The sequence below is a fragment of the Hibiscus syriacus genome, unplaced genomic scaffold, assembly GCF_006381635.1.
Source record: "Hibiscus syriacus cultivar Baekdansim isolate YM2019G1 unplaced genomic scaffold, ASM638163v2 tig00005459_pilon, whole genome shotgun sequence".
NCBI lineage: Eukaryota > Viridiplantae > Streptophyta > Magnoliopsida > Malvales > Malvaceae > Hibiscus > Hibiscus syriacus.
Genome location: NW_024062058.1, coordinates 2,033,695 through 2,105,551, shown reverse-complemented (window position 1 = coordinate 2,105,551; position 71,857 = coordinate 2,033,695). Strand labels below are relative to the sequence as shown.

The window sequence follows — 71,857 nt, the reverse complement described above, 5'->3', positions numbered from 1 at the left end:
AATATCTTGAAACTCTAACATATCTGAGAAAGAAATCATTCCTATATGTTCATGATCCGAGCTCTCAAAGTTATGCAAGATGATATTGAAATCACCTCCCAAGATCCACGAGAGGTTACAGTAGTTAGATTCAATACGTCTAAGATCATTCTTGTGATTCCGTTATTACTTCCATAAGTTGCAGTAATAATGAAAGGATCTTCATGAAACATTCCCTTTGTTGTGATGCTTTGAGCCGAAACATAACATAATGTGAGGTCAATACATTTTCTCCACAAAACCCAAATTCTTCCATTCTCCACGTGATCATAATTATTGAAATAATTCCAACTTTCAAAGGATGATGCTAAGATGTCAGCTGATTTTTCAGCTTTCACTCGAGTTTCCATCAAATAGAGAATATCTACTTTATATTTGGCAGCCCTTCTAATGACTTTGCCTTGTTTAAGAGGGTTTGTTTAACCCTCTTACATTCAAGAAGGAGATGATCATTTACCTTATGAAGAGAATGCCAAGTCCCCTCCTTTACTTCAAACTATATAACTCTTGGACTTGTCAATGTGAGTCTTCTTTTTTAGTTTAAGCTCTTTGATTAGTTCAGTTACACCTGAGGTTGTTGCTCTAGGTTTTTTATCTTGATTGTCTAATGAAGGATGAACCTCGTCAATTGAATTCAGAATATCGAAACGATTGGCAGAACTTGTTAAGCCTTTGTTTACTTTTGGTAGCCTTCGTCTTCCTTTCTTACCAGTTGTTGGGATTGAAATGCTATCAACATTTTTACCTAACAAATCAGGTATCTCAGCAGTTTCTTCAGCCACATTATCCTTAGAAGAGGGATTAACAGTCAAATCGGAAACTATAAAATTTAGGTTCCGTTCTTCCTCAATAAAATATGTCTTTAAAACCAGGATAGAAGAAGAGGGCGGGTCTATTGATAAAAGGTTTCCTGCTACAATATCCTTACAAGGATTATGCTCAGTCACTTCAATTGCTGCAGAATTAAGAGGCTGTTTATCATCAGTACTAACTGTCTCTGGAGCCAAAGAAGAAGAGATGGCAAGGTCCTTTTTCCTCCAAACAAGAGTAGAGGTTTGGGAAGAACTTGTGTTATGCTTATATACTTTAGTACTATGACCAAACACTTTACAGAAGTTACAATAGGGAGAGAGCCACGGAACTTCAACAACAATTGTGACTGTTAGACCATTGTTAAGGATAACGTCAATATACTTAGGAACTGTATCAGTCGCCCCAATCTCAATACAAACTTTCACAAATTCAGGCCTAGTTTTAGTTGCAGTGAATGAATCCATGGAAAGAGGGAAACCTATGGCACTTGCGATATAACTAAGGCCTACATTCGAGAACAATTCAAGGGGAACATTGAACAAATAAACCTAAATAAGGATTCTGGATAAGTCAAAATTCAGTTTTGACATGTTAGGTTCCCATTTCCTAAGCATCAAGGGTTTATTGTAATTATGCCATGGGCCATTCTCCATTACCCAATCTCTATCTTTCTCAGAATTGAAGGAGAAAAGATAAAGATTATTATATGCGTAGCTGATTTGAATAGTAGCACATTGCAAGGATTTTTTTCCATAGATTGTCGATTATCTGCTGAAGAGTTGAGAGTTTTGGTGCTGCTCCAAGAAAATGCCCAACAAAGAGAGAGTCTCCATTCAGCTGTACCTTCCTCGAACACTTCGGGTGGGGGGTGAACGGTCGGAGTCCCATCTCACGAATTTGGGGGAGAATATTGCAATTGATTACCAACAGAGCAAGAGAATAACTTTCGCCAATCCATCTGAAGATCAAATGAATCTTATACAACTGGAGTTGAATGAACAAGGAGAATAATCGAAGAAAGATCGATCAGTTCGTAGAGAACACGGCTGCAGAATCTCAGTTTCCATCAGACCTATGCTAACGTACATCGAGAGGAAACTGCAACAGTGCGCCATCATGCGAATAATGATATACTTTATGATAGTATTTTACATTATATATATTCTAACATAGTTAGTCACTTAATTATAAATCTGAGATTGATAAATGTTAAGCTTAAGAGAATTAAATGTTAAGCTTAAGAGAATGAGAAATTAAACCTCTTGTATCCAATTTAATCAAATTATACAAAGGTGAGACTAGACCGTTAAAAGCTAATAATCTAATATTAGATTTTTATTAAGAACCTATTAGGTTAGGTGAAGATTGGTTGGGATTTAGTTACTGTTAGTTTATTATAAACTCTTTAATATAGGTATTGTCTATCTATCATCGAGGGTTGCATCTAATTAATGGGGATTACTTTAATCCATATTAGGGGTGTTTATCGAGCAAGTCGATCGCGAGTTGGGCAATGTTTGACTCGTGCTTGTTAAAATTTTTTGATGTTCGGCTCGTTGCTCATTAAACTCAACTTATTGCTCGACTTGTCATTAATGACACATGTCATGGTAATATATTGACACATGTTAGATTATGATTGCATAATTAATTTATTAAATTTAATTTAATTTAGGACTAAATTAATAGAATATATAAATATTGAGGATTAAATATGTAATTATGCCAAATTTTTTAATTGCCACGTCAGTCAACTGTTAACTGTTAGTGATTTGATTGAAATAATTAAATAGTTAAGTGGTCTAATTAAAAAAATTAAAAGATTGATGACAAAAATAAAAAAAATTAAATAGTTAAATGATCAACTGATTAGTTTACACTTTAATTAACGGCTATTATATAAATAGTAAGAAGCAACTAGGAACAGCTATGATCGGATGAGAACATTTGGACAAGGAGCCCTTTCTTTTATTTCGACTTCCTGTGCTTGGAATAAATGCTCGGTCTTGTGCTCCACACTAGCCGAAATAGTTTACTGTTCCTTTTCCTCTACCCTGTCTTATAAATTAGCTGTTTATGCCACCAAAATGAAAAATATTATTTTCCGCAGTCATTGCTTGCCATTTGACAGACGGTCGATTAATGTTAAAAAACTAAACACATGACTGCATTCATTCTTTAAATTTAGCAATTTTATACTAAAAATAAAAATATTGTAAAATATGATGTAAACTTTAACTAATTTAAATTTAAAATTTTATATATAAAATAAGTCTTAAGTTTTATTTTTTTATATAAAAATTAAGATGTTATGGAAGGTGCAAACAATGGGGTTTTTTTTTTACAAAAGAAAACGGCTCAGTTGTGTTTCACTAGGGTTTTTTTTACCCCAATAGGACAAACCTAAAAATTATTTGGCCCCTTACGGTAATCTCGTTTTTTCAAAAAATAATTTGTTACATCGAGATGACGAGTTTCATTGTTGATCGTTGACAACTGACCGTTATTGTTCGTTGTCCAACAGTTATAAACGACTAGTTTATTTGAATTCAAAAGAACTCGTCACCTCACTTTTTTTTATTAATTTATACTTTTAATTAAAATTTTAAATTATTATTTTTAAATAATTTCTCTAGGGACTAGTCATCTCGACGTGCCGAGTCCCATTAAATAAATTAATATAATAGTTCACGATGTGCTCACTAAATTGGGACCAATAAAATAATATATCCAACGGAACTCATCACTTCGAGGTGACGAGTTCCCCTATACTATAGCATTTGTCATAGATTGTAAAATAAAAACGAGAGTGTCGTAATGACGAGTTTCATTGTTGATCGTTAACAACTAACCGTTATTGTCCGTTGTCCAACAGCTCTAAACGATTAATTTATTTGAATTCAAAGGAACTCGTCACCTCACATTTTTTTTATTAATTTATACTTTTAATTAAAATTTTAAATTATTATTTTTAAATAATTTCTATAGGGACTCGTCATCTCGACGTGCCGAGTCTCATTAAATAAATTAATATAATAGTTCACGTTGGGCTCACTAAATTGGGACCAATAAAATAATATATCCAACGGAACTCATCACTTCGAGGTGACGAGTTCCCCTATACTATAGCATTTGTCATAGATTGTAAAATAAAAACGAGAGTGTCGTAATGACGAGTTTCATTGTTGATCGTTGACAACTAACCATTATTGTCCGTTGTCCAACAGCTCTAAACGATTAGTTTATTTGAATTCAAAGGAACTCGTCACCTCACATTTTTTTATTAATTTATACTTTTAATTAAAATTTTAAATTATTATTTTTAAATAATTTCTCTAGGGACTCGTCATCTCGACGTGCCGAGTCCCATTAAATAAATTAATATAATAGTTCACGTTGGGCTCACTAAATTGGGACCAATAAAATAATATATCCAACGGAACTCATCACTTCGAGGTGACGAGTTCCCCTATACTATAGCATTTGTCATAGATTGTAAAATAAAAACGAGAGTGTCGTAATGGGCCAAACAATTTCCGGGTTTGCCAATTGTGCAAAAAAACCTTTCACTATTGTCATTTGGGTCAAGCTTCTAGGCCCATTTGAATTTTGTTAAAAATATAGTTTATGCGCTTTATCAAAAAAATATTTCGATAATCAACAAAATCATGTTTTATAAAAAATAATTTTAATTTTAATTATTTATATAATTATTTAATGTTATGCATTTACCATCAGATACGTTTTGTGAGTATGTGAGAATAAAATTTGCATGTAATTAATAAATTAGTTAGGGTAAATACAAATAAAATTCAAAATAATCATTAAATCACGGTATGAAAAATTCTTGATAACCAAAAGTATAAAAAAATAAAAAAATTACAAATTACAATTCTTAATGTATCAACAAACTTTCATCTACTCATAAAAATGCAATTAACTTATTTAAATAAATTAAAACAAATTGATAATTTAAATATCAAAAATGAAAAATATCAATATAAGAATTCTGTTAAATTAAATATTAAACATATACTTTTCGTTTTATTTGGTCGTATTCAGCCTATAATATGTCATGCAAATTTTCATTATATATATATATATATATTAACATAGGAAAATTACAAGTGGTAGAATAAATATAAAAGATTCTCAATTATTTGTTAATGAACACTCAAATATTGTGCAATTGTTGATGCTTGAATCTAAACCTCTAAAGATATTACAATCCCTTTAATTATTAAGATCATTTGGTTCGTATTATACTTTTAATATATTTTAAATTTATGAAATAAAATAAAATTATATTTTAAATTCTAACATTGTACATCATTTCAACATGAATCACACTTAGCCTTGAAGGTTATATAACAATAATCTCTCAACCACTGAGATCGTATGATTCATGCAACTCCATCAAACTTGAATACATGTTAATATTATTATTATTATAAAAACTTGAGTACACATAAACAACTCAAATAAATAATTTTAATAAGAAAAGAAGAAATACAAACTTTTAGCTAATCTATGAGAATAATATCAAAATAACTTCGAACCAATCACATTGATTTGTCTTACCTCCTCGTGAAGTTTCGTGAGTCAGCCAAGTGACCCTGGGGTTGAAGGACAAATAACAGTCACCAGGATGAGGATGTCAGATGATGTTTGGCCATGCCAAAACACCAATATCCAACAAAAATTGTCTCTCAAGTGGTTGAATTAGTTGGCCTTAATATGTTTTATTTACAGGGTTTTTTTTTTTCTGGGTGTTACAGGTGAAGCCATTGTTAGTTATTTTATGTACAAGTTGAAATATAATCACAGGCTAAAAGGACAACCCAGTTGGATTTTAAGAAGTGGAAAAAACAAAAGGAGAAAACAAAGCTTTAGGCAATCCAAATTGGACCCGAAACGTGGAAAACCAATCCAACCACATTATCATTGACAAATGAATAGATTTAAAACACCACTCAGCTTCCGCGAACTCGCCTGCTTTGTTTCTCCGCCCCCCCCCCCCCGGTGTCTCTGAGAGCCATTTTCAGCCACTTATTTTACGTTTCTCAGGCTGTGGTTATACCCAGACACGAAACTTGATAGTAAATGTCCACTCGCTATCTTCTCTGCTTCATAATCTTAACTTTTTTACCATTTTGCTTTCCTCAAAACGGCACCATACCATGCCCCTTGAACTTCACCATCCTCCGCCCCGCCCTTTCCAACAGGCCCCAATTCAACACCTCCGGCGTCTGCAACTTCCTCCTCCAGGGCCTCCGCCTTGTTCTCTCCGACTACCTTGAACGCACCGGTTCATTCGTTCCTCCCTCAAACTCCTCCGACTCCTGTTGGCAATCTTATCAATCTCTCCTCCCAAACTTCAACCTCCGTTCCTCATGCGGTTTCCAAACCGCTTGGATCTCCCAAGGCTGCTTGGACTTAACCACGAGGTCCGAATTCGAAGCTTCCGTCCCGACCACCACCTTAAACGACGTGGCTTTAAGCTGTAATCAGTCCTTGGGTGGTCCTGCTTGTGCTTCATGTACTAGAAGCTTGTCCAATTTGCAAGCTTTGTACTGGTCGAACAATTCGATTGCCAACGTGTCCGACTGCACGGCCTACCCGTTTATTTATGCAGCAGCTGTTGCTAATCATTTTGGACCAACAAATGAAGATACAGCCATTTGTTTATTCTCAATCAGGTTAAGTGATAGCAGGAATGGTGAGGGTAAGCAAAAAGGTGTAGTTTGGGGTGTAATAATCGGGGTTGGGGTTGGTTTAGCTGTTTTCATCCTTGGGTTTTGGTTTCTTTATAGAAAACATCAAGACTCAAAGAAGAAAACGAGGGATCGAATTCAGAATCTTGAAAGTACTAATCTGGTTAAGTTTACCTTGGATGAGATTAAGGAAGCTACAAGGAATTTCTCCATAGATAACATTATAGGCAGGGGAGGCTATGGGAACGTGTACAAAGGCCACTTACCCGATGGCTCTGGGGTTGCTTTCAAGAGGTTCAAGAACTGTTCCGCCGTCGGTGATGCCAATTTCGAGCACGAAGTAGAGGTTATCGCTAGTGTTAGGCATGTGAATCTCGTTGCTTTAAGAGGATATTGTACCGCTACGACACCATCAGACGGTCATCAGAGGATAATCGTGTGTGATTTAATGAAGAACGGGAGTTTGCATGATCACCTCTTCGGTCCGACGAAAGCGAGACTTAGTTGGCCAACTCGTCGGAAGATTGCGTTAGGGACAGCGAGAGGGTTGGCTTACTTGCATCACGGGGCACAACCGGCAATCATTCATAGGGATATCAAAGCAAGTAATATACTCTTGGATGACATGTTTGAGGCCAAGGTCGCGGATTTCGGACTTGCCAAGTTTACGCCGGAAGGGATATCACATTTGACTACCAGGGTAGCTGGAACAATGGGATATGTTGCACCTGAGTATGCACTGTATGGCCAATTGACTGATAGGAGCGATGTGTATAGTTTTGGTGTAATACTTCTTGAGCTGTTGAGTGGAAAAAAGGCGTTCACCATGAGTGATGAGAACCACCCCTCTGTTGTGGCTGATTGGGCCTGGTCGTTGGTGAGGAGCGACAAAGCATTGGACGTTATCGAAGCCGGCATGCCGGATTTGGGGCCGCCAGAAGTTCTAGAGAAACATGTGTTGGTAGCGGTTCTTTGTTCTCATCCGGAGTTACAATGCAGGCCATCCATGGATCAGGTTGTGAAAATGTTGGAAACAGACGTTTCTGTTCCCTCGATCCCTGAACGGCCGATTCCGCTGGTTGCTCGTATCAATGACATCGAGAGATCTATAGAATGTCACGGCTCGGATCAGGTCGGTAAGAAGGGAAGTACAAGTTCAGGGTCTTCAATAGAAGTTTTTCATAAGCACACAATAAGCTGATTGAGCTCTTCAACAAACGCAGAATTGCATATACTGATACAATGGATACATTACAATCAAGTTAGATTCGTTTAAACTCAATCGATATAGGGCATACAATTTGTAAATATTTAAAGGTGTACGGTATATCAACATCTTTTTCTTCTCTGCAACGTAAATTGATTTGGGGAAGGATGTTGATGATAGGATTGTGAGAAGCGTCTTAAAGTCAACTTTTGATCTCTTTATAAATTGGTCCTTGATACTTCAACTATCATTTTTTGATTTAAATTAATCTTAAATTAAACTATCATTAAACTTAATCAAATTAACCACGGCTCCTAATGGGTCAAAGGAATACCTTAATCCTTGAAAAGATTTTTCAGTCATCCAACTCAGAAAAATCAGTTTGAAAAATCAAGATGTTGCATTCCCCCTTCGACTAGCTACATTTAGCAGATAAGCCTTTGACGCATATGATAAAAGAAGTCGAGAGATCCTCAATTGCAACACCATTCCTTCCAAGAAAGACCATTCAACCCTATAATATGCTTTACTCAAATCAAACCTAAGAGCAAAATGACCTTATTTACCTGAACGTTTCTTCTTGAGAGAATGAAGCATTTCGTAAGAAATAATCATATTGTTCGAAATTTGTCTACTTGGAATGAAAGCCCCTTGGGCTTTGTCTGTACAAATGGCTAGAGCTTCATGAAATCCGGAAACGATCATTTGAATAGCATTAGAAAGATTTATTGGCCAGAATATTAGAATGTTTAATTAAAAAGATTTATTGGCCAGAAGTTTATAACCCTTTAGGGTTTTTCTTGGTTGTCCTCGCGGTTTCAAGGTTCCGTCTTGACTAATTCGGACCGACTCGCGTCGCTCACCTGACTTTGATGGGTGAGTTTCCCTGTAGGGATTTTCTGCATTCACAAAGACTTTAACTCGAGACTTTGCTTAAACGATATCAAGCTACTTACTACTTGAATCAATCCCTATCGGTCACTTTAGTGTTTAGAACAATACACGTTGCGTTAATAATAATCGCTTCAATATTAATCTCTCGGTTCAACACATCCAAACAAATAGCAGTGATGATCTTACTGAATATGCGCCAATTTTTTATTATAAGAAAACCATCAGTACCTGATGTTTTTAATGGTGCCATGCTCTGTTTGGAAGAAACAAAAAATAAGCCAAAAATGAAAAACATATATGGAGTTGCAGAGGATCAAATCTTGTACCTCTCGCATGCAAAACAAGCGCTTTACCATTTGAGCTACATCCCCAATCATCTATTCTTTGACAATAAAATGTTTTGTCTTAGAAACTTGGGCCTTTCTTGAAATACCAGAAATATCAAAGGTAATGGTAAGTATCGTTAGTAATTGAAAGAATGGAAAATGAAAAGAAAATAGAATTTGAATTCATCGTATATAAAAGTCTTTAATTTTTATCATTCTTTTGATTCATCTGTGAACAAGAACGTAGCATTTCAACAAGCATAAACTACTCTAAAATCAAACTTATGCAGGATCAATTCAATGTTCACAAAACAACTCTTCCTATTAACAAGGTCTCACACTACCCCCACAATAAAAAAGATAGTCTAAAATTCTTGTCAACCCGACCCGATATTACCCTTTCCCCTAAATCAATTTAATGTAGTGCTATTAATATGTTCGTTTGTTGCAAAAAAAAAATTTAATAGACGAGGTGATTACGAGATAGTATGTAACACTCATAGTTTGTATACGTCTCGAAATAAGAGTTAAAGATATCACATCAACTTTACATATTTTCACTGAACATAAATGCTTAAAATTTTGTTTCGTTTTAAAACATTCTTATTCCAACTTTAAAACTATTCCATTAATCTTTTAAAACATAAAGTAATATTTAATCATTAAAAATAGATTCGCTTTCTAACTTATAATAACTGCCTAATCACCATTTCGTTTAAAAACCATTTTAGAATATAATCATATATTTGTTTAAATTATTCATTCATAGATATGGATATGGATATGACTAGTCTAGTCAAAATAAAATGGTCATAATTACTATTACAGACCATTTAACCTAATTCTAAATAAACTACTGATAACATAGATATACATGTCATTACTAGTCAAAAGTAACATCTTAGACGTCTTACTAATATTGATAGTATAGACTATCTCCAAAAAGATGTTCGGGAGGCTCCTCATCGCACGTCATAATCTTTGTTCAAACTTACACATGAAAATCTTCGCGCACTGAATAAAACTTAGTGAGACAGTAATAACTCAAGGTGAGATTATATATATATATATATATATATATATATATATATATATATATATATATTAAAATATTCAAAATAATACATATAAAATCTTAAAACGTTCAAATCAATTAGCTCAAGCTATTTCTTCATCATAACCGTAAAAAAATCAACTTATAATTTCATCAAAAATCATAATAATCAATAATAGACAGAGTAATCATTTAACATTTTTTTCATTCAGACACATTTCAGAACGTTTATATTCCATTTTCATAGCCCAAAGTATATTTAAGAGAATGCAAGGTACTTGAGTCAAACGAGTGTGTGCAATAAGCACTTCAGTGCTATTATCAGAGTCGGTCTTTGCAATCCAAATGCAATCATATCATTCATACCAACAATATTATACATAATATATACAGATGTACCAAATCAAAATCATAGTCACTCTACCTCATGGTATGCCAATTGTACCAATGACTCTCAATGCAACATACATGGTTCGTATCATAACCATTTAATAACCAACATTTCAAAAATCAGAATCATTTTTACTTCACTGTCATAAAAATCATAACTTAGGCAGTTCATACCCTAAATCATTCATAAAATTTTATAAAAGATATTATGAAAATTATCCATAAATAAGAAATAAACCATACTTTTAAAATAATATGAGGTTGACTTATCATAAGTTGACCTTAATCAGAATAATTAATTAAATAAATTGCATTCACATTTGTTTCACTATCGAACTTTTTATACGATACTCCAAATCACGAGCTTGGTCCTTCCCTTTCGGATCATTCGAATCGGTAGATTTATCGTGATATGACAATATCACATAATAACACAAAGTATCATACTAACGTAAACTAACTTTAATATTATAAAATTCTATAAAAATAAATTCGATACTAAATCAATATCAAACTAAACTATATCTCCAATATAACTTCAAACTTCTCAAAGTACTCATTCAAATCTCTAAATATTTTTCCTTCTTAAACTTTCATCTTTTGCCAATTACACAATCAAGCCATTAATTGTGATTTTTTTTAGAATTCACCCCAATTTTTATATTAAATTCATAATGATCATTCATCATTATGATCGTTGCACAATAATTACTAAATTTTCAGTACTTTAACAAAACACTTAAATTAATACCTCAACATTCAAGACATTGCAATTTCAACATAAACTTTCTTAAATTTTTTATTTCAACCACCTAATCTTATAAACTTGTAATTTGCTCCCAACTCAATAATTGAACTCAAAAACCAGGATATCGATAATATTTCCAGCATTGAAATTTCCTATTCATAACGGTACCAAAACCTTTGCAAAATCATAAACAAGTCCCTAAATATTTGGGACCTTTCGAATTCTACCATTACAATTTAATAAAATTGTAATTTGGTTCCAACTTAAAATTCTAGCATATGCTTATTAAAAATCAACATTAAGTACCTCAAATCGCACATTTATACATTTAAGTCCCACAATACTCATAACTTGCAAACAAAACCTTTTAATATCTCAAGGCTCCAAATTGATCCAAATTGATCTCCAAGTCACATAGAATACTTCTAATATCAATTCTAGACCAGAGAAAAATTTTCAATATTTCCCCCCAAATTTTCCTTATGGTCAAACCTAAGTAATGCACTAAGACAAGGACTTCATTCATTTTCAAGCATGAATTCAACCTCCTATGATCAAATTCATGCAATTCCAACTATCATAATATCAAATTGAATCAAAATCAATCAATCTCCTAAAACCCTAAGCATGGTCGAATTCAATACAAAGCTTTACACTTAGTTTGAATCATCACAAAAGCCTTAGAATTAATCTTCAACATCAAAAGCATAATAATCTACCATTAAATCTTCAAAATCCATAAACCTTCAGAAACCCTAATTGTAACAACCCAAAAATTTCAAAATAATATTTAATTGGGAATTGAGGTTTTAATTGTGAAAATCGGTAAATTTTTGGGGACTAAATTGAAAGATTTTAAAACTTGTAGCTTGTTTTAGAGTTAAAGAAAATTCAGGGACCAAGCCCTGAATTTGCCCAAGAAAAGTAGGTAAGTTTGGTGTATATTACGGGAGTTGGTTTCTGAAAATCAGAAACCAATTCCTCTCGAATTCCCTCTCCCAACCTCAACTTCCGACGATGATCCCGACGTCGTCCGAATTCTGATCGCCGTTTTGAAAGTACCATCGTGTTCGTTATCGAGTCAGGAACAATCCCCTTAAATTAATTGAAGCGAAACGCTACCAAACGCCGTGAATTTCAAGTCAAAGCATCGACGTTTTTTTAGCTCAATCGCCTAGAAAATCATAAATTCATCGCCGATCGTTGCTCCGTTTACGACACCTCCCATACCATCGTGTTCCTTGTGTCGTTCCGAGTCCGCCGATGTCATCCTCTGTCTCCGTCAACGGCGGCGCGTGGGGAGGTGAAGCTGTTAAAGTTTCAGATTTGATGAAATCGAGCTCTCTGCCGTTCAAAAATTTGAATCGATCTTTGTAAGTATCTCGAAATCGCTCAAAATAATTTTTATAAATTTTTCCGTGATTTTTAGAGCCCCAGAGGAGGTCTCACGCGCCATACGCGCCGCCGCAGGGCGAGTGCATAACTGGAAAACCGATTTAACCGGTTTTGACTGGTCCGACCCGTCCCGACCGTTGACCCGACCCGACCGTTGATCGTTGACGTTGATCGGAGATATTCTGGGAATTAATTCGATTTTGGTGCTATTTTGGTAATTAACTTGAAAAGGGTGATATTTTGGTTATTATTTTAAAAAGGGGTGCTATTTATGTAAAATGTTTGACAGCTTGTTGACCTCCTTTTATAAGAACTTTGACCGGCTTTGACTGGCTATTAAACGATCTTTAGCCTTTTCTGAAAATACCTATCATGACAGTTTTCGACGTCTCGAATCCGTTTTTGGGGTCCGTTTCACCAAATTCGAACCCGAAAGTCTCCAAATCATCATTCAAACCCGTTGACTTTGATTTTGACCAAGAATTCGAAATTTCGGAAGGCCATACTTTATGTTTTTCGACGTCTTGAATTTGATTCTGAAGTCCGTTTTGCCAAATTCTGACCCGAAATTCCCAAATCGAGCATGTGAACCCAAAAAGGCTTAGTATCTTAATATTTTGATTATTTTTAAGAGTTTTGGTTAAGGAATTGATTCAATAAAATATTTTATGAAGGTATTCGTGTTTCACCTGAGCAAGGATCAGTTAGGTCCGGTGTTGTTCGTTCGTCAGATTAGTCCGAACCGCGTATTATAAGAATTACCCATAGGTTTCCGTATATTTTTATATAAAGATTATTTATAGTAGAATTCCAATATGGATTTTTCTAATTCGTAGGATCTAGCGCTGCAGCAGAGCGTGATCGACAGACCCAGTAATAGGCTTCCCTATCTGATTTCTCAGACTGTTACAGGTGTGTTTACTGACGGTGTTATCTTACTGTTTTAAACTATCATATAAATGGTTTCAAATTTATGATGATGTTGAATATTATTACAACATGATACCTGTTTTATGAATACTGGTTACCGACACCTGATTTACCGGATATTACTGATCTGATGTATGGTTTATGTAATTTCTGCATATGATTTATGAGCATGAACCATTTTCATGTTTTAATGAATTAATATTTATTTCACCTAAATACATACATGTTTATTTCTGTTATTGGGATATTATTAAGGAAAGTATTTCAGGCTCCTTTGCTGTGTGCTCAGGGTAAGTCCTAACTGGTGTGCAGGTGGGTGTATGGTTCTGGGGAACCTACACATTGTAGTGAGTGGAGTGACTGGATGAGGAAGTTATTATTGTAGACTCCTTTGATGTGTGCTTAGGGTAAGTCTTTACTGGTGTGCAGGTAGTGATGGAAGCGACTGGATGGAGACGTTATTACTGCAGGCTCCTCAGCTTCGTGCTTAGGTAAGTCCTTATTGGTGTGGAGGTGGGTGTATGTTTCGAGAAAATATATAAAAGATAGAAACCTGAGTGATTATATGGAAATAATGATCATATTTTAAAATATGTTTGATAACCGATTTTATTGGAATATTTTATTCGTATGTTTTTATGTACTGTTTGGAGCACACTGGGCTTTTTAGCTCATTCTATAGTTTTTAACTTTTTCAGATAACAGCAGACCATAAGCTAGCAGATTTGGCATCATGGGAGATCAACTACTTATTTTGTACGAACATATATTTTTATATGTTTTTCAGTTATGTTTGGTGACATGTATTTGCTATCGTTTTGGACATATCTGTATTATTAATATATTTTGTTCTGTATTATATTTAATATTCTATAAGTTGTAAAAAAAACCTCTGAATGGGATATGTGACCACTTAGGTTTGGGTCTAACTTACAGACCGGGTCTGGGGGTTACACTAATCATCAAATCTCAACATCCAAGCATTCTTTACATGAATTTCTTGTACCAATTGATAGAGAATTTACTGAAGATTAATTCTCTATCTATTAACTTAATCCAAAAATCAAGTATGTAGTTTAAAAATATCAAAAAATAAAACCTTACCTTAATGGCAATGGAGGTTTCGGCCTAGGTAGATGAAGAGCTGAAAAATTGATTTAATTTCTTGATTATTCTAGTATTTAACAACTAATACATTTGGCATTAAATCTAATTTAATTGAATTTAAAATTCAATTCTCGAGAAATCTCCAAAATACCATTAATGAAACTTGATATTTACAATTTCATTGCCATAACTTCCATTAAAATATTTCATAGTCAAAGGTGAATCAACTTAGCTTTGACTTTCTACTTTGGTCATGCAATTTTTTAAAATTGCATTTTAGTCACTAAATTTTTCACTATTCGGCCAAATCTAAAAAATTACACTGATCTATGCTAAATTTATCAAATCTAAAATATGGAAATAACATTTTCAACCATTATCCATCATTCTTTAATTTTTCGTAAAATTCCAGTTTGATCCAATTATCCGATTTCTATACCGAATTTTATCGCTTTATAGCTTTTAATACAAATCTCGTACAAAAAATCTAATTACCAAGAAAGTTATTGTTTTAGGCTAAATTATTCATTTATGAGCTAAAATGTATAACTTTTTAAAATTACATTTTTAGTCTCTATACTTTTACAAAGTTTATACTTTAGCCAATAAAATTTCAAAACTTATATTTTAGTCGCCAACCAAAATTTGGGTTATTACATAGTATTTGTTCAAAAAAATGAATCACTTGATAGTAGATGTTTAACTTTAGAATCTTTAAGAGAATAATTCATTAAAGTCAATTGTTGAGTTCTTATTTATTGTAAATTAAAAAAATTAATTTTTTTAATAAATATAAAAGAATATTATTAATTGAAAATAATTAAATAAATTTTACCATAATTCTAATTATGTGACAAAATATTTTTTGTATGAATCATATTTATAGGTGTCACACACCAATATGTTAAATTTAACAATTTATTAAGTCAATTTAACCTGTCAAAAAAGTAAACAGTTTAAGAAGAAATAATCTCATTAAATTGAGTAGGAATACAAAAATAACAAAGCTATGTCACAAAATATTAGAAAAAAGTATACAGCTTTTAATTGCAATAATTAATAGTATAACTGTTTAAATGTACTAATAACATTACCGATTGAAACAAGGTACTAGATCCTTTAAGAATATTATATGCTTGAATCTTGACATATATGAATATAATAAATTAAATTAAAAATGTCGTCATCACCTTTACAATATCCAATTCAAACTATTCAATTAATATATCATATACTTATTGTCATACCAAAAATAAATAAATAAATAAATAATGTAATATTAAAAGGCAAAAACTAATTCATATTTAAATCGTTAAATAGATAATCGACTCATGCTCATTATTTACATCAAGAAATTAATCAAGTTTTAAGTTTTAACAGTTAGACCTTGAATATTATGTTAGAGCCACGTGGCATCCGATGGAACTGATTCGCCGGCTTTGTTCTTCTTCAACACATCGATTTTGATCTTTTTTAGTATCTAAATTTTTAATTTTTTTAAAATCATACCTAACATTTAATTTTTATTTCATTTTAGTATCCCGTTAAGAACTTAAAGTAAACTTTTGAAAAAAAATAAAAGTTTAAGTACCGAAACAGACCAAAACTAATAGTTTAAGTATTAAATGTGTCAAGTTTTTAACGACAAAATTTTAATATGAAACAAAAACTAAACTTTAATTTAAGTACTAGACATGTAGTTTACCCAATTATCAAAGCCTTTCCATTCCTTTTTCCCAAGTAGAGTATAAACGAGAGAAAACTTAAGTCCTATAATAAGTAAAAATAATGTCTCGATTAACAAGAATTACTTATTCAGAGAAAAAAAATGCAGTTGAAAACTTTTGGAAAGTTGGTAAACTTTTAAATCTTTAATCATTAAATTATGAACAACACTTGTGAGATTTGAATGTAGAGCACAATGTTAAGATTTGGATAGGAATAACTGAAAATGGTAATGATCCTAATAAACAAAGACATAAAGTAATTTGCTATGGATGATCATAAGTAGACAGTATTTGCAATAAATAAAGAAGAAAGTGACATTAGGCTGTGTTGGCCATGGACTCAATTAGGAGCTGATAACCTTCCAAAACTGGTGTTTGTGTGCTAACACACTCTGCAAGTGCTGGGATATCGGAACCAAGCCCCTGAGACATGGCTAGAAACAGCAGCAAATGGAAATCCGAAATTCTCTTCAAGAACGGGACACTCCTCGTCCTATCTAGATGATTCTTAAGAACCCTCATCGTCACCAGGTTGTTCCGATTCTCGATGGGAAATGTCGATAAAAGAGGTCCCTGCATTCAAACCAACCATTCAATTGAGTAAGTTCTCAAGTGAATTTGAAGAAGATCAAAACCATAGCCTGCACTTAACAGGTCCAAGTTAATAAACGAAATACAAGCTATACTAATCGACTAATCATATGTCTCCAGGATCATTTCACAATCATCTCTCATACTGGTAGTAAATTGAGTTTGCTTTAAATTAGCTGTATATGATGCTTTCTTCTTCATATACAGAAATTAACTGTGTCAAAAATGCCAGATGGTAGTATTTTGTATGCCTTCTTCTACCCCTCCACACATTCCTTTATATCACAGGTTAAACTATCTATATACAGCATTATTAGCTTAGCTGAATCATTAGCATCATTGACATCATCAACTGAACAACCAATTCTACAGCTAAAGTTTTAGTGAAAATGGTCTTAACAATAGCCATTGCTTATCACAACAATTGATTAAATCAGATAATGGATGAAGAATTATGCACCTGATGGTCGAAAATCTTAACCACCACCAAGAAGAAATCATTATCGACCTCCTCAACATCCTTCCCGCCGACCACCACAGCTTTCTTCATCTTCGAAAGCTTGGGATCATCATTCTCTCCAAACTTGGTCACAAACCATCCTTCCTTGAATAACTTAACGCACATATCACTCATTTGAAAAGCCTCAAAATGTACATCGGCACCCCCATCTTCATTGGCTTCCAGTTTCACCACAACCGTCACCCACTCCTTCAGCCCACTCTCGGCGTGGAGCTCGGCCGCCTGTATAACCTCCTTGTTCGAAAAATTGTAGTCTTTCTTGCCTTGCATTACCGTCTGGGTAAAAATAAACCCCACTCTCTTCCTCCCTAACCCAGCCGCAATGGCATCAACCATATTCTCCTCCTCCTGATCCCTCAATAGAATCAGATCATCTTCCAATCCTTGTTGAGGCGGCTCGTAAATGAAATCAACTTCCACCCTACCTTCTTCCGAGACGGTGCCGTACATGAACCCGCCGCGTTTCACAGCGAACGCCAGCGTTTCATTGACGTACTGTTGGAAAGCGTTAGCGGAATCGCGGTCAAAGGAGACGGAGTCGCAATGAGGGGATTCCTGGCGGGTGATCCGCATCTGTTTAGCGATGAGGTCGTCCATTGTCATCTTACGCCCGAACGACCCGGCTGGGGTCACGGCGGGTCCGCCGCGGACGTTGCGTTCGCCCTGATAATAGAGAAAAACAACGGAGCCGTGGTAGAGGTTCAATGCGGAGAGCGGAGCCGAGGGGTCGGCCATGTCGGAGAAGCGGAGGAGGTCGGCGGGGGTTTTAACTAGAAGAAGATTCCGATCGGTGGAAAGGAATTGGTTATGGATAAGGGTTCTCAATTGGGAGATTGATATGTGAGGACCGCCGACTTGAACCCTTTCGAGGCCGTCACGGCTGCGGAATCTGAGCAACATCTCGGAATGGATACGGCAACGTTTTTCGAACAGTGGAATCGTTTCCAGTGTGAAAATTTTGAATCGGGTAAATTTGGTTTTTATAATGGAGAAAGAGAGAATTACTGCCGGAGTTGGAGAGAACAAGTTCTTGGAGTGCAAGAGTTGAGTTGGGATTTTTAAAGCTTTTCGTTTTTGGTGGATCGCTTGCCCTCGGAGAATACTAGTACGGTAGGACACGAAACGCCGTCTAAATATTTAAAAATCTTATAAACTATAAGACAATTCTATTTTTTAAAATTATCTTAAAATAAAACTTTAAAATATTATTAATTTAAAATCATTTATAATTATAATTTCGTATACAAATCACGTTCTAATAATATTAATTTTTTAAATATTATATATTTATTCTAAAATATATCTATTTTAAAATTCTAAATTTTTTAAAATATTACACAAAGCTATTGGAAAATATGTGTAATAGTTTCAGCTATAAACAACTCACCAGGTCCGTCCATAACCCATGTGTTACTTTAAAATATTATTAATTTAAAATAATTTATAGCTATAATTTCGTATACAAATCACGGAATATTATATATTTATTCTAAAATATATCTATTTTAAAACTATAAAAAATTTAAAATATTACACAAAGCTATTGAAAAGTTCTTTAAGCACAATACATCAATTTGATGTATAGTTTAAGCACCTAAAAGTGTGTATTAAGCCTAATAAGAATTAATTTGTCAAAATTGAAATTATGAGGGATCTACTAGGTCTTTTTACCAAAATTCATCACAGAAAAATATTAAATAAACTATTAAGATCTTCATTTGCAACTTTATGTGACACTTTCCCAAAAATCAAACGAGAAGTTTATTTTCTCTTTGAATGAAAATGTCATTAGGGTACAAAGGTTGAACATGTAGAGACAAATACATAATTTTATGCTAACGGAAAACCTCTAAAATTTTAGAATGAGAATAATTTATAAAATTCAAGAGGAATGAAAACATATTTTTTAATAAAAAAATATATAAAAATCTAAAATAGATAATAAAATTAAAATTCTAGAAGGGAGCATGCCCCACTCACTCCCTTCAATTGTATTGTCTCATCATGATTTTTAGGTATATTTTTTATTTTTCAATAATATTTACAGAATGTTTTAAATTCTACAATTTAAAAAATATTTTTACATTCTTAATATTTTTTAATTGTTAAATAATCCTATAATATTTTTATAACTTTTAAAATACTTTTTAAATATTTAATATTTTTATTATGAAAAAAATAATTTTATATATTTGAAAAAATAGACTATTTTAATATCCATAAATAAAAATTTTAAAATTAAAAATATAGATTCTGGAAATATCAGATAATAGTGATAACACTAAGTTATTAAAACTCAATATTAGAAACTAGTCAAAGATCATAATTGATTCGTTTAATTATTCAATTAAAATAAGGGGAACACATAAGGAATAATGGAATTTGCAGCCTCCATCAAAGAACAAGTCGTTATGATACTTTAACATGGACTTTTTTAAATTTCCATTTTAGTCATTGTTATTTTAATTATTATCAATTTAACCTGATTCCATTTTTAATAGAGAAAATAACCTCAGTGACCAAAAATCCTAGATAATATACGATTTTGACCAACTTTTTTTGGATTTGCGAAAAATGACCAACAAAATCGCAATGCGATCTCTAATTCGCATTGCGATCTCCACTATCGCAAATTCACGTTGCATTTTGCATTGCGATAGTTGAAAATCGCGTTGCGTTTTTCCATTTCGCGTTGCGATAGTTGAAAATCGCGTTGCGTTTTTCCATTTCGCGTTGCGATAGTTGAAAATCGCATTGCGATTTTTCATTTCGCGTTGCGATAGTTGAAATCGCAACGCGATCTCCACTATAGCAAATTCGCGTTGCATTTCGCGTTGCGATAGTTGAAAATCGCAAATCGCGTTGCGATTTTCCATTTCGCGTTGCGATAGTTGAAAATCGCGTTGCGATTTTCCATTTCGCGTTGCGATAGTCTACAGTTGTCGTTGTGAAAAAAAAAAGATTTTGTTTCTTAAGAATTTTCTCTAAAAAGATAGTATCCGCGCATACGTGTCGAAGACACGTATTACCACGACCACGACACCGACATGACACGACACGACACGGGACAGGACGGAAGGCGGCGGCGGTGCGCGAGAGTCCCCCTTGTTCTCTATCACTTAACAAGGAAGTGGGAAAGCCAAGCCTTAAATACCATTCCTAATAGTGTTTTCAATACAATGTGGGATTGAGCATTACCAACACTTGTTTCCAATACAATGTGATTATTCAGGAAACAATTAACAATCATGCACCTTAAAACAACTGAATCAACAACCAATTGCATTAGTATTATACGATTAAATATGTCATAATTAAAAGTCAATCTACAATCAATCGCGATTATTGTAATTTTAAGCAAAACATTCAAAAATAATATCACTATTTAAGGCTCAATCCCACATAGTATTGGGAACAAGTGTTGGTAATGCTCAAATCCCACATAGTATTGGAAACACTATTGGGAATGGTATTTAATGCTTGGCTTTCCCACTTCCTTGTTGAGTGATAGAGAACAAGGGGGACTCTCGCGCGCCGCCGCCGCCGTCCGTCTCGTCTCGGGTCGTGGTCGTGGTCGTGGTAATACGTGTATTTGACACGTCCGCGCGGATACTATATTTTTAGAGAAAATTCTTAAGAAACAAAATCTTTTTTTTAACTATCGCAACGCGATTTTCAACTATCGCAACGCGAAATGGAAAATCGCGTCGCGATTTTCAACTATCGCAACGCGAAATGGAAAATCGCAACGCGATTTTCAACTATCGCAACACGAAATGCAACGCGAATTTGCGATAGTGGAGATCGCAATGCGAATTAGAGATCGCATTACGATTTTGTTGGTCATTTTCGCAAATCCAAAAAAATATGGTCAAAATCGTATATTATCTGAGATTTTTGGTCAGGTTATTTTCTCTTTTTAATATTGACAGTTAATATTTATTACTTATTCTTTTATAAGATTTTTTATTATTATTAAGTTGTCAATATTTTTATAAATTTATGAATCAACCTTCTAATTTAAAATGAAATATTTTTTATTTACATAAGATTCGTTAATTAATTAACCGTGAATATATTAACAATTAGACAAATACAATTTTATCATAATATTAATATGATATATCCAAGTAATATCACGAGATATCACATTAATAAAAGAAAATTGCTTTGTTTTCCTCATCCATCGCTACCTTAATCATGATTTTCATTTATAAAGCATATGAATAGACGTAGGGGCAGTGCCATTGATTACCCTTAAAAAAGGATTACTTATTGCTAATTGCTTCTTTAAAGAGGGAAATCATGATAGTCGTTGGATGAGGGACCTGAAAAGGACATTGTTTAAAAAGTTAAGATACGTTTATTAGGTTAAGAACAAAAACAATTAAGGGGTATGGATACAAATTTTTTACTTGGTCTTATACGAGTCTTCTAAATTTAGCATTAAATTGTTTAATCCGTGTAATTTGATCTTTATGAATTATAAAAAAACAAATCTATCACATAATTTTAATAATAAATAAATCACCTTGTTGAAAGCGATGATACTAATGCGTTGAATTCATTCAATAGATTGTGCACTCATTATTAATATATTGGTCATAATTATCGATAATCAGTTGGTATAATGAGATAAGATATTAAATCTCTTAAGTAAAATTAGGGGTTTTAATCCTGACGTTTGCAAATAAAGCAAACTGGGTCGGAAGGGTCACCCTCGTTTCTACAATACCCGATCTAGATTAGTCGATCAATAAATCATATACTAATAATTAATTCAAAAAAAATATTGGTCATGATTACGATTGATTTTTTTTTTTTGTTGACAAAACTTCTTTAAAAGTTATGCTACATGATATTTAGAAGAGTTAATTGTATAAAAGTTTTTAAAACTATATTAGTCTCTAAATATTAAAGTATTATATATCGATATTCTAATTATGATTCATATTTTAAATTAATCCTTTAACTTTAAGATATTTTATATTTATTCATGTTGTTACTTCGATTGGTTTAGGAAAGCCTTGGGAGTTAAACATGTGACATTCTAAAAAATAAAAGTTATTTTTTAAGGCAATAAGAATTGGATATGTGACCTAAATAGTAATTTATTTTTAGGGGTCATGAGATTTTTTTAAAAGGTCACGAACTCGATCTTCAAAAAAAATCCAAAACAAATTTAAAATTTTCAATTTGTAAAATTAGTAACACATTAGTATAAAGATCAAAATGGAATGATACTGATAATTTGAAGAGTGATATAAATTATTTCAAAGTTCATGGACTAATTTAGAATAAGAGTTATATTTTAAGAATTAATATATAATATATTTAAAAAGAAATCATAATTTAGAAACATCTTATACAATTATCTTATATGAAACAAGTGATCTCAGTGATAAAGAGATCATTATTTTCGTGAGAGGTTCCGAGTTCGAACTCGATGGCTATAGAGAAGTGTTTAAGTTCATTGCTAAACGATATAGAATTTTTAAAACATATACTACTTTATGATTTCTCATACTAATAAAAATATTTTAAAATAATATGACAATAAAATTTTATGTTTATAAAGATCGAATTGAATATCTTAAATATTTAATTTAATTTAATTTAATTAAAATTAAAGTATAATTCAAATCAATCTATTTTATTGTTTTTTTAATATAAGTTAAATAAGCAATTCCTTGCATCACGCGAGGGAATGGAGAAGAGTAGACAGAAAAAGGAAGTAAACTTTATTGGAAACAACGGCTATCAAATCGAAGGTTGTCCCAAGCTCACTAATTTGTCCTCAACGGCTCTATTCACTTTTATTTATTAATTTTAAAATACGACATAGTTACATTACAAAAATCTAATATTCTTATGATATAATATAAAGTTTGCTTAAAATGTTATAAATCTATAATATTTCAATTATAATTATGACAGGTAAAATATAATTAACTTAGTAATTGAAAAACCAAATCGTCCTTTTTCTAACTTAGCGCTGTTTGTTTTTTTTTTCTATTTTTCTCTTGTCGACAATATTATTAATTTTATATTGATCATCAATTGTTATTTTTTCTTCTTATTCTGTTTCTCCTTCTCTTTTCTACAGTAGCTTCTGTTATGCATTTTTATGTTAGTGTTGACAGTGATGTTTTTGTATTTGTCATTTTTTTCGAATTGTTTGGTTGAGTATTTTTTCCTCGTATGATCTTATTTTTTTCGAATCTATAAAGTGATGATCATCAAATACCAACTATGCTGACACGTAAATTTGATATCTTAAAACTGTCATATAATCAGTTAATATATGGTTTAACGACTTAATAATCTAATTGAATGTAAACTAAAATTGTATACTATAATGAATGCATTTTAAAGTTCAATGCTAAAATCAATATAAACTTAAAATTTAATACTCGAGAATATAATTTACCTAAATAAATAATACTACAAGGGAGCTCCGTACATGTTGGCATTTGGATACGTGGCACTCTCGAATATTACGTCAACCACAACCCCAAATGCCAAGATTCACCGTAGATAACGTTTTTTTTTATTTTAAAAAAAAGGTAAAATTTGAAAAACAAGTGGCAGTTGGTAATAAATAAATAAAAGGAAACAAACAGAGAACTTGAAAAACCCAACTCTCTCCTACTTTGAATGCAACACAACAAAGAACTCGTTACCAAATTTAAAACCTCGTGATTCTTTTACAGAGTCAAAATCCAAACTCAGTGGAGATAATGACTGCTCCAGTAATGGTGACCAAAGGAGGTGGCTGTGGCGGTGGTAGAAAGCGAGGAGCTAGAGGAGGAGTCAAGAGCTGCGAGGAAGAAGAGCAGCAGAGCCAGATTTCCGTGTCGGCGTTGCTTCTAGCAGCTTTGAGGAAATCCATGGTGTCGTGTCGTGTCGATAGCGAAGACGATGCGGTGTCCTCCTCCATTCATCAAATGGAAATTGGGTGGCCAACCGACGTACGACACGTAAGCCATGTGACCTTTGATCGGTTCAATGGGTTCCTGGGCCTTCCCGTTGAATTCCAAGTCGAGGTACCCGGTCGTGTTCCAAGTGCAAGGTAAATTCCCATTGTTTCCCCTTTTCCCCCTATTTCGTTTCTGTTTACAGAAGATTTCAGCTGGATTTTTAGTTTTCTTTGTTGTTTATAGTTCAAATGTTAGAGTTTTTGTGCAGTTTAGATCTGAAAAGGGTTGATTTTTAGTAACTACAACGAAAAGAAAGAATGACAGAGGAAAACATCTGCAATTTTAACTAGATTATAATTTATGTGAATTTTGATTTGATAAGGTAATTTTTTGGGGTTCATCTAGTAAGAATAAATACGATTTATTGAAATGTAAAATATTTTTGGATGTAGTGCGAATGTATTTGGGGTCTCCGCGGAATCAATGCAATGCTCATTGGATCCAAAAGGAAACAGCGTCCCCACTATACTGTTGTTGATGCAGGAGCGGCTTTATTCACAAGGAGGCCTTAAGGTTTTCAATTTCGATACATTTCTACTTGGTGCTCATATCTACATGTGATTTATGTGCTTATGATTTTAATGCTATTTAATTGTTCTTGTTTTGCAGGCAGAAGGGATTTTCAGGATAAATCCTGAGAATAGCCAAGAGGAGCTTGTAAGAGATCAGCTGAACCGGGGTATCGTGCCGGATAACATCGATGTCCATTGCCTTGCAGGCCTTATAAAAGCCTGGTTTAGGGAGCTTCCTTCGGGGGTGTTGGATGGACTTTCCCCAGAACAGGTTCTCGGTTGTGATGACGAAGACAAATATGTCGAACTCGTGAAGCAACTAGAGCCTATGGAAGCCGGACTGCTCAATTGGGCAGTTGATCTTATGGCGGATGTCGTTGAGGAAGAGGAATCAAACAAGATGAATGCAAGGAATATCGCTATGGTTTTTGCCCCGAATATGACTCAGGTAAATGTCTGGGAGATTGTTAGACCAAAGATGTACTTAAAATGTTTTTAAAACGAAGCAGTTTATGTTGATTGTCGTTCTCTGGTAACAGATGTCCGATCCGTTGACGGCTCTGATGCATGCTGTTCAAGTTATGAACTTACTCCAGACCTTGATCTTGAAAACATTACGGGAGCGTGAAGAGACTGCAAGTCCATCGTATCCATGTGATGGCCCTACAGATGAGGAGTATGCTTGTCATAGTCTGCAAGAGACGGATTTGAGCTGCGAAGGAACTATGTCAGATTACAATTATTCCGTTTACTCTAGCAGAGACGACAATGAATACGAAGACGTAGATGAAGTCGAGCCATTAGGTGAAATAGCAGAGTGCTTCTTGAGGCAACTGGATGATGAGAAGAACAAGGATGTTACATATAGTATTTTGGAAGAACAAGTTGATGAATTACATGCAAGTACTCCTCCGGGAAGTTGGTCGGGCTGCAATGTCAAGTCCAGCATATCGTTTACGGATAGCAAGAACGATAATTCGGGCTCGAGTATAAGCGATGGAGAGGACATTGATGATATGGAGATAACAAACAAGGTAGTGGAGTCACACGACACTCCAATGAGTATCAGAAGCTGACACGGCATTGCTTAGAACAATGCTGGCGTCTCTTCCATTGCGGTTGCTTCGATAAAGTTGGGCTTTGGTTGAAACTCAGATAGAGCAGTATCGGATTGTTTGTTTGAATCACTGGTTCAGCAAGGGCTGCACTTGTGTGTCTGTTACTTTTGGCACGTGTTCCCGAAATTCTAACATCGATTTGATTAAAGATCGGAGAAAAATCGGGCCGATGTTGGCGTCAAGTGTGTTAGATACATGTAGGCAGATGTGCAAAATTAGGGGGTTAGATTCAGCTTTATAGTGAAGCTGTAGCTGTAACTTTTAGGTGTGGTTGATTTGCAGTGGTAAGTCATCTAGACTTAGTTAGCTGACTATGTGATCGTCTTGTAATTTCCTATTGTCAATGTTTTGTAGTTTATGTTATAAAGCTCATTATTTAGAACTTTCATTGAATTGGGTAAATCACAAGAAGCACCAAAAATACCAAAACACCTCACAGAATAGACCCCAACAAATCAAGCTGACATAAACATCAACAGAAGCTTCAAACAAGTCATATAATATTGAAGAAAAAGAAGAAGCTTAAATCACATCTTAGCCCCTGATTTTACTATTTTCCCCACTTCACAGCTCAAATTATTTCCGTGCTTAAAGTATTTATTGTTACCTGCTCCACACCATCTTTAAGAAAGACATTAAAAGATTCCGCCATTTTCATTTCTTTTCTAAAAAATTAGGGTCTAACTAAAAATTTTAAAATTTTTAGTAGTTTAATGAGAAATCTTAAAAATTATGAGAGGGTTTAATTAAAAAACATTCAAAAAAATAAATTTAATTTAATTTTTTAAAAATTTTATGAGGGCCACGTTAAGACTTTTTTGAAAATTTTAAAGATTTAAATTATAATTTCTCAATTTTTTGAAGAGTCAAATTAAATGTTATGAAGAATTTGAAGATATAAATCATAATTTAAAAAAAAAATTGGAGGGGGTTGCATGCCCCCCACGTGCCTTTATTGCGTCAGCCATGGATCAGCCTGACATGTGACCTCCTAAAAAACCACATAGATCTTTTGCAACCTATCAAGTGGTGCAGTTAGGGATGATTACGTGTAGGAAGAATTTTTAATCCATCTAAATTCGACTAAAAAATTTAACTCCTTATTTATTTCTTATTCAGATTTAAGAGGATTTTATTCGATTTAAAATTTAATTTAATTTTTTAAATACACATTTATACCTGACATTAAAAAATAAGTATCTAATTAAAAAATAATAATATAAAGATGGACTATTATTAATTATCATGATATACACGTATTCTATACATATTCAAACATTAGTGCAAGTTCTTGCCAAGGTCCTAGGTAGCTCCCACTTCCTCTAAGTAAGCCTTATCCTACCATCTATTTTATTTCTGTTCGTAATGCACCCATCCCATATGGACTCTTTAGCAACCTTTTTATAATTCTATAAATATTTTATATATGTTTTATTACAATTTTTTATATATAATTTCATCAGATTTTATAAATATATTTGATTTAAGACTTGTTTAACATTGCTTTTGAAAAACATCGTAAAAGTGAAGCTTTTGAAAAGCGTTTGTGGATTATTTGATGGTGTTTAACATTGAGTTTAAAAAATGTTTCTTAAGAGATAAATGGTCATTTTAGGCATAGTAAAAATCTTATAGCTTAATCCATCCGGTAATAATATAAGAATCAATAAAAAAAAAGTTATGTTGTTTTCAAAATTTTATTTGAAATTAACAAAATTCCACCTCTTAGAATTATATAAAAAACACAAACCATTGTACAAAAACATAATAAATAAATAAATTCAGGTAGTAAAAAACCAAAAGCTTGTAATGAGATTAGATGCCCTACCCCTAAAATTTGTAATAAACTCGACTTTCAAGTTGTATTTGTATTATAAAATTTAAATCAATTTTTTTTCTAATTTAAATTCAACTCAATTTTAAAATGATTTGAGAAAAAAAATTGAACGATCGAAATCAAAACTGGTATAATCCGATATATGTTTTTTTTGTAAAAAAGATTTTTTTTTAAAATTAAAATTAATTTTATTTCAATTAATTGTTGCGGAAGATGGCTATCGGATAGAACAAAATCGCAACTGATAATTTGAGAAAATAAAAATGAAGATAAAAAGATACACAAAATTTACGTGGAAAACCCCTAAATAAAATAGGGTAAAAACCACGGGCAACGGTAGAAGAATTTCACTATGAGAAAATAGGAATTACAACCTCTCTCGATCTACCAAGGAGAAAACAATGATAATTCTCTCTCGATAAAAAGGAGAAAACAACTCTCAAGAAACTCTCTAAATTAGCTTTGGGATGGTTTTGAAGCTAAATGAGCTAGGGTATTTATAGTTGAAGCTTAAGGACTAATCTTATAAATACTCTAAATTTTAGTGACTAAATTGTAATGTTCCCATTTATCAATTTTCCACAATTGCTGCTCCACCGAATTAAGCATGTGCACCGAAATTTTTGCTTGATTTTTTCAATATGTTGGGCCACTTTACTTGATTTTCAACATAACAATCTCCCACTTGAAGATTTGATTAGAACAATCATATCTTCACACCATTCTTTCTACCTTGTACCTTCATGTTGCTTACGTTTCTGACAAGCCACAAGAGGATCGACACCAGGTAAATTTATCAGCATTGATCGCCTTCGTCATGAAATCTGCTATGTTGTCTTTGGTATGGATCTTCTGCATATCTACCGTTCATTCTTCCACCTTTTCACGAATGAAATGGTATTGAACTCGTATGTGCTTAGTCCTTGAATGAAATGTTGGATTCCTTGCTAGATGCAAGGCGCTTTGACTGTCACAAAACAGAGAGACATACTCTTGATTGTGCCCAAGCTCCTCCAATAACATCTTCAACCAAATTGCTTCTTTACTGGCTTGTGTAGCTGCTACATATTCTGCTTCTGTTGTGGATGTAGCCACAATTGACTGCAATTTTGAAACCTAGCTTACAGCTCCACCAGCAACTTTAAACACATATCCTGTAGTAGATTTGCTTTTATCCAAATCCCCTGCATAGTCAGAATCAACATACCCATTGATAAGTAAATTTGATCCTCCGTAACATAATGCAATATTTGAGGTCCCTTTGATGTATCTCAAGATTCTCTTTACTGTATTCCAATGCTCTTTGCATGGATTCGCCATGTACCGACTAACCACTCCCACTGCTTGTGCAATGTCTGGTCTTGTGCATATCATAGCGAACATTAAACTTCCCACTGCTGATGCATACGGTACTCGAGACATATTCATCATCTCTTTTTCACTGCTAGGACTCATACTGGAGGATAATTTGAAGTTAATAGGAAGAGGGGTAGAAATTGGCTTACAATCTTGCATGCTGAATCGTGACAAGATCTTCTTCAAGTAATTCTTTTGTGAAAGCCAAATCTTCCTATTACTTCTGTCTCGGGGAATTTGCATCCCTAGAATCTTGTTTGCTGATCCCAAGTCCTTCATTTCAAATTCCCTAGCCAGTTGTGCCTTCAATTCTTCAATATGATCTTTGTTGGGTCCTGCAACCAATATGTCATCCACATACAACAACAATATAACAAAATCGTTATCATTAGACCTCTTGAAATAAGCACAAGGGTCTGCATTAAGTCTGTTGTATCCAAGGCACATAATGAATGAATCAAATCTCTTATACCAACACCTCGGCGCCTGCTTTAGACCGTACAGAGATTTGTTCAACATGCAAACCAAGTTCTTCTTTTCTTCTTCTTCAAAACCTTCAGGCTGGAGCATATAAATCTCTTCTTCAAGATTTCCATGAAGAAAAGTTGTTTTAACATCTAGCTGCTCTAGATGTAAGTTCAATGTAGCACACATTGCCAAAACTACTCGAACTGTTGTTAGTCGAACCACAGGAGAAAATATTTCATTGAAATCAATACCTTCTTTTTGAGCATATCCTTTGACCACCAGTCTTGCACGATACCTCTCCACTTGATCGTCACCATTTCGCTTGATTTTGAAAACCCATTTGTTACCAATTGGCTTCATTCCTTGTGGTAGTGGCACAAGGTCCCATGTATTATTTTTATGAAGGGCTTCGATTTCTTCTTACATCGCCATCATCCACAGTGAAGCATCTGAGCTGTTTATTGCCTCCTGGTATGTTGATGGCTCACCGTCCTCTGTTAAAAGGCAGTATGCAATATTACCTTCTATAACATAATCTGAGTGCCAATTGGGACGTCTTCTCACACGATCTGATTGACGAGTTGTTGGAGCTTCAGAACTCTCTGGTTATTGTTCATCATGTGCTGGTTCTACTTCAGAAGAATCTCCTTCTTCAAACTCTTTTTCCACATGTATCTGAGTAGTCTCTGACTTTTCAGCGCTATCATCGTCTTCTTTTCTTTGTAGTTTATCTTCTACAAATATAACATCCCTGCTGATGATCACTTTACGGGCAGTGGGATCCCACAAGCGATACCCCTTTACTCCATCAGCATACCCCAAGAATTTGCATTTCCTGGATTTTGGATCCAGCTTTGAAATTTCTTGGGCGTTGTACATCATGTACACAATACTTCCAAATACCTGGAGGTTTGAATAATCAACTGGTTTACCAGTCCACATCTCCATTGGTGTCTTCAGCTCTATTGCAGTTGATGGAGCTCGATTCACCAAATAACAGGCGGTATTGACTGCTTCTGCCCAGAATGATTTTTCTAGGCTTGCGTCCCTCAACATTGCTCTTGTTCTTTCTAACAAGGTTCTGTTCATCCGCTCTGCCACTCCATTTTGTTGAGGAGTGTTCATCACTGTGAACTGTCTTTTGATGACTTATTTTTTGCAAAAGTCATCAAATTCTTCGCTTGTGTATTCTCCTCCATTATCTGTTCTGAAACACTTGATCTTATTTCCAGAATCAAGTTCCACCTGCGCTTTGAAGTTTTTGAAAGTTAAAAATACTTCTGACTTCTTCTTAATAGGGTGCACCCAACATCTCCTGGAGTAGTCATCAATAAATGAGACAAAGTATTTTGCTCCACCTAGGGATGTTACTGGTGCTTGCCATACGTCAGAGTGAACCAATTATAGAACACTTTTGCCTCTAGAATTTGATGTGTTGAATTTCAACCGGTGCTGCTTACTTGTTATGCAATGCTCACACAAAGGAAGTGATACCTTTGTTAAGCCTGAAAGTAGCTTTTGCTCTACAATGACTTTCATTCTTTGTTCTGACATGTGTCCAAGTTTCTGATGCCATAGCATTGCCGAATCTGAACTACATGAGGCAACAGAGGCTTCTGCTTCTACCAAAGTCTCTCCTTCAGAATGTACAAGTTTGCAGCTATTTTTTCGCATTTCAGTACCACAAGCGCTCCACGGAACACTTTCATGATTCCTTTCCGTGTTTCAATCTTGCTTGCATTATTATCCAACAATCCATAGGATAATAAATTTTTCTTCAGGCCTTTCACGTGCCGCACTTCTCGAACAACTTTAATTGTTCCGTCATATATCTTCAATTTGATGGTTCCCACGCCAACGATCTCTAAGGCATGATCATTGCAACTATAAACAGATCCTCCTGAGACATGTTCATAATGATGGAACCATGCTCTTCTTGAGGTCATGATATGTTGCTCCCGAATCAATGAGCCATATATCTGCAAATCGTTTTCTTCCTTCCACGGTGGTTGAAGCTTCACAGCATAGAGCATCCCCATCATCTGAAGTGTTTGCGGTATTGCCTTGTGGATTGGAGTTTTTATTTAGACTCCAACAATCCTTCTTCAAGTGACCCTTCTTTCCACAGTGATAGCACTTTAAATTCTTCTTGCTCATCGACTTCGATCTACCATGTTTATGACTGCTGCTTTGGCCACGTTCTGTTGATCTCCCTCTCATCGTTGTCAACGCTTCTGCTTGTTGCAGATTTACTTGTCTGTCTTCCTTGTTCTTGCGCCAATTTTCTTCTTGTAGAACAGCAACTGCAACGTCATCGAAGACTAGACTGGTGACATTACTGTTTGTCAAGTTGATGATGAGTTGATCGTACGAATCCGGTAGACTTTGAAGTAGAAGTTCAGCACGTTATTGTTCTCATATTTTACAGCTTAAGGATGTAAGCTGAGAAAATAAGGTGTTTAGTGTATTTAAGTGCTCCGTCACTGAAGTAGATTCTGGCATACGGAGAGTGTACAATTTCCTCTTAAGGAAAATTTTATTGTGCAGCGATGTAGCCTCGTACAATTTGATGAGATGATCCCATATCTCCTTAGCTGTCTTCTTCTCCTCGATGCTTGACAATACTTCATCTGCTAATGCTAGATGAAAGTTTGCATAGCATTCCCGTCCATCTCGTTCCATTTGATGTCATCTGCGAAATCCACCGGTCTTTCATTGATAGCCGCTAGACACCCGTCTTTCCTTAGGATGACCTTCATCTTCAATTTCCACAATGAGAAATTTCTCCCATTGAATTTTTCAATATCAAATTTCGTTGCCATAGCTTCTTCTACGGATAGCTCCCACTATTTCACTATCGTGAATAGTTCTCTGGAACCTTCAAAGAATGGGTAATAACTTCTTATTTTCTTATGTTGGAGGATCCACCTTTTGGTGGCAACCACAAAGACAATAAGCAGATATTACACACTCTAATCTAGCTCGGATACCAATTGTTGCGGAAGACGGCTATCAAATAGAGTAAAATCGCAACTGATAATTTGAGAAAATAAAAATGAAGATAAAAAGAGACACAAAATTTACGTGGAAAACCCCTAAATATAATAGGGTAAAAACCATGGGCAACGATAGAAGAATTTCACTATGAGAAAATAGGAATTACAACCTCTCTCGATCTACCAAGGAGAAAACAATGATATTCTCTCTCGATAAAAAGGAGAAAACAACTCTCAAGAAACTATCTAAATTCTCTCTAGTATTGGAAGAAAGCTAGAATGCTTTGGGATGGTTTTGAAGCTAAATGAGCTATGGTATTTATAGTTGAAGCTTAAGGACTAATCTTATAAATACTCTAAATTTTAGTGACTAAATTGTAATATTCCCATTTATCAATTTTTCACAATTGCTGCTCCACCGAATTAAGCATGTGCACCGAAATTTTTGCTTGATTTTTTCAATATGTTTGGCCACTTTATTTGACTTTTCAACATAGCATTAATCACGTATCATTTTGCGAAAATAATAGGCTTAATATAAAAATAAATGCTTAAACTATATTTAAATTTGACTTTTGGTGCCTAATTTTTTTTTTGTTAAAAATATGTGTTTAAAGTTTGATCTGTTATATTTTCAGGTACTTATCGTAAAAAAAATCGTTAATTGACACGTATCACCTCTAGAACTTTTAAAAAAATAATACATGACACATACCGATTAACAGTTTTTTTCAATGATAGACACCTAAAAATATAACAGAGAAAACTTTAAACATTAATTTTTAACGAAAAATTCTTTAAACATTAAAATATTTTTTGAGATAATTTTTAAACATTTTTTTTATTAAACCAAAATAATACGTAAAAGTTGGAGCTACCTGAGCTAAAATCACTGTATTTTTTATACAATGATTATTGATTTGAAAGCATTCATGAGTGGTGTCCCTGTTTGTTTTCTTTTTTCCTTTCTCTTGTGTCGGAAAATGCCTAGAGCAATTCATGGTCTGCCTTCTGCTAATTAACGGGCTCTTGCTGGAGAAAAAAAAATCCCTAGAGACTATTAACTGCGAAAACAAGCAACTCAAACAAAGATCCATGGATTCCTTTGTATACTTTCTTCTCATGGAATCATGTTTATCTATACACAATTAGCACCGATTGCAATAAAAATTAACTTAAAAAACACGGAGAAACCGAGGAACATGGAAAATAACGAATTATAAAGAGAGTGGCGAAGGTGAAAGCCGTTTAGCTAGCAAGAAAAGAGAGGGGGGAAAACCCAGATTTTCTAAGAAGCCAAACAAGCTTCCCAAAACAACCTGTTCTTTTCCATCTCATTCATGGTTTCGTTTGAGTTATCAACCGAAAACAGCTGATGAGGGTTTGTTTCCTTGGCCACACAAACTTCATTAACACGTTGATCATTCTTGGACGGATAGAAAAATATTTTTAGGATAGTCACACATAGATTAAGAACACAAAATTTTTGAATGGATAAATACAAATAAAATTTCAGGACACAAAAAAATTTAAGGATAGACACTACTAATAAAATAAAGAATTAATCAAAAAAAATTTTGAATTTTAAGATGGATAGGTACTCACACCATAACTCTATGTGGCTCCGCCACTTCCTGCAGTATTTCTTATACAATTGAATTTGAACCTCCATTCGCTCCACCACGTCATCGTCGTCTTCGTTGTACTCACCGACGTCAACGTCACTGTCAACATTCGCAAATTTGGTTTCCAGGCTAACAATATCTCTAACACCGGGAAGAGAATCAGATACAATATCGCAGCTACATGATTCCACATCATCATCATCATAATCACGGTCGTCGTCGTCGTGTTCACCGTTGATATCAACCACGGTGGGATTGGAATTACAGCAGATTCTGAACCGCCGGTGGCCTCGAAGAGCAAGAAAGAATACACATCGACGACTTTGCTTCTCCTAATACCCATATCTTCAATCAAATAATAGCTCCAGAAGGGAAAAAATAAAGAAAAAATGGTCAATTTTATTAATTATTAAACATTGAGGTTAATTTTTTACAATCAAGATCAAATTAAAATGAAAAATAAACGTTGAGCATTAAAATTTTTATTGTATCAATTTTAGTAATTATTCCGTCAAATTTTCATCGAAAAACTAACATCTGATAATCATTTTGTTAATTTCAATTAATCAAATGAGTGTTTTATAATTCTTAACAGCTCTACTTGTTTTCAGACTGGGCTACAACCCATTTTGTTTCTCTTTTGTGTTGGGCTCTTTGTCCTAAATTATCTCACAAACCACATGATGCGAATTGATAACACATGTAAAATTATTTTGTAGATACATATAATGATAACATATAATATCAAAATTTTTGAATTGTTCGTTCAGCTCAGTTGGTAGAGCGTAATACTCTTAATCTTGTAGTCGTGGGATCGAATGTCACGGTGGGCAATTCATAATTCTGACTGCCGGAGGTCTTTCACGGAAGTTACTCTCAACCAGTCGTTGGGGACAGCCTACTACCCTACCTCTTCTTTATCCCATTATAAATGAGAATAGAGTCAGCTAATTTTTTTTTATATAATATCATAATTTTTATAACTCTATACTTCATCCAGATATATAGAACTTTTAACCTTAACTTCGATTAATGAAGTTTTAATATTCAATTATTTGAAAATAAGTAATACAATAACTTTTTAATTTTTCTTAACAAATAACCTTCGGTGGATATTTTCTATATGATTGGAACTCAAAATCTTATTTAACCTATATTAAACTTCTTAGTATTTACCGCTTGACCCAACCACTTTGATAAAAAAAACATTATAATAATTAACTTGTCGTAAATTAATTGGTATTATACTATTATATCCATTTTCGTTCCTTTTTCATCGGCTTTGACCTAGGGTTTTTCATTGCCTCTATACATCATCCTGGCACTCTCTCCTTAGGGTTTCGCGATCTGCAACGCGCTTCGATTCTGAGTTTCTAACAGTCATGCCTCGGTAAGGATCTTACCAATTTATTCAATTCTAAAAGAAATTACCATCATCAGTAGGAGGTTTTTCATTAGCATTTATCGATATGTTTATCTGGATTTAAATTTGCAGGTACTATTGTGATTATTGCGACACTTATTTGACGCACGACTCCGTGAGTTCTGTGATTCAATTTTATCTTTTTTTTATTAAAAAAATCTGTTTCTGTTTACTGCAATCCTTTCATATTTTAGTCTATATAACAATATTAAAAAATTAAGGTTTATTAGTTTGATTTTTGGGTTTAGAACAATTGCTAACAAATTTGTTTGGGTTTAAATTTCAGCCATCAGTTAGAAAACAACATAATGCAGGATACAAACACAAGGTAATTGTAGAAAATTTTCTCTTTGTATTTCGTTTATTAATGATTGAGAGTTATAATTTCCCCCTTATTATTTGTGCAACTTTAGGCAAATGTTAGAATTTACTATCAGCAATTTGAGGAACAACAGACCCAGAGCCTAATTGACCAGAGGATCAAGGAACATCTTGGCCAAGTGGCAGCTTTCCAGCAGGTCGGTGGTTCTTTTAATCAACATCTAATGGCTCAGAGGCCCCGACTCCCCATTCTTCCAACACCTGGTATGCAACCGTTGATTCCAGGGATGAGGCCCCCTATTCTGCCAAGACCAGCTCCAGGTGCTCCTGGTAAGATTTTTCACATATCTGCATTATTATTGTTGTTGCTAGTTAAGGTTTGGATGTTTGGTTAATAATATAAATTCAATCATGAATTTATGTGGCAATAGTGAAGTCGGTGAATTTTCTTTTCCATACTTCTTTTGTTATCACAAAGCTGTAGTTCTGTATAGCATATACCTTAATACCTTATACTATCTTCTTTTTAATCAAGTCATTGGCTTTTCGATTATAGATCGCAATTTTGAACACAGGATGAAATTGAGATGTTTTTTCATTGGTGACATTACCAGGTTATGTTCCTGTTCCAGGCATGCCTCCAATGCTGGCACCGCCTGGTGCTCCTTTGCATGGTCAAGTAAATGGCCCTCCACGGCCTCCTACACTGGCTCCACCACCAGCAAATCTTGGAACTGCAATGACACCCACTTCTTCTGACGGAGCACCTTCCATGGTTGCGTCTGCACCGTATGCGACTGTTTCTGCAGCCCCAACAAGTGGAGGACTTGAGAATGCCAATCCCCACCCTTCTGAAGCTAATAATTAATCTAGATAAATTTACATGCTTTGATTACCTATCTAAAGTTAACCCATTGAATATGAAGCTTTTTGATGATTAAGGTCGTATGGTAATACCTTTTTTAGAAGGGTAGCTTGTCTGCTAGACTTGTAGCATATGGAAAATGTGATAATTTTATAAAAGAACAATATCATGACTCATTTTGTATCATTTTTTGTTGTTGTTTTTTTATTATTGTGTTATTCTCATAATGAGTGATCCTGCCTTATTGTTTTTAAACTAGACCTAATGAATGAAGACTCCATAGATCTTCGGTAATCTTTTACCATGACCATACATTTTTTACAGGCAACCTGAGCCAACAAAAAATTCTTCTGATTCTGGTGATGATGTTTGATTCTGCTTTTCCATTGGTGGCTACTTTGTTTCATCGAGTTTGGTGCTGAATGGAGGATAGTTTTGTACTGCCATCACTTCTTTATACTCGAGATTTTGGTTATATTTTGATTGCAATGCAGTTGAAAGTTTCTTTTCCACCCATAGGTCTAAAGCTTCTCATGTTCTCCTGTGTGTTATTTGCGAGGAAGTAAAATATATATTTTTTGTTCATAGAAAAGGTAGCAAGGAAATAAAATATTACTAGTTATCTCTAGATGATTTTATTTATACAACCATGTTTTATCATGTAATGGGAGCCGATGTTAGCTGGACTTGGGTGAGTTCTGGATACAAATATGTGGTACAGATATACTTTCTTAAAAAGAAGTTTTTCACAGGCTCTCATGGCTGCCTATTTTTTTTTTTCAGGCTGTAGGGCAAGCATCAAGTCTTACTAATGAATTATGGGTTTGTTTGTTTCGGTGTAATTGGTTTTCTGAAAAATAAATTATAATTTTTGGAAAATGAATTCTGAAAAATATTTTCTGGTTAGAGAGCAAATATCGCAAGGATATTAACTAAGTAGATCATATCAATAGATTTGATAGCTAATCTTTCAGTAATATGTAATTAGTATGTTTTAGCTATTAGTGTTTCGCTGAGCTAGTTACCTCAGCCTTCGGATTGTTTCCGTGGGTGGGTTAGTAGATCCAGCAGGTGAAGAGCAATAGATAGACTAAAACCCAATTCAGACCAATATAGATTCAGAGTGCGTCTCAATATTTTTAAAAAGGAATGTGTTTTGGTAAAATTTATTGTTCAGTTGAGTCGTAGTTCCAGTAGAGAGGTCTGTATTTTTTGTAAAGTTTGAATATTTTAATTTAAAGCTCCTCAGTGTAAAAATTTTATTTATTCTTCAGTTTATTTTACAGTTATTTTATATTTAAAGAAAGTAAGAAAAATTGCTCAATCACTTTGGTGATTCTGTATATCACCTTAAATCGGTCCACTATTTACTTTCTTTTTCTCTCTCTCACATACATAGCATGTTGCCCATTATTTTACTGCATTGAATCAATCTTTCAAACCGAATAAATAAATTAATTCCGTTTAACAGACTATTACTTTCTTCTTTACTCGCATACATATCATGTTGCCCATTATTTTACTGCATTGTAGTAATACATGATCTGGTCAATTATTTTAAAGGCTAAAATATAGAAAATAAAATAAACGTTACGTTAATATGATAATTACTTTAATGTAATCTTTTAAAACTTTGAATAGTTGTAAATAAAACTCTCATCTTTTATTTTCAAAATCTTAAAATTAATATTTTTGGGCCACTGGCTGCACCAGCTCTAATACTGGTTGTTAGAGTTGGTATTCATTATTTTTCGTTTATTTTCTTATATAATATTTTTGCTTCTCTTTAAATTTTTAGTTTTTAATAATTCTGTCTTTATGATACCTTGAACGGAGCTAAAAAAATTATTTTGGTCGTTAAATTCAGATAAATTTAGATAAAATTATTTATAAATTATATGAAGAATTTTATAAAAGAACAATATCATGTTTGTTTTTAATGTTATTTTATTATTGTGTTATTCTCATAATGAGTGATCCTGCCTTACTGTTTTTAAACTAGACCTAATGAATGAAGATTCCATAGATCTTCGGTAATCTTTTTACCATGACTATACATTTTTTACAGGCAACCCAAGCCAACAAAAATTCTTCAGATTCTGGTGATGATGTTTGATTCAGCTTTTCCATTGGTGGCTGCTTTGTTACATCGAGTTTGGTGCTGAATGGAGGATAGTTTTGTACTGCCATTACTTCTTTATATTCAACAGAATTTTGATCATATTTTGATTGCAATGCTGTTGAAAGTTGGAAGTAAAATATATATTTTTTGTTCATAGAAATGGTAGCAAGGAAATAAAATATTACTAGCTATCTCTTGATGATTTTATTTATACAACCGTGTTTTTTCATGTAATGGGAGCCAATGCTAGCTGGACTCAGGTGAGTTCTGGATACAAATATGTGATTCAGATATACTTAAAAAAGGCTGTTCACAGGTTCTCATGGCTGCCCATTTTTTGCAGGTTGTAGGGCAAGCGTCAAGTCTTGCAAATGAACTATATCTTGATTCGGTTGGAGACAATTGGGCAATTGTGCAGGGCATCAAGTTTCAAATTTGGAGATGGCTTTGAATTTGCTGGATTTCTTTAGAAATCTTTAAAATTTTGCAAATTCAGTTTCATATCTTGGCTAACACTGGTGAGGGGATAAAGGAAAATCCTGAATCGAAAATTACGATTTAGATAAGTGTTGATTGTCATGAACAGAACTCAATAGGAAATATAAGCTGGCTCAGGCCATTTTATTGTTGGATCCTTGTTTGTATCATGGATCATTCTTTTTGCGTCTGTTGACACGTCCATTCAGATATGGATGATTGCATGTGTACGTAGGCACCCTTTCACATATTTGTGTTCTACTTGGTATGTGTTATTCATTGCTGAAAGGAAACATTTTGTTACAGAAGTGAGTTGATATCATCAGCTATGTTCATTGCATCACCAGCTGCTCCATACAGCCCTTTTCTCGACAGTCCAACACAGTACAAACCGTTCCTTCCCTTCCAGTGGTTTGGGAAGCTCGCCTTTGAAATTCCATCATCATTCAGCAGGCAATCATCTCCCTGCATCAAAACATTAGAACTTGTCGCGGTCAATTAAATGCAATGTTCAATCATCTTGACTTTAACTTGTAATGAGAGTCGTGTTTCAATTAATTATATTGAACATTGTTAGTTTTATGTTCTTAGAGAAGGCAACACCCATGTCATGTTAGTTACCTTGAGCCAGACATTTGTGGACCGCTTGAAGCCGGTGCAGAAGACGATTGTGTCGAAGGGATGAGTTTCTCCGTTATCAAACACCACCTCATTGCCTCTTATGATTGATATACCTGGCAAAACCTGCAACCAGTTATACATTTTTAGATCATTCAAAACTTACCCTCCTTAACTTAGAAGAATTTTAAGTTTAAGTGTTAAAAATAATATTATTAAAAAGAGATATATTTTAATTCTCAAACATAAATTATTAAAAAAAATCTGATATGTATATAGGTTTAAAAACACATTTAATACCTCAACTATTTATTTTGTTACGTTTGGGTCACCTAATTATTTTTTTAAAACCATGTCTAATATTTATGTTTTGGTTCTATTTTGATCACCTACCATAAAAAAGTAGACTGTTGATGTGGGTTTTTTAAAAATAGTTGAGTGATCAAAATGGAACAAAAGTGATAGTTGGGGTATTAAGCATATAGTTTACCCATAGTGATACAAATGTTCTTTGAAGTAATCCCAGATTACCTGGATCTCCCCGGACTTGATCTTCTGACAGGTACCTAAATCAAGAACAGGGTACTTCCCATAAGCATCTTTCATGGATAATGGACCCTCCTCGGGCCTACGGATTCCATACTTGGTCAGGTCTCCGTAAACAAGCTTGCTAAGCATAACCAACAATGCGTCCACCATATTAACTGGTATATACTTCAACAGAATCAACCCCCAGTAAATCATATCCTTTGAAAGAATGTGAACCTGCGACACCATATATTTACATATGTACAAATATCAACTTTTGCAGTTTAAGAGAAGACTATGAACCACCAGAAGTAGAATTTAAGTTCATACAACTTTATTAATTATTATTACCGGGCTTCGGACAACTAAAGACGTTTCTGCACCGTGATTTGCCAATTCAATTGCGATCTCCATCCCGGAATTGCCCGATCCCACAACCAAAACCTTTCGGTTTTTAAAAGCCTTGCCATTTCTAAACTGCGTTGAATGAAGAACATCACCGGGGAAAGCATCCAATCCTTCAATCTCAGGCGTAAAAGGATTGGTCGTTTCGCCACTAGCCACCACCAAGAACTTCCCAATGAACTCCTCTACCTCGCCGGACCCAAAACTCCTGGCCTTAACGGTCCACTTCCCGGTCGCTTCATTGAACTCGGCCGACTCGACGGTTCTCCGGTACAGAGGGCTGATCTTGAAACGAGAAACGTAATCGTCCAAGTAGCTAATGAACTGGTGCTTGGAGATGAATCTGGGGTAAGTGTCGGGGAACGACATATGAGGAAGCTGGCAGAATTGTTTGTCTAAGTGAAGATGGAGACGATCGTAGGTGTATTTCTTCCATAGAGAAGCAGAGCAATCCTCTCTTTCGAGAATTATATAAGGGATTGAGTGGTGGTAAAGGCAAGCCGCCATGGCCAGCCCCGAAGAGCCGGCTCCGACAATAATGACCGGTTCCTGTTGCATTGCTGGACTCGTCGGTTCTGTTGATTCCGACTTTGCTTTGCTCTTGCTACAGTGCCACAGTAACAATCAAAATGGCTCACTCATGGTAACAGAGGTATGCGCCTATATTTATACTATTATATTAGGCTTTATTATATTAAAAACTCCAATAATTATTATTATTTTGTTGAAGAATAACCCTTAGTAGATTTTAAAAAAAAAAAACTCTCAAAGTGCACATGTAGGACTAACTCCCGTCCTACCCAGTGCGTGAACAAGTCTTGCTTTTTAAAGGACGCGAGATACTATGCGTTTTTCGGTTTACTCTATTTAATATAATTATTTAATACATCGCTTTTCCTAAAACGCGAGGTACTGAAGATATTGAGAAATTATCGTTCGCAGAAGTTTTGAAATTTAAAATTTGAAAAGATTTCCCGAACCTCGCGCTTCATAAAACGCGAGGTACCATTAACCTCGTCCCCTTAAACTTATTATATTTTTTCATTGTACTACTTTTGTTTCGAACAATTTTCAACACGATTATTACATCGCTTAAAATGTCTCTTATGTGCCTATACTAATCATATCTATCAAGCTATTTTAGCTTGTTCTCTATGCACAAAACCAATCATTGGATCCATTTTAGACACAATTTTGTATCTTCTTATTTTTGCATAAAACAAGCTTGGGTATCATTTTCTACGTGATTTTTAACTCGCCTATAATATTTTGTATGTTTTTATATTGGCCTCAACTGGAAGATAAATTCCAATACTACATGAAGAATCTTATAAATTACAAAAATTTCGATATTAAATACCCAAACATGCCTATAAGCACTTGTGGTTTGTTGGAAAAACTAAATACCTCGCTCTTTGGAAAATGTGAGGTATATTGAATACTTTTCGCGATAAATTTCTCGGGACGGTTCAATATCTTAGGGACCTTGCGTTCTGGGAATTCGAGGTATTAAATAATCATATTAAATTGTGTAATCTGAAAAATGCATAATACCTTGTATCCTGTAAAAAACAAGACATGTTCACTCACTGGGTAGGACGCGAGTTAGTCCTACGTGTACACTTTGGGTAGTATTTTTCTAACAAATCTGCTAAGAGATTATTCTTTAAAAAAATTAATTGGGGTTTTTAATATAATAACACCATTATAATATGACTTAGTTTGTGAGTTAAATTATATGGATTATTTGGTAATTGAATTATTTTAATTTTACAATTGAATTAATGCTTAATGCCCAAATAAGTGCTCAAACTATGTTTTTGTGCTAAATAAGTGCCTACATTTTTTGGCCAATCCGAGTGACTAACGTTACAAACGTTAGTACTTTAGTTGCCAAAGCCGTCAACAACGTTAGTTTTTCTTGTTAAATGACACGATTCACAACCTAGTAATTTTAGAAATTTTATATAAAATTAAAAAAATAAAATTATATATTTTTAAAAAACACATAATTTTCAAAATAACTCATAAACTTTGAAAACATTCATTCCAACCCCTAAACCTATGCCGAATGCCGCCCTTTCCCGTCGAATAAGCTCCACCCGACCTCCTCTCCCTCGGTGACAAAAACCCATAACGTTCCTACGCAATTTCGATGGTGAATCGGCAACAACTACATCGGCATATAACTAGGATGATGGCAAGGACTACGTCAATGGCAGTGGTCGTGTCCGGAGAGGGTGGCGACGGCAGATTAAGGTTAGGATTTAGGATTTTGGGACTGTTTTATAATATAAGGAAAGTTAGGGCTTTTTATAAATATATTAATATTTTTAAAAAAATAAATTTAAAAAATATCAGGTTGTGACACATGTCATTTAACGGGAAAAACTAACGTCTTTGACAGCTCGAACACTTAAAATACTAACGTTTGTAAAAATAGGCACTCGGATGGGAAAAAATGTAGGCACTTATTTCGCACAAAATGTATAATTTGAGCACTTATTTAAGCATTTAGCCTTGAATTAATCAATTCTAGATTATTTAATTCTTAAAAGACTTCAATTAAAAATTCTTACTAGACTTGCATCAAAGAAATGATTTTTAAATAATAATTATTATTTTAAAACAACGATAATTAAAATAATATCATATATTTGATAAGAATTCGAGTGACGTATATTTCACACTTTTTTATAAAAAGTTGACATATTTATTTAATTGATATTTGTAAATATATTATATGAAGTGGGTTATAAGACATGAAGGATTAAACGAGTCACATAATTCATATGAGTGATAGAATAAAGTGATTTTAATCTTCCAAATCACAAGACATAATTCATAATAAATATATTGAAAGAACATTTTCGCACCCATTCGCATAGGAGTGTTTAATGAGTTGAGCAGTTCGTGAGCAATTTAAACTCGACCAGGTCAAAACTTGGTAAAAGCTCGACTTGGGTTTTGGTCATCGGGGCGGTAGGCGTGGGTTTAGTGGTTGAAATGAAGGTTTTCAAAGTTTTGAGTTTATTTCAAAATTTGTGTTTTCTATTTTTAAAAAATATATTTATTTTAAATTTTAAATTTTTAATAAAAAAAAAATTAAAATTATCAGGTTGTGACACGTGTCATTTAATGGGAAAAATTAACACTGTTATCGGCTCAGACACCTAAATGGGTAACGTTTGAAACATTAGATACCTAGATGAGACGGAAATTAGTTCACCTATTTGGGAAAAGTCGTATAGTTTGGGCACTTATTTTGTTATTAAGCCTTTAATTAAATATCAATTGTGTTAATATTTGTAATAGGCTTAATACAAAAATAAGTGCCTAAAGAATGTATCGAAAAACGTTTTAGTGTCTAAAGATTTTTTTTTGCTAAAAAGATGTGTCTAAAGTTTTCTCCGTTATACTTTTAGGTACCTAATGTTAAAAAAATCGTTAAGTGACATGTGTCACGTTTATATTTTTTAAATATAAAACATTATTTAAAAATATTATTAAAAAATATATATATGACACGTGTCACTTAACAGTTTTTTTTAACCGTAAACACCTAAAAGTATAACGGAGAAAACTTTATGCACCTATTTTTAGCAAAAATTATTTATACACTAAAATATTTTTCGAGACATTCTTTAATTACTTATTTTTGTATTAAGCCTATTATAAATATTAACCCTAACTCGCAATGAAATACCATGCGACACCCACCTTTTTGCGACACCCACCTTTTTCATGCATTTGGATGACTGGTTTTTCATGCATTTTCATGCATGTGGACGGCTGATTTTTCATGCATATTCATGCATTTTTTCATGCATTTTTTTTTAAATAATGCTTTGGAATTAATCCATGGTGATGCAAACTTATGAGGGAGTGCAGTGCGACACTGAGGAATTAATCCATGGTGATGCATTTTCTTTTACAAGACTTGATCTTTCTTGCTAGCTATTTTCCAAACAATCAAAAGTCAAATCCTATCTATCTTAATATATAGATTCGGCAGGTTTGATTTTTTTTGTTTTTATATATTAATAACTGAATAAATTAATTTAATTACATAAATCAAATTGATTTTAAATTCCAAATTGGAACAGAAAAACTGAATTTATTCTTAATCGAACTGAACCAGCCAAACTATACAAAATTTTGTTTTTCAATATCTTTTAAATAAAATAAAAATAGTTGTAAATTAAATAAATTTGTAATTAATTAATTAGATTGATTGATTTCATATTAAAATTATATTAGTTAAGTATAGACATATAATATAATTAAGTGATTTATTCTATTTGGTTATTCAAAATTGATACTATAATTGAATAATTCTTTCAAACTGAATAAATAAATTAATTCTGTAGAGGCTAAAATGACCGTGTCGATTATTTTAAAGGCTAAAATAAAGAAAATAAAATAAACGTTACGTTAATATGATAATTACTTTAATGTAATTTTTTAAAACTTAGAATAGTTGTAAATAAAACTCGTCTTTTATTTTCAAAATTATTTTTTTTCTGGCTAACGGCTGCACCAGCTCTAGTACTGTTTGTCAGCATTCGTATTTATTATTTTCCGTTTATTTACTTATATAATATCTTTGCTTCTTTTTCTTATTTTTAATAATTATGTTTTTATAGTATCATGAGCAAAGTTAAAAAATTTATTTCGAGTGTTAAATTTAGTTAAAATGTATTTTGGAGTGTCAAATTTAGAAATTATATGAATATATTTTTTAAATGAATAAAAATGAATAATGAGTGTGAAATTATGTTTAAAGATGTTAATATTTTTTTTTCAAAATATGTTAATTTTGTTTTTCTAAAAAAATATTTTTAGATTAAACTTATAAAGGTTTCTTTCCAAAAAAATTTGGGGTGTCATGTCCTCATTGTATACCGGCTCCGTTAGTGTATTGCTCGCTTTTATATGCATTTATGACATATTTTTCTTTTTTATGGCATTTTTTTGTCGTTTGATTGCTCTTTTCGTTTTATTTTCAAAATTATTTTTTTTCTGGCTAACGGCTGCACCAGCTCTAGTACTGTTTGTCAGCATTCGTATTTATTATTTTCCGTTTATTTACTTATATAATATCTTTGCTTCTTTTTCTTATTTTTAATAATTATGTTTTTATAGTATCATGAGCAAAGTTAAAAAATTTATTTCGAGTGTTAAATTTAGTTAAAATGTATTTTGGAGTGTCAAATTTAGAAATTATATGAATATATTTTTTAAATGAATAAAAATGAATAATGAGTGTGAAATTATGTTTAAAGATGTTAATATTTTTTTTTCAAAATATGTTAATTTTGTTTTTCTAAAAAAATATTTTAGATTAAACTTATAAAGGTTTCTTTCCAAAAAAATTTGGGGTGTCATGTCCTCATTGTATACCGGCTCCGTTAGTGTATTGCTCGCTTTTATATGCATTTATGACATATTTTTCTTTTTTATGGCATTTTTTTGTCGTTTGATTGCTCTTTTCGTTTTATTTTCAAAATTATTTTTTTTCTGGCTAACGGCTGCACCAGCTCTAGTACTGTTTGTCAGCATTCGTATTTATTATTTTCCGTTTATTTACTTATATAATATCTTTGCTTCTTTTTCTTATTTTTAATAATTATGTTTTTATAGTATCATGAGCAAAGTTAAAAAATTTATTTCGAGTGTTAAATTTAGTTAAAATGTATTTTGGAGTGTCAAATTTAGAAATTATATGAATATATTTTTTAAATGAATAAAAATGAATAATGAGTGTGAAATTATGTTTAAAGATGTTAATATTTTTTTTTCAAAATATGTTAATTTTGTTTTTCTAAAAAAATATTTTTAGATTAAACTTATAAAGGTTTCTTTCCAAAAAAATTTGGGGTGTCATGTCCTCATTGTATACCGGCTCCGTTAGTGTATTGCTCGCTTTTATATGCATTTATGACATATTTTTCTTTTTTATGGCATTTTTTTGTCGTTTGATTGCTCTTTTCGTTTTATTTTTTTCTTAGGGTTGGATTTGACGACGCCTCGATTAACACTACAACAATTTTATCATTTTATGACAATTTCTATATGAAGTTGCGTATAATGTCATAAAATATACTCTAAATGTGACCTTTTTTTTGTTTTCATCACATTTAATGATTGAGGGTATGTATTTTATGACTATTTAAAAAATGGTCATTAGTTTTGTTTATTATATTTTTAGAGCTAAAATTTGCCTCCAAAAAAATTGGTGGGAAAGCTTTCAGTGACGTTTAGAAAAAAAATTTGTCTTTTATTGTGAAAAGTTTTGTTCTTTATTGTGATTTATGAAAAATTTTGTCTTTTATTGTGAAAAATTTTGTTCTTTATTGTGATTTATGAAAAATGCAGTCTTTTATTTTAATTTGTGAAAAGTTTTAACTTGTATTTGTAATTTGTGAAAAGTTTTATCCTCTATTATAATTTATGAAAAGTGAAGTCCTTTATAAAAAAATATTTATTTATTTTAATTTTAAAAAATAAAAATTTTCAACAAAGAAATTGTAACAATATTGTTATGGTCATTCATACAATAAAAACGTTATATTATTAGTGATAATTAGTTATATAATTGTCTATTATTTGGTGACATAACTATTGTCATTAAATATTAATTATAACATGACATTATTTATTAATGTCACTATATGTTTAACAATACATGATGAAAATATATAGATCATCACATTTGATATTTAGTAACACAAGACGTTCGTTGTGACATCAATTTTTGGTCACAAAATACTAATATTTTCTTATATGATCATTGTATGATTTCAAGTGACTAATTTCTTAAGTCAATTATTATAAAAAAGTATCTTAATTATGTATTTAATTTACTATTATAATTGTAAACATTTACTATACTTTTAAGTATTTTTCTTTTAATAAAACTAGATACTTCTATTAAGAATAAAATCTTTGAATGGTGGTTTATATGATGACATGAATAGACTGACAAAGTAAGAAGTTCACTCTTTCCTTAATAAGTATGATTAAATCTTAGGCTTACCAAACAAACATAATTTTCAACCATATTGTGTAGGTTTCATTGGCTCTCAATCAAAATGTATATATATAGAGACTGTTTCAAGTGTTTTTATATTATTATTTTTAAAAAAGTCAACTTTAAAAGCAAGGCTGCTTTGTTCTATATGTCCTAAAGATTCTGCGTGGTGTCTTTTATATTCGAAGTCAACCAAAAGATAATATATATATATATATATATATATATTTATATATATTTTATTGGTAAATTGAATTTTAAATTATATCTGATTTTTTTATTTTAACTCTTAAATTTTGATTCCACCATTACTTTTAGTCTTTTATTTAAAGTCGTTAAAAATATGAAATTTATAATCTAGCCGCCTCTTATTTCTTTCAATCTAGTTTAATTTTTTCCCTGTTTAAGCTCTCTCTCTCTCTCTCTCTCTCTTTACCTAATCAAATTATTCTCTCGACAACCTTCCATGTTTTGAGCAGGAAGATTTTTCCCCTTTGATTTGTTTTGAGCCGGAAGACAAATAAATTACGAGACACGACTGTCTTGACGTGGCGCCTACTTGGATAAGGTACGGATGGTTGATCCGTGTTTTGTCAGAAATGATACTAGATCGATAAAATTAAGAGAAATGATGTCTGACAGGTAATTATTACATGTCAGAGTGATATTTCGGTAAAATCGCCCATGTTTTGAGCTGGAAGATTTTTTCCCTTTTGATTTGTTTTGAACCGGAAGACAAATAAATTTATTGTTTGAAAATACATTTTTATAGATGATTATTATTTTTAATTAAAGAAACAGGTGGCTACATTTTAATTTCATTAATAGACTTTTTCAACTCATCCACGAATATATCAATTAACAAATAATAATTGATTACTTATTTAATTTCTAAATATTAAATATCACATCCAATGGAACATTTAAAAATTTTTAAACTGTATTATAAAAAAATTTATTGAACTGTATTGTTAAAAAAATAGTTATTGATCTGTGAATTGTTCAAACATTCACTTATAAAATTAAAATTTTACCCGTTCTCTTGCTTTTACTTTTGTATTAGGTCGTTTTTTTATATAGGCTTAGGAGTCACTGTTATACCTATAGTAAATTCAATTTATTATTTTCGTTTCTATCATTTTTTTCATCAATTTAGCTTTCGTAGTTGTCTATGGTGTTTATCCTAGCCCTCAAAATCTATTGACTATTTTTTACTAACAGAACTGTGAGTTTTCTGTATCTATGGATTAAGGGATTATGTTAAAATATTTATTAAACACAGTGGCTAGAACAAATCTTCAAAGTTTTATTATTTATTTAAGTGAGATAAAGGGATTAGGTCAAACTTTGGGGGATTTTTTTTAACCGTTGTATTTAGTAAATATTTTATTATTTATTTATTTAATAAATGTCATATCATCATCAAGCCACGTCAATAATATTTGGTTGATCTGAAAATTGTTGGTGTTGAAAAATACATAAGACTAATGGTTATGTTAGTCAAAAAATGACTTCGAGGTTTATGATAAACACCATAAATAACTTTGAGGGCTAAATTGATGGAAAAAATGATAAAAACAAAAATGACAAATTAAGTTTACTACATGAGCAACAGTGACCTTTTTACCTTTTATATATATATATATATTTCTAATTAATTCATATAATTTAATTAATTAATAATTGTTGTTGTTGTACATATGGTGATGATTAGTGTAGTATTGAGGAGGCAATTATCATGTGTAAATCCTTCCGTCCCATATTGTGAAAATATAAGTTTGAGTGATGTTATCTGTAACTTAAAAGTAGAGGAATCTTTCAGTTATTTTTGACCTTTCGATTATTTTGTGATTTAAAAAACATGATGTAATCAATTTTTTTAAAAGCTCACGTAGCAGATAAATTTTTTCAAGGTTTTCTCGTTTTCTCTCTTAAAAATAAAACAAGAACAATCTCTCTGTTTTGGGTTCTGATTCTTTCATCAATAATCAAATAAGTCTTGATATCATCACAAGGCGAATTGAGGATTATACAGTATTGGGACTGGATAACATTTACTATTTCTTTCTTTTGGGATATTCAACTATCATAATGGAATCATCAAGTAAGTTTTCATTTCTTTTACTGTAATTCTCGATAATTATGCCATGAGTTTGATTTCGTTGATTTAATTACCCTATCAAGATCCTTATGTGTTAATTGCTTCTACATGCAAGACTAATTGATTTTAACAGAAAATATCAAATCGCTTCTCTTGTCATGCGATGGCCAACCGATTAGTCTATCGTTCAAGTTAATCTGGAATATGGTATTTATTTTAGTTATGTTGGCCGATTTGGATCTATAGGGAGGTTTTTTTAACGAGGACTCATTTTATCTACAAATCATCATTGTTATATGTAATTTTATATTAGTGTTGATGATATTTATTCTTTATTATCAAAAATGATATTTGTTTGAATCTATCATTTGTTTGTGTTGTTGGATTTGGTTTTAATCTTTTTCGTGTGATTAGTTTTTACACTTGGATACGATCGTGTTTGAATCGTACTTAAAATTTTCTTTCTATTATAAAAGCCAAGAGGTTTATATTGAAAAAAAAGCTAAGAGGGTTATTATTTAAAATTTTCTTTCTATTATAAGTAATATTTAATACAAGGTTTAAAATTTTAAATAAATATATTAATTTTACATCTTTAAATTAAATTCAATGTTTTTTAAAATTAAATTTTTTATTTTTTATTTCTAAATTAAATTCAGTTATTTTTATATTTATATTTCTAAAAATAAGTATAAAATTATTTTAAATTTTAAATCTTATATTAAATGCGGTTTATATATAATACATATAATCTATTTAATTATAAAAATATTATATTTGTTTAACTTATTTTGGTGTTCTTATATTTTATAATTGGTTTAGGTTCGAATCCTCATTTGAATGTATTTATTTCTTTGTTTTTCTAGCATTAACAATATTATAAGATAAATAGAGCTTGTTGCAATACTTAACCAAATGAAGCATTTAGCCCAGTGGCTTAAGTGTTCTTCTTCCCGCGAGTGACCAAGGTCCAAACTCCTCAAACACAAGTTATCTTTGATTTATTCTCTATCTAATCTGGAGGTGACATGTTTTATAATTATATGTTGACATGTGTCACCTCCTGATTGAATGATTAATTTATCAAATAAAATTAAAATTAGGAATAAATTGATTGAGTGTACAAATATTGAGGATCAAATTAAATAATTAAGTGATCATATCGACTCAGTTGCCGAATCACCTCTCTCTTTCCTTCATCCTTCATCCTTCATCCTTCTTCAACGATTCAGCCTTCAGATTCTCGTTTTCTTCTTTCAATCTCTCTACTTCTTCCCTTAACTTCCTAGCCTCATCGACCCCGGCCTCCCTTGGAACATCTCCGGTTACTTCTTCGTCAAGCAAGGTCCTATCTTCATTTTCAACATCTTGTTTTCTTAACATGTCCCTATCGTGTTCGTGTTCCGGGTCGTCGACTTCGGAATCCAATGTATTGGAGCAGCTATCATAGGTTTTATCTGAGATATACTTGATGGAAGGAAATGGGGATCCCAATGTTGTTACGAGACGACATCTATGTCCGGACTTAACCCGATCATACAGCTCTGCAAGTGAACGGTGAGACCGGTAGAGGTATTCGACCACGTTAATCAACTCGGGCCGATTCTTGCAATACATTTCAGCACGTTGGGCAGACGAATCTCCATCTCCCTCCATCAGTTTTAGCATTGCCTTCGTCTTGTTATCTAACTCTGCCATTCTCACATCATTTAAGTAAATTGAGAAGAAAAAAAAAAGCAAAGTCCTTACAGAATCCGATAATTTACCAGACAGAGAACGATTCGAGCCGCCGTGACGAGTACGAAACCACCACCACTGTGAAGCTTCCATATTCTTGCACATCGCTGAAACTGAAGTGTCGGGTTTTACAGTAAATGGTTGTAAGGATATACGAAAGAGAACTATGCTGTACTCGTGATTATAAAGAGAAATTTTCAGATATTCAAACTATGTGGAGCGTATGCGCGCGGGCTTATGACAAAAGTTTTCGACAACGGTCGAAAATTTCGCTTATTGCTGAAGCTAAAAAGGGGCGGTTTGGTGACTTATGGCCCAATATGTTTATTAATGATTTAGGCTGTTAGTCTTTCCTGGGCTTTTTGATAAGATTTTGTTTGAGGGATGCTCAATGCTTTTTTTAATAGTTTGGATGATTTATGAGGTATTGGATTTACAAGAAAAATACAAGAAGTAACAGAAAGGAAGAATAACACTTCGCTTCTCATTAGAGAGAAGCAATACATTTATAGTAAGCAGCAGTGGTTAAACCAACTCACTACCACCTAGGCTAACAACTTAACCTCTGTTAACCGCACTAACAACTTTACCCAACAGATTATACGTGAACAACCATGCACTAGAATGCAACCTAGGATACACCAGAACCAGTCTATTCCATTATTCCCCCTACTCTCTTCACTTCTCCTTTATTTGCTCAGCACGGTAGAACACACACACTGTCCCGAAAAACTTCAAATGCTCCTTTCGATAGTGATTTTGTAAGACCGTCTGCAAGTTGGTGAGTAGCTGGAACATAATTCACTTGAAGTTGTCGATCTTCCACCTTCACTCGAACAAAGTGTATATCAAGATCAACATGCTTGGTATGAGCATGATATATAGGATTCGCACTTAATGACATTGCGCTCGTATTGTGCACCAAACGACCGGCTGTCTATGTCGAGGTACACCTAAATCTGCAAGCAACGCCTCCACCCAAACAACATCCGCTGCTGCATCTGCTATACTGCGATACTCGGCTTCCATGGTCGAGCATGATATTGCTTTTTGCTTCTTGGACGACCATGACACAAGATTGCTACCAACAAACACCCCGTGTCCTGACACGGATCCACGATCATCGATACTACCACCCCAATCCGCATTAGCGAACGCTAACGCGCTTAACTCAGAATCTGCTGGCGAGAAAACGAGTCTGTAGTTTAACGTACCAGCTAAATAACTTAATATCCGTTTTACAGCTACAAAGTGTGTATCGCATGGAGCATGCATAAACTGAGCAACCATCTTTTAAATTTGAAACAAAATACTTCAACATTGGTGAATAAAATGGAGTCCAAAAAATAAATAGAGGTCTTGCATAAATTTTCCAAAAATTAAAATGATGTTAAAAATTTAGCGGTCGAGTGATCTAAGAGAGAAAAATTCAAAAGTTTAATAATAAAATTATAGAACTTAAAAGTTAAATGATCAAAATAAAAATACACTAAAAGTTGAGTGACTTAAACACGTAGTTTACCCTACTCCATATATCCTAATAATAATCAGAGTTAGATCAGGATAGGGGTGAGCAAAACTCGACTAGAAAAATTAATTTTTTCGACTCGACTCGAAATGACTTCGAGTTGTAATTTCATAAACTCGACTAGACTAGAAAAATTTCAAGTTCAAGTCGAGTTGTAAAATACAACTCTAATAACTCGAAAATTTTAGTAATTAGTGGATGAATTTTCAAGTTTGAGTCGAGTCCTTCAATTCTATATGATATATGTATACAACATATGAAAGAAATATATATGTATTGTATCTTTTTATAAAAAATACACATGAATGGATTGTTATATATTTGTGTTGTACATGATCATGAAAAAACATTTAAATTGAAATTAAATAATATCTGAATATTATAAATATTGATAATTAAATTTAAAAACAAACTTGAAAATTCAACTCGACTCAAAAAAATTTTAAGTCAACTCCGAGTTATAAAATAAAACTTATCAACTCGAATAAATTAAAATTTTTAACTCAACTCGATTAAAAATTCGCCCTTATTAAGGGATGGTTAGATGGAAGGTTCAAAGAAATCGCAAATTCGAAGATATTGTTTGTGAGAGAAGAGTGGTTGTGGATTTTCCTTTTCTTTTTCCTTTTTCCTTTTTGCGAACAAACGATATAGTTTACTTCTTTTTCATTTTAGAGATTTCTCTTTTGAATTAATTTCATCAGAAGACTTATACAAATCTGGTTGTATAAGCAAGGACAGGTGTAAGATTTTAAGTTTAGGGCAAATTTGAATTTATAAAATTTTAGGAGCAAACATGAATTTATATAATTTTAGAAGAGCCGAAAATGAATTTTAAATCAGAAATATATAGAAATTTGGCAAAATCTGTGGAATAATGCATTAAAAAAATTGTTCAGATAATGCAGTCGAATGATTATTTGCCCATTTGGGGCGAATGCAACAGTTTCCCATAGGTCGTTATGTCTTCCAAATGACCTACGTTACGTTGGTCGTCATGTGCTCCGAACGACGATTACCTAAATTTTCCCAAATAACAATGATTACCTATATCGGTAATTAGGCTTTTAGCCGAAGATACACTTTGCGACCTATGGAGGTCGTTCGGAGCAGCCGGCGATCTCATGGATTACTGTAGCAATCACACCAAATAAAAAAATAATTTATGAACTGCATTATTATATGAATTTTTTCTGTTGTGTATAAGGATGGAAAAGATAACTAAAAGACCAAAGCAAACAATACTGATGGTCCCATAGAATTGACCATTTTATATTTATTATATAATTTACGATCCAAATCTACTTTTATATTACACGTTACTTAGCAAAAATAATATAAATAAGACACTTTTTTCTAAAACAAATTTGAAATTAAATGTAAGAGAATGGCACATCTTATATTCTAAAAAGGAAAAAAAAACATTATCATATATAAAAAAGTAGTTTTTATTGTATTTATCTTTTAAATAATAATAATCTATAACAAACCCGTTTAGGGGAGGGTAGATTATTTACTCTATGCATGTAAATGGTTGTTCCGTATAAGGATAGATCAAGAGAGTTGCTTGGGGTACGTTCAATTATTATATTCTGATATTTAATATTTTTTATTGATAATTTATTTTCGTCACCATTTAATATAAAATTATAAAATTATGTATAGAAGTTGTTGGTGATAGGTAGGCAAGCTACCAACTGGGATGAAATCTTGGATGGGTTAGTTCCTTTAGTTATTTTTGGTCACTGCAATTAGCATAAAATAAAATCATAAATCATCCTGTAAAACCTAATTTCCCTTTTCATAACAAATTAATAAATAATTACATGAAGAAAAGCATATGTTTCCAAGCCGGATGAAATATGGATAAGACAGGGGTTCGATATATTGCCAACTTTTCCCACCAAATATTGACTACCTGCCACTGCCAGCTTATTATTATTGAATGGAAAATGAAAATGTTTATATCACTATTAAAATTTGAAAATGTACAAGTCAAATTTCTAATTATAAATCACGGGTATAGAAAACCAATAAAAAAACTAATCTAAGTTTGTTTATTGATCATATATTTAATGGTGTTCATAAAATTTGTTTTACGAGCTTCAAATCATAGAGCAATTTAAAGCTTTAAAAGTTTAAAAATGGTATTAAAAATAATTTTACTTTAAATATTCTATGCCAATAATTAATATTATATCGGTGTTAGTTATATCGACGATATCAAATTATTTAAGTTTTACTATCAAATGATCTCAGCGGTAAAAAGATTATATTAATAAAATGCATGCGTGTTGTCCATGGCAAGAACATAATTTACAAGTCGATGCCCAACTGCACATGCATATCCACGAATCAACACTTTAATATTAAATTAAAACATATACAGACAAAATCAGACCCACTAACTGTATAGTTTTTTTTTCTCACTAATACATCTTTGCAAAAAGTCTTTCTTTTTCTTTTGTAAACTAAAAAATCCGAGGAAATATTGCAATCAAGTAGGTAGCACCGAAATTGGATGCACATTTACAAATCTGGATTTGGGAATTTAGGTCAAAGCTAAATCAGTGGTGAAATCTTGAATAATATTTGCCTTTTGAAAACCCACTTCACCCAACCAATGCCCAACCATCCAGCCTAACTTTGAATACCAATTTATACGAGAAAAAAAAAACAATTAAAATGCATGCTTTATATGTAATATAAATAGGATAAGCATAAAATTTTATAGTAAGAGATACATTTTTAAAATTTTTGAGGATAGACTTATAATATTTTAAGACGACTAAAATAAATCATTAATATAAAATATAAAAAAGTTAATATATAATAGTTTGAAATTTTTTAAAGAGACAACTATCTTCGTCCACTCTCCGATCGATCCCCGACTCTACTGTTGTAAATTTGGTAACACCCCAACTTTGGAAGCAACTTAACACGTATTTCATGTATACACGCAAAAGAGGAATGGGATAAGAAATGGAGTGTTAAACTTAATCAATGACTATAAGTCCATAAGAAAAGTAATTCGCATCTCTATTCCAATGCAGTCCACATCAATCCATACCAATAATATATATTTTACTTTAATAAAAAAATATTTTAATTATTATGACATAGTTAATACTATAAATGTTTAACAAATATATAATAGTTAATACCATAAACATTAATACAAATAATTAGTATGATAATTTAGGAGCTTTAAAATATTTATATGATTGTTACTTTTAGATGTCCCGGATTCGAGCATCAACTATTGCATGATTTTTTAGCGTACATTGTCAAATGTTTGTGAGTTTTCAGAAAAGATATTATCTCGTGTAATCATCTTGGATTAATTAAAAACATATGTATATAATTAATGTACTATTAGCATTAAATAATAATTTAAATAAATTATATTAACATTAAGTCAGCACGTTGAAAAAATTGGTTTAGATATTTAAAATTAAAATAATACGTTAATTATTATACTTGAACTAAATATATTTAAATTATTAAGAATAAAATCTAATAGTTTAATAATAAAAAAACCATATATTTTATTGTTTATCTCAATATTTCAATGATTTTTTTAAAAAATATTTGATCATAAATATATTGATATAAATAATATTTAGTAATAATAGTCATATTTTAACTTTTAATTAAGATTAATGTTATTTTATTTATTTAATATTAATATATTATTTTAATATTAAATTTTAACATTTTACAAATATTAATATTTTAATATATTAGTTAATATTGCTATTTAAATTGAAAAATGGCATTTAGTAAAACCATAATTCCTTTTTATTTCTTTTTTTTTTTTTAAATGGTTTTACTAAAAACCCCTTCTAAGCCTATAAGGGGAAAAAAGTGCCTTACGAACTTATATACCATAAACATAAAAATAATCGTTGGATATAACATATGATATAAACTCAGGACATACTGAGTCAAAATACAAAGCATTACTAGACATAGGAGCCCTCATAGCTAGAGTATAGCTACAAAATTACAAGATCTAGGAACATAGCAAACTTTGAAGTGACTCTTAGCCTTTAAGTGATGTTTGTTTTCACTGTTAAATGTCTTCAAAGTTCTTATGTCTGCGTCGCGCAGACCACGTGCATACATTGGGCTTCGCATACCGTTTGTTTTTTAGAAGACAGAAGCTCTTCTAACGTCTACGCGTCCTCTTCTTGGAGCAGATGTGACCTTATGTCTTCAAAGCTCTTCTAACCTCTTCAAAGAACATTAAAAAATATGAATTGATTTATTTTAAAAAAATTATTATTGTAGTTGAATTGATTATTTAAATTTCAGTATTGTAAAACTAAAATTATTTAAATCTCAATATTGCAAAACTCTTTTAAGTTTAAAAAAACAGTTTATTTATATTTCAGTTTATTTTAGCAGTCTGCCGACGTTAATTTAATAAGGTTATTTATTAAATAATTTATTAGTATGAATTGATTTATTTTAAAATATGGATTGATTTATTTTAAAATTATCACTATTATTGTAGTTGTATGGATTATTTAAATTTCAGTATTGTAAAACTAAAATTATTTAAATCTCAGTATTGCAAAACTCTTTTAAGTTTAAAAAATCAGTTTATTTATATTTTAGTTTATTTTAGCAGTTTGCATACGTTAATTTAATAAGGTTATTTATTAAATAATTTATTCAATATAGATTGATTTATTTTAAAATATGAATTGATTTATTTAAAAAAATTTATTATTGTAGTTGTATGGATTATTTAAATTTCAGTATTGTAAAACTAAAATGATTTAAATCTCAGTATTGCAAAACTCTTTTAAGTTTAAAAATCAGTTTATTTATATTTCAGTTTATTTTAACAGTCTGTAAACGTTAAAAAACAAACAGTCTTCTTCTTGCAGATTGCAGACTTTTGGTCCACCTCTTCTGCTGCAGACGTCTGCAGATATGGTCCGCAGACTGCAGACTTTTTACCTCTGCAAAAACAAACACCACCTTAGTTTCTTACGAGCTTCCAAAAGGCGGTAACCCAATATGGATAGATCCCCTCTTGTCGAGACAACTTGTTAATAACGAGCGTCAAGTCTAATTCGAATATGACATGGGTCCAACTATACTCACTAGCCAACAAAGAACAACACTAAAGTGTGAATCTCCGATAAGCCACCTTCAACACAACCTAGTGATGCCGTAATCATTCCTCAAGTGCTTGGTTGAGAGAGTCACGAGCAATAACACCAATAGTTGTCATTCTCTCACTGGGTTCAAAAACATAATCCAAATTAATTTTAGCTTAACTGGGAGGGAAATATTATCATTTCTTCTAACCCAGTAGCGATGACGTTCCAGAAGCAAAACCAAACTAAATAACAGAAAACACCTTTAATCGAATTATATATCCAAACATCATAAAATCTTTAATTTTTGAGAAATCTCCATATGTTTCTAAAATATATTTCCTCGATATATTTCCTCGAATTAAACACATAAAATAAAATAATTTTAAAAAAATATTAATTTAATTATTTTAAAAAATATTTACATTAGATTAATATATTTACCAAACGAACAGAAGTGTGGATAGGCTTGGCGGTGACTGGTGAGTCGTATAGTTCATGCAAATTAATGGCTTTGAAAATGCCAAAACAAGAAGGGAATTCTCCGTAATATTATTTTATAATAAAGTAGTATAAGTTTATCCAATCTTTTTAATTTCACTAAAAAAAGGAAGAAAAAGTATTCTCATCGATCGTGCCAGACTGCCAGCCATATATATAATTATATCATTATCTTCATGCATCTTTGTGAGAATGCTGCCATGGAGGAGATGACCGAATGAAGCTTTTTATTGATAGTCAATTAATACTTTGCATTACACCAGCTTATATAATAGCTGTGCCTTCAAGTTTATACTACCTATATAACAGATTCAAAACAGACTCCAACATTCATAACAAACTTTAACAGCTCACTCACACACACAATGCTCATATTAGGAGCATATGCACACATTGCATATTCTAGAATACAATTGTGTATTCTAGATAATCTATTATTCTCCCTACTCTTTTCCTTCTCCTTAAGCAAATGAGAAAACCTACACTTTGGGTTGAAATTGCGCAAATGAAGATTTGGACAATGATTTAGCAAACCATTCGTTCTAGTTGAATCGGAAGTGCGATGCTTCTTTCCGTTCGATTTGAATCGGAAGTGCCGATGCTTCCTTCCGTTCGATTTGAATCGGAAGTACCGATGCTTCCTTCCGTTCGATTTAAATCGGAAGTGCCGATGCTTCATTCCGTTCGACTAGAAACGCGGACACAAATTGTATGATAGCTGAGACAGTGATGAAGTCTGGCCTAAATCCTTCCCCCAACATGCAATTTAAATGTCCCTGAAACTGAGCATCATATCCACACTCTGCAAATGCATCAAGAATAGAATTCCTTGAAACCAAGTCTCTCCAAGGAATCATCAGAAATGTCTGATATGCGGCTCCTATGTCATTGCATTTTGCATAAAAACTAACAAGGGCATTTGACACCGGTGTAATTGTATATAAGCAAGAATGCTGAAGAATATACCCGTGGATTACTTTTCCAACCGGGAGATCCTTTAAGTGTGCACAGGCAGAAAGAACACTAACAAGAGTCGCAGAATTCGGTTCAAACATATTTGAAGAAATTAACTCCTGAAACAAATCCATTGGCACACATAAAAACTCATTCAGAAATTTTGTCAAACAACTTACAAGCAGCAAATGCTCAACTCTAACTTGTCCCTTCTGTAATCCAGGACAAACCAAAACCAAGGACCCGGACCCCTGAGAGGCAGCGCAGAGTCCCTTTGGTTTCGCGATAATCTCAATCTGGTGCAAAACCTTCAAATCAGCAAAATTATAGACGAATATCTTTTGTTCCAAAACGATTACGATTCGATTTCTCCGGAGTCGAGATGATCTCACTTCAGAACGAAACGAAAGCTCCCCGATGCATCGATTCTGGTGGTCATCCCAGATCATAACTCTAGTCGGCGCACCGCCAACGAGAGCCAAAATATTATACCGAAAAAACATCTCCACGACTCCAATATTGCTAGCTATAACGAACGGAAACCAGACCAAGCAAGAATGTAGAAGAACCTCATAACGGTACATCAGAGGAAGTACTAGGCGTAGATGACTTAACATAACAGCGATGACAGAATATCCGAACACCGCAACGATGATAGCGGAAGGCATAGCAGTGAGCGCGACTCTGATCTCGTTCAGTAAACGATGACAGAATGAAGAATGGAAACAGCGGAAGAAAAAAAAATGACGTCATGACGTTTGGCGAATGATACCATGTGACAATGCTGCCATGGAGGAGATGACCGAATGAAGCTTTTTATTGATAGTCAACTAATACTCTGCATTACACCAGCTTATATAATAGTTGTGCCTTCAAGTTTACATTGCCTCTATAACAGATTCAAAACAGACTTCAACATTCATAACAAACTTTAACAGTTCACTCACACACACAATGCTTATATTAGGAGCATATGCACGCATTGCATATTCTAAAATACAACCGTGTATTCTAGATACTCTAATAATCTTGGATTTCCTATTCACCAAGTATATATATTATCCATGTTATTCGGCCTTTGGTAGAGACGGATTGATGTATTAATAAGACACTTATAATTAAAACATTAATTAGAAATATTTAATTAAAAGTATTTTTTGAAAATTAAAATTTAATACAAAATTTTAAAAGAACTTAATTGAAAATTTGAGATACACTAATACATTTTTGTGTGTGTGCAAATTCTGAAGATTTCCGTTTGCTATGAATAGAGAATATTAATATATGTATTACTTAGTAATAACAATAATTAAAATACTCGATAAGTTGTGATATAATTTCCCTACACATCACCACACTTTAACATCCCCTTCCCATCTAAATCTCGTACATCTCATTTCCGGGTATATTCCCCCAAAATCTCGTCGAACATCTGCCCTTGCCACGGGTGTAATACTCGAACTCAACTCGAATCGAAAATTTTAAAATGGAGCTTGATTCGATTCAAAAACTCGCGATTTTAAAATTTTCAAACTATACTTAAACTCGAAATCTTGAACTGAAGCTCGTGAGCAGCTCTAAAAGGCTCGAAATGAAATTTTTTTCTTAAAGTTAACTCGATTGAAACTTTAAACTCAAACTTGAACATGAACATTAAATACATGAAAATCTTAATGTATTTTTTTAAAAAAATCAACAAATAAATGTTAATATTATTAATAATTTATTTTTAAAAAAACTAAAATATTAATATATTATATTTTCGAGCTGCTCACGAGTTTTTTGAATCGAGTATCAAGTAGCATGTTTCGACTTGTTAAGAACTCGAGTTGAGTCCATTCGATCTGTGTATTTATCGAATCTTGATCGATTCGATCTCGAGTAGCTTACTATATGACTTATCTCGTTTACAACCCATGCTCTTCTTACATAACACCCGTTTTCTGCGGCTCCGGTTCATTGCCGACGTATAAGATCTTCCCTTCCAACCGTCCATCATATGGCCTCATCTCTCCCACCAGTGGAATTATACCCAATGCCCTTCAGTATTCCTTCACACAAAAAAGGGTATAATACATCATTTCTTACTTTACTTTATCAAATTTCATTCATTAAACTTTCGAATTGCTCATGTTTGATCACTCTGATTTTTTATTTTATTATTATTATTATTATCTTTTTAAAAATAATTTAAAATATAAAACAAAAAACAAAAAATGTTTGTCCATTATTTGCCAGTGTTGGAATGGCCGTAGATGATGGTTGTTTGGTCCAAGATTTCATAATTCACTTTATCTCGACCCACTGAGTCCAAATTTAACTTTCATTCTGTAAGTAAATTGAGCAAAATTAAAAGTAAATAAAATAGAAAATAAAATAAAATTTAGTAAGAAATTATGTAATTTACCAAAAAAATGAAATCCCTCATACTTCTTTCACGTGACATATTTAAGATCCAATTGTATTAAATTTTAGTTTACGTAGGAAAACTTTTTTTAATATTTTCGTGAATTATTATAAGGTATATTATCGGGCTTGGGCGGGACATTGATAGGATCGGAAGCGGTGGGGGGATCGTTGGTAGTTTGTGACTTCGAGCAGGTGTCCTTAACGTGGCCATAGGTACCGCGACTGAAGTACACCGTATGTAAGGATTCATATTCAATAATCTGAATCCGGCCATTGATGGAGATCTTGGACACTAAGGGCTTGTTAAGATCGACTCTTATGGCCATTCTCGCGAATCGCACTCTTCGGCCACACTTGGTTTGATAGTCGATCTTAATGATCGGACCAATGCACTCACCGATTTTTGTGACGATGCTACGTTTATAGAGCGTGACTGGTAGGCCAGGGAGTCAGATCCAAGCGATGACTTTGCTAGGATATGGCTGTGACGTAGAGAAATCCGACAACCAAGGTTCAATAGTGAGATAATGACCGAAAATCATCCAGGAGCCATCAGATAAAACCTTCAAGTAATCTGAATAAGTGCTGAAGGTGACAAGATAATAATTGTTTTCGATATTCATCAGTTTAAAAGGTTTTGAGGGCTTTCAGAGATCATACATCTTGTTCCAAAGGGTTGTGTTACCGATGCCTTGTCCAAGGAGTTTGACGATGACAGTTTGAGCGAGACTTTTTTTTAGTAAGAGATTGGACACGTTTGGAGAATTCAATTGAAATAAGTCCATCGATGACGGAACGGGTTTACGTCTCCGTTCAATATATCGTTGTCATCCCCATCGATAATCTCCTCTTTAGTAGGTCGGACGTTGGTTAAGTCACTCATTAGTTTATCTCTATAAGAGATTGCAGGGAGAGGAAGGGAAGCTTGCTGATCCGTTTTCATGGGGTATCTAAAATGTGGGAGAAGCCAATTTTGGGATCAGGGATGGCTAATGTCGGCAATGTCGGGGGTCTCATCGAGGCGACAGTGTTTTTTGGGATTGGGGTTCGGTAGGATTTTCAGAGAAAATCATTGAAAATTCGGACCTATGTATCTATATATAGTTACGTATATTAATTGTTGATTGACATTGAATGTTCAAGAGAAAAAAGCACAGACCACAGAGTGCTGGAAGAAGTTGACCCATATCTAACCATGGTTAAAATCTAACCCCTCGTCTCAGCACGCAAATAAAAATCCTTATCCTCTCTTGTACCTGTCAATTCACTTCGCTGTCTCTCTTTATAGCTCCTTAATCTTTGCTACCTGTATAAGCTTCATTAATGGCGCTTCAGATCTGAAAATGAACCCTAAAGCACCCAAAGTACCGGCCAAACCCAAAGGCAGAAAAAGAGAATTTTCTTTCTTTTAATAAAAAAGTTTCAGTTCTCTTTGCGTGCTTGTGCCTTCCTTTTTCTTTTTTCTATTCGATTGCTAATAATGCAGAAGAAAACGGCGTATTCATTCCCAGACGAGGTGCTGGAGCACGTCTGCTCGTTCATACAATCAAACAAAGACCGGAACTCGGTATCGGTGGTGTAAATCGTGGTACGAGATCGAACGGTGGTGTCGGAGGAAGGTATTTGTCGGGAACTGCTACGCCATTAGTCCTCGGATGGTGATCAGACGGTTCCCGGAAATCATATCCATTGAGCTGAAAGGGAAACCGCACTTTGCAGACTTCAATCTCGTACCCGACGGCTGGGCGGCTACGTGCTTCCATGGATCGTTGAAATGGCCGAAGCCTATCCTTGGCTCGAAGAGATTCGGCTTAAACGAATGGTCGTCACAGACGAAAGCTTGGAGCTTGTTGCTAAGTCGTTTAAGAATTTGCAAGTGTTGGTGCTTTTTTCTTGTGAAGGGTTCTCAACCGATGGACTCGCCGCCATTGCTGGTAGCTGCAAGTGAGTTTGATTGAACTCTGTTCACGTTTGCTGTTTGGATTTTTTCTTTGTTTTTGTACTGAGATAAAAAAAAATTAAATTTTGGGTCTCTATGGGAATTTGTTCTTCTTTTCCCCCTAGGATTCCCTTGTTTTGTTCTTTATCTGCAGATTCTTTTCCTTTTGGGAGTTGTTTTCAGATATTTGGATGGGTACTTCCTGGGAAACGTGGGCTTGTTTTTGCGTTTAGAAATGATGAATATCTTTTTTGTAAATTAGTGATGGCAGCAATAATTTTCCTTGTCGGTACTGAAGATTCTGTTTTCGACGTTCGGCACGTTTATATGAATCAGTATGGTTTCTGGATGCAGGTATCTGAGAGAGCTGGACTTGAGAGACAGTGAAGTGGATGATTTGGCTGGACATTGGCTCAATCATTTTCCCGAGACATACACATCCCTTGTGTCCCTTAACATTTCTTGCTTAGGATCGGATGAAGTTAGTTTCTTGGCCTTGGAGCGCCTAGTGGGTAGATGTCCCAACTTGAGGAGTCTTTTGCTCAACCGTGAAGTGCCCCTTGATAAGATCGCCAACATTTTACGCTGTGCACCACAGCTGGTTGAATTCGGCACTGGCGTCTATGCGGCTGAGCTACGCCCTGATGTGTTCTCGAACCTGGCCGAAGCTTTTTCAAGTTGCAAGGAACTAAGGAGCTTGTCCGGGTTTTGGGATGCGGCCCCAGCTTATATTCCAGCTATTTACTCTGTTTGCTCTGGATTAACATCATTGAACTTAAGCTATGCTACCATACAGAATCCCGATCTTACCAAGCTTGTAAGCCACTGTCCTAGTTTGCTACGCTTGCTGGTAAGTTCATTACGGTAGCATTGTGGACATTATGGGATCTAAGGATTCCATTTGAACTGTGTTAGGAACATGTTCCGTCATTCAATTGGTTCTTCGATTGTGTATGCTACATTAGATAACCCTCGGTTATGCTCACAGGTACTTGATTACATCGAAGATAATGGCCTTGAAACACTCGCATCTAGTTGCAAGGACCTACAGGAGTTAAGGGTGTTTCCATCTGACCCGTTTGGTGCAGAGCCAAATGTATCCTTGACGGAACGAGGCCTTGTCGCTGTTTCTTTGGGTTGTCCTAAGCTACGGTCGGTTTTATACTTCTGCCGCCAAATGTCTAATGCAGCTTTAGTCACCATTGCCCAGAACCATCCGAACTTTATATGTTTTCGTCTTTGTATTCTTGATCCAACAATGGCTGATTACCAGACCCTCAAGCCACTGGATGTTGGTTTTGGAGCCATTGTTGAGCACTGCAAGGATCTGACGCGCCTTTCCCTCTCCGGTCTCCTCACGGATCGCGTGTTTGAATATATTGGGAGATACGCAAAAAAGCTAGAGATGCTGTCTCTGGCATTTGCAGGAGAAACTGATATGGGACTCCATCATGTGCTTTCTGGGTGTGATAGGCTCCAGAAACTAGAGATCATGGATTGTCCCTTTGGAGACAAGGCTCTATTGGAGAACGCTGCGAAGCTGGAGACAATGCGATCCCTTTGGATGTCTTCTTGCTTGGTGAGTCTCGGAGCGTGTAAGATGCTAGGCCAGAAGATGCGCAGGTTGAATGTCGAAGTTATGGATGAGAAGGGACCTCCAGATTCGAGACCAGAAAGCCAACCAGTCGCTAAGCTCTACATATAGATCAGTTGCCGGGCCAAGACCCGACATGCCTCCGTTTGTTTGGACCATGGATGAAGATTCTGCATTGGAGCTTTCTTGAGAGAGACCGGACATGTTAAAGCTCACTTGATGAGGTACATGCCCCTTGCTCAATCTAATTGCAGACCTGGTTGAAATTGTTTTAGTCGTGGCCGGGCCATCTGGAATACAGAGCGTTGATCAATAAAGAAATGGAACTCCAGTTGTGTATTATTAGCCTGGGTTTTTATTTGCAATCCTCATAGTTACCATGAAGATTGTTGTATGTTTATGCCATTTGTATAATCTTTTTGGATTGGAACATCACATAATAATAAAATATCATCATTGAAAACGCAGATATTATCTCAGAAACTGAGATAGAAAATCACACAAAAAGAGGAGAAAAGAAACTGAAACTGAAAAAATAGGGGAACAATGCAGATTACTGAGAGGGATAGATGATGATGTGAACACGTTCGTTGTATTTATGATGGATCAAAACCCACCATTAATATTCTCTGTTAGTTAATGATTGTTGATGTTCCTTTTTCGTATAAACTTTCAACTGTGGTCATTATCAATATCATCATCTTCATAATTGTAGGGTCAAATTCTCTGATGTTACAGTGTCTCCAGGACAGGACATCAATACTTATGATGATGGGTTCAGTTCTGTTAAAAGCTGTTTTTATTAAGGGATAAATTATATGAAAGTTGAGTAATTAGAGAATCATGATTTCTTTTCGTGATTTAAAAATTAAGAGCGATGTTGATTTTTTTTTCACGTCATATTATCTCTATTGCAGTGCTCAAACATATAGAGACACTTGAAAAAGCTGAGTAAATATTAGTGAAGATATGGATTAAATAGAACATCTTATGAACTTTAGAGTTCAAATTATGAAGTTTAAGAAATTCAAGGACTAGTAATGTAATTTTACTATTTTGAAGTCCATTTGTGTGGCCTATGTACTTTTAGCAATCAGTTTAGATTAGTTGGCTCAGTTTGTTTCAGTCAGACTCTCTTGTTCAAAAATAAACATCATAACGAACAATCACTAAAAATCAATATATAAGTCGTGATCAATTTATATATATATATATATAAGAAAAAATAATACAAAGAAATAAACAATATATTAACTTCTAAGTACTATATATAGGTTTTACAATTCAATATAACAGGTTATAAAAGCTTAACACTGGCACTATTTGCAAAATTCATATTTTACAAGTGAGGAACCTGATGTACCCTAAAGCTTCAGCTTCTAAGGAAGAAGGAATACAAAGGGGAAAACATTCTCTAGTAACAAGAAATGACCCAAGTTTAACAGTATGGTTTTCAACGCTGCACCTTTGCAAAACGCCCTCTGATTCTTGTCCTGCTTTCGGCTCGAGCCTTTCTTGATTCATACCTTATTTGCTTGTCATATCTGTCATGTGTCACACAACAATTCTTCAAAGATTTTCCAAATATATGAAAAAACTCGAGACCCAATTACTAAGGTTTAAAGTGAATACGGATTAAAGATGTGATGGTAAGGAACAAAGTGAAAGCAAATACCTCCTTGTTTTCTTTTTCTCCTTGTAGCGTGAGATTGCAGTCTCTCTCTCCTGGCTATTTAACTCGTGGACAGCAACCACTGGAGGTGCTAATGTGGTTCCTGCAGCAATTTGATGTTGCCGTTGGTCGATATTCACATTGACGTTCCTGCTAGAATCGACGTGTTTATTTGGAACCACAGCATTTTCCTCTGTATGGCTTCTTAACTGTGAAAGAGGTAGAAATGCTTGGTTGGCCAGCTCTACATTGTTATCTTTGAAGCACTGTAGTGGACTTGACTGCATGAAGAGAACAGAGTTAATCAAGAAGGCGCTTATATTTTGAACATGCCAATGAAGATCTTTTTTATCAGACATTATGTCAATCTAGACTTGAATACAACGCAAGTGTTTTTATTACTACACCAGTGGTTTGGTTGAGAGACATTGAAGATTAAATGCATTAACTTAATCAACAATAATTTTGTTTCTCCAGGCATAAAAAGAAACAAGGAACAATAAATCTGCTTCTTTGCTGATTTAATTGTCAACCTAAACTCCTTCTAAATGGAAACGAAGGCCAATAAACAAGACTTAAACGTGCTGCAGAAGCTAGAATATATTGTCTTGATAAATCATCGGCTTTGCATCTTTAAGAATGACAACAAGTTCAAAGTGCTAATTGTTCACAGTATCGTCCCCACAACGAAAAACGAAACTTTTTCCATGGCTAGCATGCACTTTCGATTTCCAGAGCTATTGTATTCGTATCTCAAAGCCGAACAACCATTTGTTGATCTCGAATTAAAACAATAATAACCCTCGGCTCTATATTCAGAATGTTCTATATCTAGGTGAACACTAGAGGAAAAGAAAATGCAGACCTTATCGGCAGGAAATGAAATAGGATCATCATTTCTGCAACTCATTTGCACACTTCCCAGCTGAAAATTATCAGCATCTGGTATCAGTGACTGGAATCCAATAGTGGCTTCAACGTTAGCCTTTTCAAAGCTTGGATTGGGTTCTGACTTTGCCAGTTCATGTAGCTGATGAAATATCTCTTCCTTATGTTTTCCACAAGATGAATTACGATTCTGATTCAAAGACAGTTCATTCACAACAGTTATATATTCATAACACAATGCACAAAAATCCAAGAGATTTGCAGTTAATGGTACACAATTCATCCTTCTTTCAAGTAATTCTTAAACAACCACAACCAAAATAAAGGCAGCAAAGCCTCAATAAAATCCAGTTGGCTTATTGAACTTGAGCATTAAAATTTTAATTACCGTACTAACTCAAACACTTGTTCTGTTCAAGTCACAGAAAACACCGCAAACCTCAGTGACATGATTTTCTAAAACAAAAGAACAAACTAAAATTTGATAAGAACCCCAAAATTCCAAATTTCAGTGAATACATAAACAAACTGTTAACTCTTCACCAGCATAGAACTCATAAAAAGAGCAATCTTTTAACTTCTTTCTCATATTTTCCAAGGAGCCAGCCAACATAGACGCATAAGAAATGCAAAAGACTGAAAGGGTTAACTAGATACTAAACCTTTGGTAGAGGAGGGACATCCGTAGGCTTAAACCCATGATCAAAATCACTGGAAAGAATCAACCCATCAAAGCCAGAAATCACAGGAGATCCCCAATTAGACAATTCCAACAACCCATCACAATCTTCAGCACCATCTCCACAGCCAAGTTTGACTTCACTCGAAAAGGGAGGTTTATCACCCAAACCCTCGATCCCAATAAAGCTCAGCAGCTCACTCACGGAAGGGCACCCGGTGAAGACTTCTATAGGCCTCCTATTGTGCAAGGAGGAGGAGGGTAACTTGTGGTTTTCCCAATCACAGTTGGAGCAGAAAACAGACTGCTCGGTTTCGCAGAAGACGGAAGCAGGTGAGTGGTCGCAGGCGTCACAGAGCTGTGAGCGAGAGTGCTTGGTAAATAGTTGGTTAGCAGAGTGAACTTCCCTGTCGCATGAGAAACAGAGCCTGGCGGAGTCAGCTCTGCAGTATAAAAGAGCTGTGGATTGATCACAGTAATCACAGAGTCTCCTCCGTATTTGGTTGTTCCTCTCATCACTCATCCTGTGTTGGGGTTAAGTATTCGAAAACTTTGTTTAGAAAGCAAAAGAATGGGATCGCATTGATTCGGAAACCAAGAGACGACACACAGCCAGAGAAGCAGAGTAATCTTAATACACTATTAACACTAACACAAACGAGAGACGGCCAAAGAAGCATACAGTAATCTTATCTTTTAACTTCTGTCTTAATGCGTCCCCTTTATTTTGCCTCAAAATTAGTTCACTTAGCCAAATGGAACATAAAAAAGTTGGAATAGATAATTAAAAAAAAAAATTACACGTGTTAGTTTAGATTTTTTTAAAAAGAATATTTTTAATAATATTTTATTTTAAAAAAAATCTAGACGTAACATATGTTACTTAACGATTTTTTAACTGTAGACATCTAAAAATATAACAGATAAAACTTTAGACATCTATTTTTAACGAATTTTTTTTAACACTAAAGTATTTTTTAAGATATTCTTTAAATACTTATTTTATATTAGGCCTTTTAAATATTTTGGGCAATAAAACAATATCGTTTACCTTGTTTTTATTAATTAAAATTTTAATAATATAAATAATATATCTTGTAAAGTTCAGTAATATCTAATATAATTTATTTTATACTTATTAGTTGTATTTGGAAGCTATCAGTATTGATGACCGTGCATTGCTAGAAAGTTTGATAATCGACAGTACATTAAATCATTTACAGCTCGTCCGAATCATACTAGATAGAAGGACGGGTCCAAGTCCAACATAACATTAATGGAAGGCAATATTTTAGTAATATACGACTCTCCTCCTGTTTCATTTCATTAACATCTAATTTGTAATTTTTTAAGCACAAATTAATTTATCTCGATTAAAAGAATTATTATTATTTTTAGATGTAATAAATTCGAGTACTAGCAGATGTAGCAGGACGATTAAGTGTTCATTATCGAATAGTTGAAAGTTTTTAGAATATATTCTATTTTGTAATCGTCTTAATAAAAAAATTGTAAATTTTTAAATATATATTAACACAAGGATGGGAATAAGAAAATTTAATATGATTTATTCGAAAGATCAAAAGCGGTTAATAAGAATAATGAAAATTTAAATTTAGTAGATAAAAGATCCCTATGATGCTTAATGTGAAATTATAAAAACTTATATTATAAATTGAAAAAGATGTGAAATTATAAAATTTTAATGTATAAAATTAAATTAAAATATATAAAAGATTAAAAATTTTAGAAGTGCGAGTGAACCTCCATCTAGGTCTGTAAACGAACTGAACGAACACAAACGAAAGTATGTTCATGTTCTTTTGTTTAACTTTAACCGAACAAATAAACGAACACGAACAAATAAACAAAAGAAATTTCTTATTCGTATTCGTTCTTTAAAAAATTTAGCTTGTTTGTGTTCGTCTCCTTCGTTTAAATGATAAACAAACACAACTGAACAAACGTAAACAAACACAAACGAACGAATATAGAATCAATTGGGTTTATATTTGAGAAGAGTATTTTTCTTCTCAATAATTTTAGTATTATATTTCTTTAATTAATTTAAGTAATTTTTATTTGGATTTACAATTAATTGAGTTTAAAAATATTAATGAGTTTAAGGTTAAAATTTATTAAGTCTTTATATCTCAAACGGGTTCGGAGAACATAAACGAACGGACATAAATGAACATAAATGAACGAACATAAACGAATAGATTATCGAATGCTCGTGAACATAAATGAACGAACGAGCCTTTTGTTTGTGTTTGCTCATTTAATTAAATGAACACAAAACCTTGTTCATGATTGTTTGTTTAACAAATAAACGAACATAAACAAACTTTTCCTCAAACAATTCACGAAAGGGTCGGGTCTTTGAAATACATTTTATTCATTTGTACAATAGATCTTTACAAAATGTGACATGAGTGTGTATATATATAAAACTAAACATATATTTGTATATTTAAGTGTCATGTTCATTCCAGATAAGAGGATGGTAATGGAAGGAACATTAATGTAACTTGAGCATCATACCCCCATATACAGATGAACACCCATCTCAAAAGCAAAAACTAATCGAGTATAAATGTGA

At 33.1% G+C, this 71,857-nt stretch overlaps 7 protein-coding genes and 1 pseudogene across 9 annotated transcripts; 4 read left to right on the top strand and 4 right to left on the bottom strand.

Annotated features, from left to right (window-relative positions):
- Nucleotides 1–530: 530 nt before the first annotated feature.
- On the bottom strand, nt 531–1,967 carry LOC120199476. Its single transcript, XM_039200535.1, has 2 exons — nt 1,835–1,967; nt 531–1,357 (listed from the first exon to the last, which is right to left on the bottom strand). The coding sequence occupies exons 1-2, from the start codon at nt 1,965–1,967 to the stop codon at nt 531–533; spliced, it is 960 nt and encodes a 319-aa protein (XP_039056466.1).
- Nucleotides 1,968–5,859: 3,892 nt separating this feature from the next.
- Nucleotides 5,860–7,855, top strand: LOC120199646 (probable LRR receptor-like serine/threonine-protein kinase RKF3). Its single transcript, XM_039200684.1, has one exon. It carries the CDS (start codon nt 5,956–5,958, stop codon nt 7,765–7,767), a length of 1,812 nt encoding a protein of 603 aa, XP_039056615.1. The 5' UTR covers nt 5,860–5,955; the 3' UTR covers nt 7,768–7,855.
- An 8,783-nt stretch (nt 7,856–16,638) lies between these two features.
- Nucleotides 16,639–18,370, bottom strand: LOC120199647 (NPL4-like protein 1). The gene is made up of 2 exons (XM_039200685.1): nt 17,396–18,370; nt 16,639–16,917 (listed from the first exon to the last, which is right to left on the bottom strand). Exons 1-2 carry the CDS (start codon nt 18,353–18,355, stop codon nt 16,663–16,665), a joined length of 1,215 nt encoding a protein of 404 aa, XP_039056616.1. The 5' UTR covers nt 18,356–18,370; the 3' UTR covers nt 16,639–16,662.
- Nucleotides 18,371–24,061: 5,691 nt separating this feature from the next.
- On the top strand, nt 24,062–26,370 carry LOC120199645 (rho GTPase-activating protein 2-like). 2 transcript variants are annotated; one of them, XM_039200683.1, is made up of 5 exons: nt 24,062–24,527; nt 24,828–24,948; nt 25,045–25,395; nt 25,487–25,992; nt 26,086–26,370. In XM_039200683.1, exons 1-5 carry the CDS (start codon nt 24,196–24,198, stop codon nt 26,093–26,095), a joined length of 1,320 nt encoding a protein of 439 aa, XP_039056614.1. In that variant the 5' UTR covers nt 24,062–24,195; the 3' UTR covers nt 26,096–26,370. The 2 variants fall into 2 exon arrangements, with proteins under 2 accessions (XP_039056614.1, XP_039056613.1); XM_039200682.1 differs by having other exon boundaries at nt 25,487–26,370.
- Nucleotides 26,371–35,602: 9,232 nt separating this feature from the next.
- LOC120199405 (U1 small nuclear ribonucleoprotein C-like) lies at nt 35,603–37,140 on the top strand. The gene is made up of 5 exons (XM_039200499.1): nt 35,603–35,737; nt 35,843–35,885; nt 36,057–36,098; nt 36,184–36,421; nt 36,706–37,140. Exons 1-5 carry the CDS (start codon nt 35,730–35,732, stop codon nt 36,957–36,959), a joined length of 585 nt encoding a protein of 194 aa, XP_039056430.1. The 5' UTR covers nt 35,603–35,729; the 3' UTR covers nt 36,960–37,140.
- A 2,583-nt stretch (nt 37,141–39,723) lies between these two features.
- LOC120199644 (probable indole-3-pyruvate monooxygenase YUCCA10) lies at nt 39,724–41,730 on the bottom strand. Its single transcript, XM_039200681.1, has 4 exons — nt 41,053–41,730; nt 40,705–40,938; nt 40,177–40,299; nt 39,724–40,020 (listed from the first exon to the last, which is right to left on the bottom strand). The coding sequence occupies exons 1-4, from the start codon at nt 41,662–41,664 to the stop codon at nt 39,856–39,858; spliced, it is 1,134 nt and encodes a 377-aa protein (XP_039056612.1). The 5' UTR covers nt 41,665–41,730; the 3' UTR covers nt 39,724–39,855.
- Nucleotides 41,731–42,743: 1,013 nt separating this feature from the next.
- LOC120199643 (zinc finger protein CONSTANS-LIKE 13-like) lies at nt 42,744–69,924 on the bottom strand. Of its 2 annotated transcripts, XM_039200680.1 has the most exons (7): nt 69,239–69,924; nt 68,554–68,766; nt 67,692–67,969; nt 67,459–67,560; nt 44,813–44,834; nt 42,980–42,990; nt 42,744–42,754 (listed from the first exon to the last, which is right to left on the bottom strand). In XM_039200680.1, exons 1-4 carry the CDS (start codon nt 69,776–69,778, stop codon nt 67,470–67,472), a joined length of 1,122 nt encoding a protein of 373 aa, XP_039056611.1. In that variant the 5' UTR covers nt 69,779–69,924; the 3' UTR covers nt 42,744–42,754; nt 42,980–42,990; nt 44,813–44,834; nt 67,459–67,469. The 2 variants fall into 2 exon arrangements, with proteins under 2 accessions (XP_039056611.1, XP_039056610.1); XM_039200679.1 differs by lacking the exons at nt 42,744–42,754; nt 42,980–42,990; nt 44,813–44,834 and having other exon boundaries at nt 67,246–67,560.
- LOC120199642 lies at nt 63,673–66,468 on the top strand (annotated as a pseudogene).
- Nucleotides 69,925–71,857: the final 1,933 nt, after the last annotated feature.

Bases quoted from the DNA above. Each gene is read 5' to 3' on its own strand.
- LOC120199476 (XM_039200535.1), bottom strand. From the start codon at position 1,967: ATGGCGCACTGTTGCAGTTTCCTCTCGATGTACGTTAGCATAGGTCTG. The intron at 1,358-1,834 runs GTATAAGATTCA...TCTCGAATGTAG, and splicing joins TTGTTCATTCAACTCCAGTT to GCCTTAGTTATATCGCAAGT.
- LOC120199646 (XM_039200684.1), top strand. From the start codon at position 5,956: ATGTCCACTCGCTATCTTCTCTGCTTCATAATCTTAACTTTTTTACCA.
- LOC120199647 (XM_039200685.1), bottom strand. From the start codon at position 18,355: ATGTTGCTCAGATTCCGCAGCCGTGACGGCCTCGAAAGGGTTCAAGTC. The intron at 16,918-17,395 runs GTGCATAATTCT...GTTTGAATGCAG, and splicing joins TTAAGATTTTCGACCATCAG to GGACCTCTTTTATCGACATT.
- LOC120199645 (XM_039200682.1), top strand. From the start codon at position 24,196: ATGACTGCTCCAGTAATGGTGACCAAAGGAGGTGGCTGTGGCGGTGGT. The intron at 24,949-25,044 runs GTTTTCAATTTC...CTTGTTTTGCAG, and splicing joins ATTCACAAGGAGGCCTTAAG to GCAGAAGGGATTTTCAGGAT. The intron at 25,396-25,486 runs GTAAATGTCTGG...CTCTGGTAACAG, and splicing joins TTGCCCCGAATATGACTCAG to ATGTCCGATCCGTTGACGGC.
- LOC120199405 (XM_039200499.1), top strand. The intron at 36,099-36,183 runs GTAATTGTAGAA...GTGCAACTTTAG, and splicing joins ATGCAGGATACAAACACAAG to GCAAATGTTAGAATTTACTA. The intron at 36,422-36,705 runs GTAAGATTTTTC...TGACATTACCAG, and splicing joins ACCAGCTCCAGGTGCTCCTG to GTTATGTTCCTGTTCCAGGC.
- LOC120199644 (XM_039200681.1), bottom strand. From the start codon at position 41,664: ATGCAACAGGAACCGGTCATTATTGTCGGAGCCGGCTCTTCGGGGCTG. The intron at 40,939-41,052 runs GTAATAATAATT...ATGGTGTCGCAG, and splicing joins CTTTAGTTGTCCGAAGCCCG to GTTCACATTCTTTCAAAGGA. The intron at 40,021-40,176 runs GTAACTAACATG...GTTTTGATGCAG, and splicing joins CCACAAATGTCTGGCTCAAG to GGAGATGATTGCCTGCTGAA.
- LOC120199643 (XM_039200680.1), bottom strand. From the start codon at position 69,778: ATGAGTGATGAGAGGAACAACCAAATACGGAGGAGACTCTGTGATTAC. The intron at 67,970-68,553 runs GTCTGCATTTTC...CTCTTCATGCAG, and splicing joins TTTCATTTCCTGCCGATAAG to TCAAGTCCACTACAGTGCTT. The intron at 67,561-67,691 runs GTATTTGCTTTC...GACACATGACAG, and splicing joins GAGAAAAAGAAAACAAGGAG to ATATGACAAGCAAATAAGGT.